Source organism: Syzygium oleosum, unplaced genomic scaffold (assembly GCF_021117445.2).
Source record: "Syzygium oleosum isolate NSW1041296 unplaced genomic scaffold, Sole_v2.1 Sole_v2.13, whole genome shotgun sequence".
Classification (NCBI taxonomy): domain Eukaryota; kingdom Viridiplantae; phylum Streptophyta; class Magnoliopsida; order Myrtales; family Myrtaceae; genus Syzygium; species Syzygium oleosum.
The window spans coordinates 7,808,942-7,878,052 of record NW_026607497.1 but is presented as its reverse complement, the minus strand read 5'-3'; the positions used below and the strand labels follow the sequence as shown (position 1 = coordinate 7,878,052).

Genomic DNA, 69,111 nt, shown 5'->3' with positions numbered 1-69,111 from the left:
ACAATCGGGCAAGCAAGAAGTTGGAGGGACAGCCCTCGAAGAACTTAATGGCAGAGAGGAGGCGAAGGAAGCGGCTCAACGACCGGCTCTCGATGCTCAGATCCATCATCCCAAAAATCAGCAAGGTGTGCACACTTTTTCAGTTCTTTTGGGTCCTTATCTGAATGCTGAACTTCTTGTGTTGCTGAAAAGTTCTAATTGTGGTTTTGTTCTCATCTTGTTATATGCCAGATGGACAGAACATCAATCCTAGGTGACACAATTGACTACATGAAAGAGCTGCTTCAGAAGATCAACCACTTGCAATATCACAGCGAATTCGGTCCCTATCACTTGAACATAATGGACATTATAAATGACATGAAACCCAATGAGATGTTGGTGAGAAACACACCAAAGGTAAATTTTTACTGAAACTGTGATCAAGGCCCTATAATTAGAATTAATCATTTGTTGATGGAATCTAAAAATAGAATTTGGGCCATGTCTTTTTCAGTTCGATGTGGAGAGAAGAGATGTGGAGATGAGGATCGAGATCTGCTGTGCTGCGAAACCGGGTTTGTTGCTGTCGACAGTGAGCAAATTGGAGGCATTAGGCCTTGACATTCAGGAGTGTGTCATTAGCTGCTTCAATGACTTTGCAATGCAAGCTTCTTGCTCAGAGGTACCAAAACCAACGATTAAATAAAGTGATGATAGCTTTTTCAGCCTCATGCTTTTTCTAGCAGAGTTCTAGTCATAAAATTTCAAATTTCTTATGAGTTCTCGCATCTATTGGCAAAAGGAAATGCAGCAGAGAAACCTCACCAGTACTGGGGATATAAAGCAAGCGCTGTTCAGAAACGCCGGATACGGAGGAAGATGTTTGTAAAGATTTGAAGAGAATTAGAAAGTTTCCGATTTTCTAGGCCTTAGATTGAGTTCTGCAAATGGAAGGCTTTTAGTTGATTTTGATTTTTTAGCGTGAATTTTCGTCATTTTCCCTTGCTGAACTGAGCAATGTCTTGAAATTTACTTCATGTGGGGTTGAAACGTTGACCATTGGTGGAACTGTGTTCTCTTCTTGCTTCAAGTTCATTAGGGCATGTTTGTTTACACTTAAAGCAAAAGCAACAAGACACTTTTATGTAAGCAGAAGTACTTAAGCAACAGCAAAAGGAAAATCTAATATATCATTCAATTACTTTTTCATGTCGATGTTCTGAGTGTCGTGAAAGTTCAATGAGTTTCAGATTTATAAATAGTCAAAACGGGTGAGTCCCACGATCTAGATTAATCGAAAAATAAAAGTGAAAAATCGAGTCTGATAGGTCGTTAAATTCATCCATCCAAATCTCAGCAAAAGCCACGTTATGGTGTGTTTAAATCTGTAAGTTACATTTTGCAGCAGAAGAAGAAAGCTCCGCAGGAGTCAGGAGAGAGTAAGAAAGGACAAGTTTGTGACTTTTAAGGTCAAAATTTTGCTTTCGGCTCTTCCTTTTCCATATGGTTTTGCTTCCTTAAAGAAGACCAAACCTTGATAAAGGATAGATTAATGTGTTCCTTAATTTCGACAAAATTTAGTAATACAACTCATCCTGAAAAACCAAACTGTCAAAGTCACTCTCATGGTATGCGAATTTTTCCTAGCCACCCAAGTTTGCTCGATGGAGTAAATAAAAGAGTCGAACCGATCAAGTGGTTCTTAGGCGATATGTGCGAACCGACAAAGTATTAAACAACCCCGGTACATATAAGTTGAATTCGAACTGCTAGATCTAACGAGAATCACATGGGACTCACCATTTTCGGCGGTCTAGATGTAACTCGGTACATGTACTTAGTCTGTGATAATCTTTGCTTACAATTGCGCATTTATTTAAATGCAATATATACCTAAACGATAAATAATGTGAAGTGTGAGCGCTTGACATCATTTTTCTTTTTCTGTTCATGGCTAAATGTGTATAAATGCTTAAAGACAATGATATCAGCCGAATAAACCTTCACAATCAGAGTATGCATAGAATCCTATCATTCCGTGTTTAGAAATACGAATTTGATATTTCCCGTGCTAATAAATTTCAATAAGTGTTGGTTTTGAAAATAACCCTCGATTTTTTTTTTTTTTTTTTTTTTGGTAACCGAGGTGTCCGGGCCAGCTTGCGCGCACCTCGACTATTCCTCGGGAGAGACTAGCACAGCAACCCACCGCCATGACCCCCCACTTAAATCACAAGTGCTCAGTTGGGGAATCGAACTTGGGACCAGTGCGCCTAACCACACAATCCCAAGTACGCCCTAACCAACTGAGCTACCCATGGGTGGGTACCCTCGATTTTTTTTTGTAGGTAACTTGTTAAAAATTTACCAACGCCTATATAAAATTACCATAGTACACAAATTACCAGCTTTTGTGCTAATTTATTAACTGTTTGAATTTGTTAACACTTTTATGAAATTACCAACTTAAATTAAGGTGACTTATCAACTTTCATCGGATAAAAATCACCATCTGGTTTGGTTCGTTTGAGTTACAGGCCAACTTTTTTTTTTTTGTAAAAGTTGACTGGTTTTTTTACTAGGTTACCAATTTTTATTTACCATCTTTACTTATCCCCTAAGTTTACCAAATAAGTTAGCAAGAAATCAGGTCACCAATAAATTGTTTTTACTAACGGTCTTTAACTTTTACACCCTCTTATCTACCATCACGGGTAAAAAAAAATTCTTTTTTTCGGGAATAGAACGGTATAATAGTCCTCAGCGTGTATCATAGAATAAGTGATGCATGGTAAGAGCGGTCTATACAAGTCATATACTAAGTAAAGTAGTAGATTGCAAGTGAGAATTTTTACAAGAGTTCATGTTTGACACTCGCTTATAATTGGCCTCACACAAGTTTTTATTTTAAAAAATAGGCGATGACTATCGAAGGCATGTAATTAAACCACTAGAGAAGGAAAGAAGCCGAGACAATTTTCACTGAGGTTTTAAAAGGTCTTAGGTTTGTTTGTACTGTAATTGAGGTACAAGCAAAAATTATATGTAGGCTAACCGTCCAACCCGTTTGCACCCCTAGTCACAATACGGTACTTAAGACCGAAACAAAACTTAAGTTAAGAAAGCCGAAAAACTTGGCACTGGCGATCGAGTGCTTGATGCCCGAACCGACCAAATTCTAAGTTTTGATTGTGTGACTTGAATTGAACCGAGCCCGAATGTGAAATCAATGGACTAGAGCCAAGCCGGCAAAACTAGCTGATCGGATTGATATTATCATTCATTTCAAATTGTGCATCAAAACGGGGCACTACATCTATTATGACTAAGTAAAGACTATGATTTATTCACGAATATTTATGTCTACAAGAATAAGAAATTCGTCAGCTACTCCGTTCGTTTTTGGTTCGTTTCGTTTCGGTATTTTGTCGATCATATTGACCAAATCAAAGGTAAATCCAAAGCATTGAACTAGAATCAAGTTTGCTTAGGAAAATGGAAGGCGAAAAACAAAAACTAGAGTTTAAGTTTTGACCCAAACCCGACCTTCGATTTGGCTATTTTTTTCTTCGTTATGATTTGAGAAAGCTCCCTCCAATTGATGCGTGATTCATCATCGTCCCAAACAAAATTGTAGTCAAATAGGGAAGGTTACGCACAATTAGAAAAATCTCAATTTTCCTATCTGTGTCTAGCCTCTGCCCCTTCCTAACTTAGCTCACTGATTGTGACCATCTCCCTCCGTTGCGGTCTCTATCAACTCCCTTATATAAATCTCTAAACATCGGATGAGAGAACCATAAGAAATATGGAATAAGTGTATTGAAAGTCCTAAAAATTATCACGAAAGTACAATTGAGTACTAAAACTTTCAAAAAGTTCAATTAAGTCTTAAAACTTATCACGAAAGTACATTTGCGTCCTAAAACTTTCAAAAAACGCAATCAAGTCCTAAAACCTATCTAATTGATCTAATTTAGTCATTCTGTTAATTGCACTTTTTAAAAGTTTTAGAACTCAATTACACTTTTATGATGAGTTTTAGGACTTGATTGCACTTTTTCAAAGTTTTAGGATTCGATTTCACTTTCGTAATAAGTTTTAAGACTTTTAATACACTTAGGGCCCGTTTGGTAACGTGCCAAATAGTGAAAATTTCTGTTCTTTTGTTCTCAGAAATAGTTTGGGAACAGAAATGCGTTTGGTAAACTTTTTGTTTCCGGGCACATTTTTGCAAAAATTTGTGCCGAGAAACAGTTTTGGAAGAGAAACGAGAAGTAAAAAAAAGTTGCTTCTTGTTTCTCGGCACAATTTTGAGAATCAGTTTTTTTTCTTTTTTTTCTTTTCTTATTTTTGTGTTGTTCTTCCTCGGGCCGGGCCGGCCGCCGGCGAGGGCGTCACGGCCCTCGCCGGCCGCCACGTGGAGGCGAGGGTCGCCCGCCGCCCGGGCGAGGCCGAGCCTCGCCGCCGCGACCAGCGGCGGCCGACGTCGCCGTGGGTCGCAACGGCGAGGCTCGGCCTTGCCAAATCTGGGCGAGGCCGCCTCGCCCAGGCAGCGAGGGTCCAGCCCTCGCCCTCGCCGGCCCTGGGCTGTGGCCGGTCGCATGGCCAAAGAAGAAAATGGGTTCTGTAGAAAAAAAAATTAAACAATTCAAAATATTATTAAAATATTATTTGAGAATAGAAATTTTGTGTAGTTACCAAACGCATTTATGTTCTTCTCTACTCTAGGAATAGAAATTTTGGACAGTTTATCAAACGCCTTCAAATGCTCAGAAATTGTTTCCGGGCACAAAATAAAAAAAAATCATTTCTGTTCAGAAATAGTTCCCAGGCACAGAATGGTATTCATGCGCACCCTTATTCCAAAAAAACTGTGGACAAAGAGAGAAAGAGGGTGATTGGTGGCCGTGTTTTGTTAAAAGTTAAATAGATGTTGGTAACTAAAAATAAAATAAGGTATCTCAATGGTGGGTTAGGCTGTTCTTTGAATCATTTCTCCACGCTCCATTTAGTATAATTGACACCGTAAATTGGGAGACCATGGTCTGAATATATACTTGTTTACCTTAGACAGTCACCTTCCTTACACTATCTATAAATACCCCCACGTGTAGTCTTCACCAATGAACACACCGAATTCTCTCTTTGGCACGATTCACCTACTTGCTTCAGGAAAAGAACACGACTCTTTTTTCTTTCCATATGTCCGAGGATGTTATGATTGTGTAAGGGCAATGCTCTCTTCCCGTCTCCGGTTGTTCAATATCAAAAGTTCCTTTTTTCTTCACCCCCTCTATCGATAAGGTGATGAGTGGAGAAGGAAAGCCAATGGTGTTGCAGTGGCTGTTCAAATTTAGAAAGCGGTGATGATCAGGGTTTGTGACCCGACTCTACCTGACCCGGCCCGAATTTTTATGTGATTGCCCGATTCGAAGGAGGCCCGAACCAAAAATACTTGAAAATTTCGGGCCGAGTCAGGTCAGATCGGGCTTTTTTGGCAGCCCTAGTGATCATGTTGCTTTTACACATTCACTTTCTTTGCTTGAAAAGATCAAGCTAACTTCTTGCTGCAGCTAAATTCCTTCCAAAGCGATGTCTTAGACATGATCCGTTTCGTTTTACCTTCATATGTTTCACTACAATTGATAAAGTAAATTCTAATGGAATATCCGGAGATAAAAAATACTGGTCGAATGTGTCATTCTGCAGTCACTAGGTGGATTATCATAATAATGGAAGGAAGATCAATGATTGTGATAACTTAATTTGTTGTGTGACTCACACTATGTAAATCATTTCAACTCCACTCAGGGCAGAACATCCATGTCAGAATTGGAAGATTCGAGAAAAATTAGTGCCTTTTTTCTTGGAAGAAATTGTCCAAAAAGTATTAAACGTATTGTACGGTCGCTAATTTAATTATAAATTTTCAATTTAGCCAATATGGTCCTAAATCTTTTGACAATTTTTCAATATAGTCCATTTACTCAATTTTCATAAAAAATCGCTAACGTGACAGTCTAGTCAGCGCTGGCCATCTAAGTGGCACGACTAGTGCTAACGTGGACGATTTATTATATTTTTTGAATTTTTTATTTTTTCCCTTTTCCTCTTCTTTTCTTTTCTTTTCATTCCTTTTTATAATTATTTTCCCTATTCTACTATTCATCTTCTTTCTCCACTAATTGCCGACCCCTAGTGAGGGCATTGCGGTTGAGCAAGTGCAGCCCTTGCTGGCCCTTGCTTGCAGCTGGTCACCGCCCGTGGCCGAGGCCTCGGTGACTAGCGGGGGAAAAAGATGAACAATAGAATAGGAAAAAAAAAGAAAGAAATATAAAAAATTTGAAAATTACAAAAATTACAAAAAAAAGGTCCACAGCAACGCCGGTCGTGCTATGTAGATGACCAGCACCGGCTAGACCACCACATTAGTAATTTTTGACCAAAATTAGTCAGATGGACTATATTGAAAAATCGTCATATGACTAAATTGACTAAATTGAAAAATTTATAATTGAATCAGTGGCTATACAATATGTTTAGGACTTTTTGGGCAATTCTCCCTTTATTTCTTGACTTGGTTTCAAGACATCGAGTCAAGATCGAATTTGAGATTAAAGTTTTCTTATTCAAAAATCTCAATTATATTGGTTAAAATATGATTTTATTTGCCTATAATTACTTATGCATATTGAGTTTCAACCGGCTAATCATATTATTTGTGCAAAGTGCATTGCAACCAATATTCGTATTTGAATACCAAAACCCCTAACTTAAAGGTGGCAAAAATGGGTCTAGAACTCATATTTAATGGTGCATGTTTAAAAACAAGTGTAAGTGGGTCCAAGAAATAAATGCCCAACATTTTAATGAGTCTTAAATGAGTTGAAAACTAACCTATTTCAAACCCATATGAAAAATGGGGAACTTTTTCATAGCTCTTCCAGTAATAAATAAAGCGACCGATGCGTTAGGTGGAGTTGGAGATGTCATTTTTTATTTTTGATTAATTTTATTTTGCTTTATTTTTTCTTTCTTTCTTTTCTTTTTTTTCTACGAAGTGCAACGAGGGTTGCTAGCTGACCCTCGCTGACACCAGGCAAGGGGTGGCGAGCGTCACCGGCCATTGGGCGAGGGCGCGAAGCCCTTGCCGGTCGTGGGCGAGGGCGCGAAGCCCTTGCCGGTCGTGGGCGAGGGTCAGCTGGCCCTCACCTATGACCAGCGACTCTTGCTGCGCTTAAAAGAAAAAAAAGGAAAAGAAAGAAAAAAAAGAAAAGAAATTAGAGAATTATAAAAACTTCTGAATTTTTAAAAAATTATAAAAATTGTCCACGTCATCCCCGACTAGGCTACGTGGTATGACCCGATGTCCACGTCAGCAATTTCCGGTCAAAATTGATAAAAATGCTAAATTGAGAAATCATTAAAAGATTTATGACTAAATTGGCAAATTTGAAAAGTTTATGATTGAATTGACACAAATGTAATAGGTTTAAGAATTTTTGGGTAATTTTATTGTATGTTTCGTCACAACACATGCATACTTTTCTAGTTCTTTACATGCATTTCAATCATTAGGTTTTTTTTTATGTTTTTACTTTTATTTACTAACAGATTTTATTTAGTTAATTTTTTTAATTTGACAAAAAAAAAATCTATCTAGAGCTTAAAGTAGGTTAAATGTTTTGGTATAGATACGGATGCTTTCTAGTAATATGGGTTCGGTTGGGTTTGGATCGGATTTGGGTTAGGTCCGGTTTAGGTCGCTAAAATTAGGGGTGTCAATGGGTCGGGTCGGGTTTTCATGATACCCGATCCGACCAGAAACAATGAATATGTGTGCTTGGCCCGACCCGAAACAAGACCTGAACATGATATAGCCACACAATCGGGTCGGTTCGGGTCATGTTCGGGTCGGGTCGGGTTCGTGTTTTGGAAAGAGGGGAGTATGAATTGGAGTCCGGGAGGATGAATTGCCTCAGGCTCTGCAGTGCATTAAGGCAAAGTATGAAGGATACACTCTTAAAGTTGGCGTGGAGTGGAGTGGAATGAAAGAAACAAATACATGAGGAATCTGATCCTCTTGAAAGTAGAGTCATTGCCAGTGTTCTTTTCCAAGATGGTTGCAGGTTGATATCTACAGAGGTTGCTGAGCTGTGTCATAATCGGAGGATCCCTTGCCGATTTGGCCAGAAGGAACCGAAAAATCCTAGATTTGGAGATGTACATTGTTGCTGATCAGACATCAATTTTCATTGTTTGGAGACATCGATCTTTTCATTGTTTTGGTGGGGACATCTATAGAGGGCTTATAGATGATTCGTTCAGAATCGGTGAGACATATGCAAAGAGAATCTGTATGAGGGATCGTTGTGGACTTGCTCCTTCCACATTTTGGAGCTTCGAACTATGAGATCGTTTTCTTATCGAGGGAAGAAAATTTAAGCATCATGAACACAAATCCTACGAAGCAAAGAGGAAAATTAACGGCTGAAGCTAAGAACATACGCCTCCAAATGCCACTCAGTGTACGAGCTAGTGCATATATCGATTCAATTCCGTGATCAACAACCAAATCCTACCTAAAGGAAGGAGAAAAAAACAGGAACGGATAGGACGAACCAGATCGCGACGAGATTCAGCGAGCAGAGGCAACGGAGCAGATCACGACGACGAAGGTCGCGACGACGACGGAGAGGCGACGAAGCAGCGCGGACGAGCAGCCGCGAGAGCAGAATGGATCGGAGGCAGAGCGCCGACGAGCAGACAGGACGGACGCGGAGAGCGAATGAGGCGTGGCAAAGAAGAGCGAGCGACCGACCGACGAGAAGATCGGAGCACGAGGAGGCGGAGACAACCGGTGTTGGCGGCGACGGAGAGAGGCCCGCGGCGGAGATGAGGGCGACGACGAGGAGAGGCGGTCGAGCTCGTCCATCATGACGGCGAGGTCGTCGTCGATGCAGCGGGAGATGAGGGCGTCGAGGTCGGAGTCGGGGAGCTGGTACTTGAGGGCGAAGGGGGGCGCGACGGCGAGGGTGGGGGAGACGGGGGAGGCAGTCGCGGAGGCGCGGTCGACGGTGACGATGCGGGTCTCGCCGCCGTGGTAGAAGAGGGACTTGGAATGGGGGCGTGGGGCCACGCCTACGCTGTAGCTGCACATGAAGCGGAGCTTCAAGGAGGCGGAGGGTCGCGGCGGCGGCGGCTCCATCGCGGCGGAGAGAGACATGGAAGAGAGATTGCAAAAGAGATCGCAGAAGAGGTGAGAGAGGGAGAGAGATGTGGAAGAGAGATGTAAGGGTTTCTTGTTTGGGTTTTCTTGTTTGGGTTGGGCTTGGGTACCCAAGCCTAATAGATCCAAACAACATCCAATTTTTTTTATTGTTACCAAAACAAGTTGAGACCCAACCCGACCCAATAAGAAAATTTCATGTTCGGGTCGGGTCGGGTCGGTTCGTGTTTCGGTTCGGGTATTGTGTTTGGTTTTGACACCCCTAGCTAAAATTGTATCACATAAAAATGGGTCGATACGAGTTCAATGAGTTAATTCGGATTAGACCATTTTCGATCCGATCCGACTCGCTCACTTCATATAGTATGGCTTGGGCACTTATCATTGCCGCTGTACCAACTTACTTTTCTCTGAGCATGAGCATGAGCATGAGCATAAGCAGAAGTATCATACCCACGATCCAATGTGGCGTTATCCACAATCCACTTCAGCTCCATCATTGGTGATACAAATGGCGGACGCGAGACCGAATGAAATTTGTCCACTTCTTAGGATTCCATGAAACGGAACGCGGACGTTAGATCGGGAGGAATGGCGAATAAAGGCATCCGCATCGTGGAAAAAGCTTAAAAGGAAAAACACAGGACCCACTTCCATGCCAACACTATCCGTCGAATATTGCCACCCGGTCCAATTCGAAGGCCTCCAGACCGTCGAGACACGTGCCCTCCCGTCCGCCCGGATTGACTGGCTTGTAGCCGGCGAGAGTCGGCCGGTGACTTCACCGGCCCAAACTTGGAAAAAAAAAAGTAATAAAAAGTTTAGAAGAACGTTTAAAAAATCTAGAAAATTGTTCACGTCAATGCTGGCGTCCAAGTCAATAATTTCCTGTCTAAATTATCCGAATGGACTGAATTGACACTAATGTGAAAATGCTTATGAGTAAATTAGTCCAATTGAAAAATTTGTGAATGAATTGGTATCAATATAATAAGTTTATGACTCTTTTGGTACTTTTTTCTACATCTATTTATAACTAAAGATTACGATTTATGCACAAATATTCATGTCTACAAGAATAGGAAACTCGTAAATTAAACCGTTCATTACGGTGTTCCGTTGTTTAAATCGACCAAACCAAACAAATGGAAACCCGAAACGTTGAACCAGAATCAAGAGTTTCATTAGACAAATGGTAGGCGCAAACGAAAAACTAGAGCTATTCATTCGATTTGACCGTGTTTTTCCTTATTCTGGCTGCGTTCTTCTTCATTTACGATTTGAGAAAAGCTCCCCTCCCACCAACGCGTGATTCATCGTCACAAACAAAATCGTAGTCAAACACCGGATGTCGGCCATGATTACGAAATCTCAATTTCCTGTCGAGAGAGAAAGAGAAAGAGAGAGTGGGTGATTGGTGGCCGTGCTTTTTGAAAACTTAAATGGATGTTTACTGAAATCAACCCACGGAGCGAAAGATTACGATTTATGGGGTAAGATTGAGACCGCGTTTTTTTTTTATTATCTTTTCTCCACGCTCCGGTTGACAGCTCCCGGTGAATTTCGAGGGGGCTTTTTGAGATACTTAGGCAATTTCATGTATCTCTCTTTACTGTATGTATCTCCCTTTATTGTTTATATTCATGATTAATTATAATCGTTATTGTAAGTCGGGAAAAGGGGATCTGTATACGCGTTTCTTTGCCCTAACTAGTCACCTTCCTCGTAGTGTATAGAAACTGCTGAATGCACGAAATTCTTGCATTTCTTTCTTTCGCTTAGTTCATGTGCCTATTTGTGATTGAATGGCATTGACGAAACGCCGATATATATCCCAATAATAGAGAAATGTGACTCCTTTTGCGTTGCATATATCTGAAGATGCTATGCATGTGTGACTATAATGTGTTCTAGAACATGTCATTTGATTCTCCACATCTTTCGGAATTGTTTATATGTTTCTATTGATTGTGTCTATACCCAATCGATTATGATTGATATTGTCGTGTTACTTTATATAATCTTTTAACAAAGCCTATAAATAAGTAACCCTGTATACGTACACAAATCTCTCAATTCTCTCTTCCGCCTTATTCCTCGGTCCTTTTTTTTCTCCCATTGTGAGGTTTTTCAATGTCGAAAGTTCCTTTTTTGCTCTTCACCCCAGCCAATGAGCTGACAAGTGAGAGAAGGAAGCTAATGTTGTTGGGGCGGCTGTTCGAATTTAGAAAACAATTGTCATGTTGCTCCTGCGCATTCACTTTCTTTGCGGGGGGGAAGGTCCGAGGTAACTTCTTGTTGTGGCTAAATTCCTTGGAAAGCGGTGTCTTAGACTTTGATCCTTTCGCTTTTCTTTTGTTCGGAAATAAGGTTTGCTTTCATTTTGTGAAATATGCGAGGATACATCATTTTTGCTTCGAAACAGCTCGGCCGAGCCCGGTAACGTACAGAATCGAGTAATTCACTTTTGCCACAATGGGTGCACAATGTGCACCACAACTAGTAACTCGCGTTACTTATCGGATGGCTCGCGTACGTATTACAATACCATGATGATGGGTCATAGGACCTACTTTTTTCGGGGCGACCGGTTTTAGCGACCCCCCGAGGACATCAGCATAGGCACCGCACCCGCTACCGAACGGGGTATATCCCGATCGGGAACGGCGGAGGAACGGGAGCATCGGGGCATCGGGGAAAGCTTTAGGAACGGGGAGGGTCTCTGTCGGCCGCCGATCCGATCCGCCGAATATTCCCCACGGTTCAAAAGTCTCCCGCCGCGTGGCGTTTCGAAGGGCCAACCAGATCCGTCGCGACACGTGTCATCCCGCCCGCGCGGATGGACGGGACGGCGCCACGTGGATCTACGGATGGCAGGGAATTCGGGGTACTTTACTTCCCCTGGCGACACGCCATGTGGGTCGGTTGGCTGGTCTGGCAGCCATTTCCACCCCGCCTAATAACTGCATTTTCGTCACGTGATTCGAAGGACGAAAAGCTTTTTTTTATATATACATATTTTTCTATTTTTCCCGAATAATAGGGCGATAAAAAAAAAAAGGAATATTTAATCGCGCACGGCGCACGCAAAGGCCGCGGCTATGGTGATTCACTGTGGTGCGCCGCCTGGCGGGCGTACAAGTAGCGACGCCTCGTCGTTGTTGCGCCCGGCCTCCGTGCGCAGCGCTTCCTCTCCTCCGTTTGTCCTCCTCCTCCCTCGCAACCTCTCCGCTCCGAAGCAGCAGCAGCAGCAGCCGCGGCGGCGGCGCCGTCGTCGTCTCGACCTCCCCGTCCGCTCTTCCCTCTCCTCCCCACCTCCTGCCGGTAAAGCCCGTTCGCTGATGATCCCATCGTTTCCGTCTCGCGATTTGATGATTCCCTGGAGCCGCTCTTTTAGTTCCTTTTTTTTTGGTCCGTTTCGCGTTCTGCGTTTGCTGTTCGTTTTGGGTTGGTGATGGATGGCGCGTGATTCGATCCGTTTCGGACGATTCCGTTCGCTTGGATTTGGCGGTTCGGTGCGGGGTTGGTTTTGTGGAGTTTGGATTTAGGTAGTGAAGTTGCTTGCGCGAGACGGATCCGCTTTCTTTCCTTTTTGTGGTGTGAAGAGATTTGGCGCTACGCGTTGTGTTCGTCGCTTGTCATTCCATTGGTGATGATGTTTGTTTGTTGCCTGTAGCTGAAATTTTGATGGACTCTGACGATGGCGCTTCGGTTTCTAGTGCGGTGAAATTGGCGTGATCGTCATTTCCGTTTGATGAAACTGACTTTTGTCGATGCTCTGTTTTCCTTTGGCTACAGATATGGATGCTGCAGTGACAGGGCTATACCCATTGCACCGGTGCAAGACGCTTCACCTGGTACGTGGCATTGCGGTGTTTTGGGTTTCTTTATGCGCGTAGAGGCGGATTCGTAGGCGTCGAGCATTTTTGGGTCTGACGTGACGGTTGACGTACAGGTTCGGCATGCGCAAGGAATTCATAACGTGGAAGGAGAAAAGAACCACGATGCCTATTTGTCGTATGATCTCTTTGATGCTCATCTCACCCCTGTCGGCTGGCAGCAGGTGGTCACTTTTGCCCGTGGCCTGTTTGTCTTTAAATGATACATATGTTAACAGTGGAATTTCTCTTTTAGATTGTATTTTATTGGGTTTGTCATTAGGAATTAAGTTGCTTCCCTGAAAATGACAAACGCGATAGTCTTGTCGTAAGAACTTGCTTAGAAACAAGTTGGTCTTGGATAGGATATTAATATTATAGGTGGGGCAACAATGACATAGCCAACCTGAGTTAGTGTGAGAACTGAGAAGGCTTTGCTGTCTTGTTCTTTTTATAATGTCCTAAATTCTGTTAGAAAAAGTTCCAGGTGCTTTTTTCTTTTTTATGCAGTTTGTTTGGACTGGTTTACTTTCTAATGATCTCTTGATGCGGTGATAGGTTAGCAACTTGCGCAAGCATGTCCGAGCATGCGGACTTCCCGAGAAGATTGATCTTGTCATCACTTCCCCTTTGTTGAGGTACTGTGATTGGCTTCAAATTTGTCTCTTGCCTTATCTTTTCATAAGTTCTTACAGATAGCATTGTCTTCGATAGTGATTTATATTATTAATTGGTGTGTTAAATTGTTAAGGACTTAAATTCTTGTGTAACGTTTCTTCTCTGTTGCATAGGATGCGAGTTTTAGTTGTTTTGTTACACTTGGCTGCTTTACTATTTAAGCCTTCATAATAAGTCAATAGGGCTTTGATATGAGTCCTGGAAGTTGGTTGCTGGAGGCACCTGAGACATGAGGTCCTCTGTCATGAATGACTGTATTGAAACTTTCAATGAGACAACCTCCTTTACAACATAAGAGAAGAGTGTAATTCAGGTAAATTTAGGATGGTGTATCCTTTTTTATCTGATGGAGAATGGGCCAATGGGGCAAAGTGTGAAGATAATGAAAATAAACCGTGTCATTTTCCAATAGCTTAAACTTTAATATCAAATGGATGCATAATCAGTTCAACATATGTCAGAATGTCGATGGTGAATTCCTTGCATTTCCTTTTTACCATTTATGAGTTTTTGTTCTTTTTATGTTATGGGTTTTGATTATTCTTTTGTCCACATGTTTTGGGTCCGCATTCTTTAAGTTGTTAACTTGTCATTCTACTAGCCTTTGCATGAGGGGCATGCTATGGTTCAAAATTTGGACTTGAAGTTCTTTTAAATACCGTTTTTACACTTTTTATGTGATCACTTGCAGAACTATGCAAACAGCTGTTGGAGTTTTTGGTGGTGAAGGTGATACAGATGGAATAGTTGCACCTCCTTTGATGGTTGCAAATGCAGGGAATAGCGATCATCCTGCTATTTCAAGTCTCAATTGCCCACCATTTATTGCCGTAGAACTTTGTCGTGAACATTTGGTATGTGATTACATATGGAATAAAAAGATGATTCACAAAATCCTGAATTTTGATTGGTTTTTCACAATATTATTCAGTGGAAGCATTTTGTGTGGACATTCCACCATTGTAACTTTAGTCTCTGGAAAATGTTGGTAGTTTTTATCCTTCTTGCTGTACCCATTATTAAATGGTTGCAGTTGAATTTGCAATGGGCTCAGTGCACTTTACAGTTTGTGTTGCATTCTATTCACAGCTTACAATCTTTAATCTATTGACTCTTAATATGCACAAGTATATCTGTATCGGATAAGGATTAGACATAAGAAAAAGAATATGCCTTTGCCCTTGACTGGTATGATAATTTTGTGAACTTTAAAGAGGATATCATGTGGAAGTACAGCTGTTTATACCACTGGCTTTATTAGGATCATACTTCAGAGTATTTGTTTCTCCTTGATTTGAGATTAAAGGATGCTTACTTGTAGTTACCTTCCTAAGTATGAAGGAAGCTCATGCTTATTAGGATGAGTTCTGATTCTTCTTTAGCAAATTGATTGATCTCGCTTATGTTTAAATGTAGTTCTCAACCCAAGGACTTCTTATCTTGTTAAAGATGACCAATAGTTACATATTTGTAGTTGAAGAAGGATCAGTTTCTTCATGTTGCACAGGTTCCTCCTTTTAGCAGTTAGAACGGTGGATACCATGATACATCATTCAACTTTAGCCAATTTTCACTTGTGCATCTGAAATTCAGTTTATATTATGGCTACCACTATAGAAAATCATTTGATTGCTACCGTTCTCTTTGTGTTTCATTTGAATTTTGATGATGATGGATGTGTTAGCACAAGTGGATGACCTAACATGACGTGGCATGATGGTAACCTCACACGGCGTACTGATTTTCACCCAAGCACCAAAATCCATAAGATTGGTCGCAGATCTTGTACCATGGATCATGTTATCTTGTTGAAAAATGTCCTATCTATCTTGTCATGTCATGTATATAATGAGTCAGATGTTCTGTCAAATTGAGTTTGCATATTGGCATAATATATCTTGTTCTATTGAAAATGGGGACCAACTAGAAACAGAGTAGTCATAATTGCATGACTTTGCAAAGTATAGTGGTAAAACCCCAAGCTGAATGATCCCTCATATAATTAACCTCCATTTTTTTTGGTCACTTATTAACCTCCATTTAGAACTACGAGAAGTTATTGCAAGACAAAGATGCAGACATTTTACTGCTAGTAATTGTAGAATTTCACTCTTGCCTGTGTTTTGTGGATCATCTTGTTTTGGTATTGAACATTCCTTGCATGCTTCAAGTTGCTAAAAATTATATTTTGGTCCATAGGGAGTTCATCCTTGTGACAAAAGACGAAGCATTAGCGAGTATCGGTCGCTCTTTCCTGCAATTGATTTTTCATTGGTAAGTGCTTCATTTCTTAAAATGCTTTTTTTGGGGCATTTGCTTTGGAAGTCTCAACATTAGCTAATCTCAGTTTTTTACTTTGATTTTAACTCTCTTTAGATTGAGAATGAAGATGATGTCTTGTGGACGCCTGATGTTAGAGAAAAGAATGAGGAAGTTGCTGTTCGAGGAATGAAGTTCTTGAACTGGTACTTCATAACTTCCTGCTCGGTGCTTTAGAATATGAACTACAATGCAAAATAGACTTGAAACTTGTATGATCTTGGAAGAAAATAGCTGAACAGCTATGTAAAAAGTAAAAATCTGAAATAAGCCATTTGATTCTGCATCTCAAGGTTTTGATTTATCTTCAGGTTGTGGACACGGGAAGAGAAGGAGATTGCAATTGTTACCCACAGTGGATTCTTGTTTCATGCCCTCAGCACCTTTGGAAATGATTGTCATCCATCGGTGAAGAGTGAAATGTGCAAACAGTGAGTGTTTCCTAGTTCATATTTGGTTGGTTGGTTCTATTCAATGGTTTTGTGTTTCTAATTACAATTGGGAGCGCAGAAATGTTTTAGTGTTCTGACTGACTTGTTTCTGCATTATTGTTTTGAGAAATTATTTACATTAGGTCCTTCATATTGTCTCCCTTCTGAATATATTTCTAATGAGTGAATGACGCGAAATTAAGATTGTTCCCAAAAAAGTACTCTGGAGGTTTTATGGTATGCCCAGTGATTACTGATTATCCACTGTTGAGTGTGTTGCTTGATCATCATACCATAACTGTTTGTTAAGCAGAAAAACTTTATTGTAGATGGGTGATGCCCATCAGTCAATAGGGAAGCTGGATCTCTATCTTCCCTCGTATTATCTTCGGTTTCGGTGATGAAGTTTTGCGTAAATATATTTCCACCTATGCTGATTGCCAACAAAGTCCCACCTTCTGTTCTTTTGGTCTTGCTTCATGTTTGCATTAAGTGATGTATTGATTTATAATCCAAGACAGATATTAGAGCCAATAGGAATTGATGAATAGAAGATTTTGATAAATACACATTGGAAGTCGTGTCCCCTTGTGTGATGAGATTGTAGCTTCTGAGTTGTCCATGTACATGGTATTTTTAGGCTCTACACGGTTTTTTATTGCTTCACTAAAATGCCATTACATAGCTTTCTCTTTTTTCTTAGTGGAACTTTCCAAACCTATATATTGTGTAGCAACAACCACTACCAGTTCCGATGGTGGTACTTGTAGCAGATTAGGATGATGAAAATGATGATATATTTGTGACGAATGAATCTTGTTGGTGAACTGCACATGATCCTAGTTAGCCTAGCAGTGGAGTTGATATGATGTAGCACTTTATTTTTAGGATAGGTGGGAGCTTTTATGTCGCGGACTGATTAAAAGATATTTTATCTGTGGTTGCAGCTTTGCGAACTGCGAACTCCGCTCAGTTGTCATTGTGGATAGAGGGTAAGCATGATGCGCTCAAAGCATACTATGAGATATTTCTTGAAACTTATACACAGGTCCCTCGATTCCGTTCGCTGTTTGCAGGATGACAGGATCAGATGCCTCCAGGACTAACTATCCAGGGAAAATTCCTGATGGTCTTGATCTTCCAAGTGATGTTGCCAATGGCAAGCGCTAAAGGAAGGTCCATGTGGAGGATGCTAACCATTCAAGGCAACGGATGGTTCAATTAGTCTCCCATACTCTTGATTCAATTAAATGATTGAGGCGCGCAGCTTGACACCTATTATTTTTGGTGGGAATCAGTTGCACCACACCATTGACTCTGAACTTGTAGGTGCCAATTCATTACAACAATAAAAGGACGTGGTATAATTTATTTAGCCCAATTAACTGAATTAAGGTTGAATTTCACATCATCTGGTTCTATTCTGTGCACGTTTATCCTTGCGTTTTAGCTTTAGTGTGCATCGTTGCTGTACTTGCAATATATTCACATCATGTGGTTCTATTCCGTGCACATGTTTATACCTACTTTTAGCTTGAGCATGCATCATTGCTGTACTTGCAACATATTAACTGAAAAAGAAATATCTTGATCGTGGACACTGGGTTTTCATTATGCTTAGAACTTAAGAAGTTGAGAGTCCTCCAAACTCGTATTGCTTGACTAATAAATATAAAACCGGACTGTATATGTCGACCGCAACTATTCACCTTGAAGGCAATAACGTTCGGTCATCTTCCCTAGTTGATCGAAGGTGTTCAGTGGAATTGCTTAATTCTTTTCTCGATGGAGCAAAAGGATCAAATTATTCTCCAACGTTCCTACATTGAACCGGGAAAAAGTGGCGGTACGCATTAAACTCCGAATGTCAAATCATGAGTTAGCAACTTAGCACAACGAGCAATAATAAAGTTACAAAGAAGCTGCTTTTCAATCAGCAGGCCTGATCGGTTCTTTAGTTTGGGCCTGAGTTGTTGCCGAGACTAGCCCATGAAAAATATTTTTTTCCTTCACGGTCTGGGCTGGCTCGAGCTCAACCTGATTTGGGCTGGCTTCATAGCTATATAGACTTATCTGAACCAATCCGAGAATGCTCTTCGGGCCCATTTTTGCATGGGAGGGCTTGAGCCAGAGGCATGATTAGGTTTACTTCTAATGGAGAAGCCTCCGTTTCGTATGGAGTTTTCATCACCGTGAAACTATATCATAATTGGATTCTACATCCAATGGTCCCTAGTGAAGTCCAACCGGTCTGAAATTTTAAGGCTGTGTTTGGTTATCTGGATTCAAATTAGGATAGGATAGGATAGGATAAAGGGATTTGAAATCCTCCATATATCTTCGGATTATAAAAATATCATATGTTTGGTGCAACCTAAGATATGATTTGGAATTTTTAAAAATCTTCGAAAATCTGCAATCGAAGATAAAATTGAAAATCTTTGAAAATCATTCTCATTTGAAAATCTTTAAAAATACCATCATTGACTTTTCTCCTCCCGTACATGAGACTCAAACTCTCTCAACCAATCATTGGGAAGTCAACCTCAGGAGCATGAGGTCTTTCAATAGACACGAGTTCACGTGATTTTAGGATTGCCTTGTGCATTGCGCGAGGCATTTCTTGTGGGTCGTATGGGCTGACTCCATTGCTGAAAAAAGCCGCTAAGAGAGGTGACAACAAAGAAGGTGTGCATCATGAGATGGGCTCGCAGGGGAGGTTCTGCACTACTGTGCCGTTGCAGCATTTTTTATGCACAACATGTGGAACTCGACGCTCAAGAGCATGGTCGCCAATAAGTTAATGGTGCACTAGCCGTTCTTCATTGACCATCAGGGGAATAGCCAGCTCGTGAGTCGTGCATGAAAGGCCAAGCTCGATGTAAAGGACGTATGCAACTGGAGTAAAAAGGATGATCTATATAAACCCGGCACGACCCTTGTCTTTAGGCCCCTTTTCACCCTCACTTGTTGAACACGATTGCCGGCCGGCAGTGACGACTAACGTGGTCGGAGGCGACAACGATCATATGGTGGTCGGAAGTGATGATGATCGGTAAATTTGGCAGTGGTCCTCAGGTAGGCGATGTCGGCGAGTTTATCCCACCTCTAGGCCGGATTTCTTATCTAGCATTTTTATCCGGATGTATCTGGATTTATTCAGTGGAGAATGTCACCAAATCTATAATTTGTTATTCTATTCGGACTTAAATTCGGGTTACCAAACGTAGCCCAAGTGGACAGTGGGGGATGGAGTTACTTTAACTTGTAATGGTGAACTTCTGGTCCTCTTGATACGCAAAAACGTCATTAAATAAACAAGTCAAACGTGGAGCCAAGGTAGACATGTAGATACAACGAACAAAGACCGGTCAAACATAACACCGTGATCCTCCCTAAAAGGAGAATGATTCCTTCTTTCCCTTCCAAGAGAATCACAAGGAAAAGGCCACAAGATTAGTATGCCCGCATCATCTTCTCGTAACCCTCGTTCGCAACGCTACGTCGCTTGCTCTTGTTGACTAATAGTAGTACATCCTAAGCAGCTTAAACCGACCTTCCCCTCTTCAGTACTCTGCTTGTTTCGAGGCATCTTCCCATATTTTTTTGTGGCTTTCTTAGGTGCAGAATAGGCGGAAGACACCTAACCACATTTATATGCATGTCTAGGGAGTAACAAAACAATGGATGCCTTAATTCTCAAGTTCGTCATCGATCGCGGCTGACTGACCCAAACCGCATGAAAGCAGTGCGTTGTCCCAGCCAGGCAAAGCCAAGGACTTTGCTCGATGCAACTCACGTGATCTGCTGGTTTGACTTTGACGAAGGCCATGTTAGAAATAATAAAATTGTTTTTGTCTTTAATACAAATTTGGTCTTCAAGTTTGACAAACTTGGTCTTCAAGATGATACAAACTTGGTATTCAAGAAAATTTCCTTAGAAGTAGTATAAATAGGTTATCCCCTCCCTATTTGTGTAAGAATGTGTGTGGAAAGCCATAGAAAGAGAGAGTTGAGAGTTGTGAGAAAAAGCTTGTAGAATTACGCTTGTATTCCTCTGTGTAAAGCCTGTGCAAAAGGCATTTTGAATATTATTCTTTCTCGTTTGTGTATTTGTGTGCTTTTCACCATTATCTTCAAAGTTTCTCTATATCCTTTTTTGGTTCCTACAATTGGTATCAGAGCTAGCAATGGTATCCACCAGTTCCGTTCAATTACAACTTCCAAAGTTGAACGGAAAGAATTTCAACAACTGGTCTGTCCAGATGAAGGTTCTTTTCAAATCCCAAGATTTGTGGAACTTGGTGGAGAATGGCTACACCGAAGTAGCCGATGCTGAAGAATTCGAGGCCTTAAGAAAGGCGGAGAAAGACTCTTTGGTGGAATTTCGGAAGAAAGATCAGAAAGCATTATATGCGATCTTTCAAGCCGTGGATGAAACGATATTTGAAAAAATATCGAGTGCGGAGACCGCGAAAGAAGCGTGGGATATTTTGCAAAAATCCTACAAAGGCGATGATCGTGTCAGGCGGGTGCGGCTCCAAACACTTCGAGGAGATTTCGAGTCTTTACGCATGAATGACTCTGAATCTATCTCGTCGTACTTTGATCGTGTGCAAACCATCGTTAACCAACTGAAGGTTAATGGTGAAGAACTCCAAGATGTTCGAGTTGTAGAAAAAATCTTAAGGTCTTTGACTGAGAGATTTGACTACGTTGTTGCGGCGATCGAAGAAGGCCAAGATATATCAACCATGACGTTGGAGCGGTTGATGGGTTCATTATGCTCGCATGAGCAAAGAATGAATCAGAAGTCCATCGGTTCGAATCCCGAGCAAGCATTGTAGAGTCGGGTCGCTCACTCAAATCGAGGAGGCCATCATGGTGCCCGAGGTCGTGGAGGTGCCCGAGGTAGAGGTGGAAATTCGAATTCCACGGGAAGGTATAAAACACGTGACAAATCAAGGGTCAAGTGTTTTAAGTGTAACAAATTCGGACATTACAAATCCGAATGCCGAGCAAACATGGGGCATGAGCAGCCAAAACGTGTACATGCTGTTGATGCCGATGAAAACGTGGTGTTAGCATGCAAAACGGATGACTCGAGTACCATGGATGCCAATATCTGGTATCTCGATATCGGGTGCAGTAATCACATGTGTGGCCGAAAGGAGCTATTCTCGTAATTAGATGAGACAGTTCGTGGTGAAGTCAACTTCGGGAATAAATAAAAAATTCCCGTTTTGGGCAAAGGTAACATTGATATCAAATCAAAAAATGGTACTGATGTTACTATTGCAGATGTTTACTTTGTGCCAGGACTTTTCTGGAATTTGCTTAGTGTTGGGCAACTTTCCGAAAAAGGTCATAAAGTTAATATTGAAAATGGAGTTTGCACTATCAGAGGTGTAAACAATAAGTTGATCACGACGGCGCAGATGACGAAGAACCAGATGTTCCCTCTGTCCCTTCAGACAAATACTCTGTTGAGCTTTCAAGCGATGGCAAAAGATAGCAAGTGGCTATGGCATCTTCGATTCGGTCATCTAAATTTTCGTGGACTAAAATTACTCATCCAGAAAAAGATGGTGACTGGCATGCCTTTGATCGACAGTCCAGACTACCCATGTGAAGGATGTCTTGTGGGAAAACAGCATCGAGAATCCTTTCCAGTTGGAGAAGCTAGAAGAGCCAAGCAGCCTTTGGAGTTGGTACATACAGATATATGTGGCCCTGTTGAGGTGGAATCAGTCGGACAAAAAAGGTACATGCTAATTTTTGTCGATGATTTTACCAGAAAAACATGGGTATATTTCTTAAGAGAAAAATCAGAAGCTTTTGGCAAATTTAAAGAATTTAAAGTCTATGTTGAGAAACATAGTGGCTTTAATCTAAAGACGTTGAGATCGGATAGAGGTGGAGAATTTACTTCTAATGAATTTGACAAATACTGTAAAATTCATGGAGTAAAACGTCAGTTGACTGCTAGCTATACTCCTCAACAAAATGGTATAGCAGAAAGAAAGAATAGAACGATTTTTGAAATGGCAAGGAGTATGCTAAAGGCTAAAGATTTACCAAAGAAGTTTTGGGCAGAAGCCATTGCTTGTGCTGTATTTGTGCTAAATAGGTGTCCAACAAAAAGTGTTCTTGAAAGAACCCCAGAAGAGGCTTGGAGCGGCAACAAGCCAGATGTTTCGTTCCTACGAGTATTTGGGTGCGTGGCATATCCCCATATACCAGATGAACGGAGGAAGAAGTTGGATGACAAAAGCGAGAAGTGCATCTTCATTGGCTACAGTGACACAACTAAAGGTTATAAGCTGTATAACCCAGTCACTGAAAAGGTAATCATCAGCAGAGATGTCCAGTTTTTAGAAGATGAAGCCTGGGACTGGAACCAAAAAGTTGACCAGAAAAACATTACCATCGAAGATGAATCATTGGAGGGAGATGCAGAAAAACCTCCATCATCTTCGACCAGTGGTGCATCTTCTTCATCATCTTCAAATGGTGGTGCATTTTCTTCACCAACAGCAGCTTCAGAACCACCATTACGTCGTTCACAGTGACTGCGAGAGACTCCAGCAAAATTCAGGGATTATGTGGTCACAAGAAACAATGACAGTGATAGTGACGAAATCACTGATGAAACTATGGTAAATTTTTGTTTATTTGCTGAATGTGACCCTGTATCCTATGATGAAGCAACTGTAGATGAAAAGTGGATCCAAGCAATGGATGAAGAAATCCACTCCATTGAAAAGAATGACACATGGGTGCTAACTTCTTTACCATCTGGTCAGAAGCCCATTAGTGTCAAGTGGGTGTACAAGACAAAGTACAAATCCGACGGTCAGGTGGACCGTTACAAAGCCAAATTGGTCGTGAAAGGCTATAAGCAAAAGCCAAGAATTGATTATTTTGAAGTATTTGCACCAGTGGCTCGAATGGATACCATTGAGATGGTCTTAGCACTCGCAGCTCAGAACCATTGGAAGATTCATCAAATGGATGTGAAATCAGCATTTCTGAATGGGTTCCTTGAAGAAGAAGTCTACGTGGAGCAACCACAGGGTTATGAGAAGAAAGGGCATGAAAATCAAGTTTACAAATTGAAGAAAGCATTGTATGGGCTAAAACAGGCACCTCGTGCTTGGTACACGCGGATCGACACATACCTATTAAAGCATGATTTTCAAAAGTGCCCACATGAGCATACACTGTATATCAAGTCAAATACTAACGGTGACATAATAATTGTGTGTCTTTATGTTGATGACTTGATATTTACAGGAAACTGTGAAAAGATGTTTGCTGAATTCAGGGAGGCTATGACTAGCAAATTCGAGATGACAGATTTAGGATTGATGTCCTATTTTCTGGGTCTTGAAGTGAAGCAGACAAATGATGGCATATTTGTTTCACAGCAGAAATATGCTATTGATATTTTGAAGCGACTGAAAATGGAATCGCTCAAGCCAATTCGAACTCCCGTTGCAGAACGGTTGGAGCTGAAGAAAGAAGGAACCGGTGAACTAGTAAATCCCACTTATTTTAAAAGTATTGTTGGCAGTTTAAGATATTTGACTTCTACTAGGCCAGATATTACTTATGGCGTGGGAATTATTAGTTGGTTCATGGAAAAACCATACCAATCACATTTGCAGGCAGCAAAAAGAATTCTACGGTATGTCAGTGGAACTCGTGATCATGGAATTTTATATTCTTACACTGACAATTTCAATTTAGTGAGGTATACAGATAGTGATTGGGCAGGAGATACTGAAACGCGGAAGAGTACTTCTGGATATGCGTTCTTTCTCGGATCAGGAGTAATTTCTTGGTCCTCGAAAAAACAACAAGTTATTGCGCTCTCAACAACTGAAGCAGAATACATGGCAGTAGCTTTAGCAGCATGTAAAGGGATATGGCTTTGTAGGATGCTTTGTGAACTGATGCATGAACAGAAAGGTCCTACAAAATTGATGTGTGATAACAAATCGGCGATTGCATTAGCCAAGAATCCTGTTTTTCATGGCAGGAGCAAACACATAGACATCAAGTATCATTATATCCGTGAGCTGGTCAAAGATGGAGATATTGAACTTGATTTCTGTAGATTTGAACATCAGATTGCAGATATTTTAACGAAACTATTGAAGGCGGATTTGTTCGAGAAATTGAAGACGAAGCTTGGTGTTGTTGATTTCCAAAATCAATTTTTAAGGGAGGCTGTTAGAAATATTAAAATTGTTTTTGTCTTTAATACAAACTTGGTCTTCAAGATGATACAAACTTGGTACTCAAGTTTGACAAACTTGGTATTCAAGAAAATTTCCTTAGGAGTAGTATAAAATAGGTTGTCCCCTCCCTATTTGTGTAAGAATGTGTGTGGAAAGCCATAGAAAGAGAGAGTTGAGAGTTGTGAGAAAAAGCTTGTAGAGCTAAGCTTGTATTCCTCTGTGTAAAGCCTGTGCAAAAGGCATTTTGAATATTATTCTCTCTCGTTTGTGTATTTGTGTGCTTTTCACCATTATCTTCAAAGTTTCTCTATATCCTTTTTTGGTTCCTACATGCCAAGGAGTTAGCAAGTCTTTAACATGCTTCGTCTCGATTCTCATCCGGATCTCGGGATTATCGAGATGTAAAACTCCTAGAGGGTATTTCATTTTTTGGGAAAAGATAAAGATACGGGGGAAATTAGAGGTGCAAAGCGTGCGAATATCGACACGTTAAATAAAGAACGTATTTGTAGAACCCGTCTCATAAGATAGAGACCGGATGCGGAGGCTGCTATAAGAGTTTCGGCTCCTTCCTTTTAATGAGGTTACCTCTTCAACCGATCACCAAGTTATATCAATTCATCCATAATACACAAATTGCTGGGCTCATACCATCCTCGTGCTGGTACATGGATCACTAACTATCTCGTTAATTCAGTCATGTGCATCGTGCTAAACATAATTTGATTAGACCAAGAGAATGGAGATTTAGGGCAAGGCAGCACCATTTCTCACGGCTGACTTCCACGCACCGATTGTCAAATGATTGGTGAAAGCGCACGATTGGCGTTGCCGTTTCGAGGATTTTACAAAAAAATTAGCGTGACGATAAAATGCCAACGTGAGCACCACATGCATGAACTCTACCGTTTCATTGCCGCACGGTGCGCCGTCTCGGGCGGTCGAAGCATCGCATGCAAAGGGGTGTTGCGTTGCGTTCGCATGTGGAGTGCCAGCAATCCAATTCCTGCGAGCGATACCGCCTCACTAAAAACACACCGGTTTGGATAAAGAAACAAAAATGATCCGATTTTTTTTGTATAGGCGTTCGTTATTTTTAATTATATAATGAAGATATTAACAAGCCATATGTGATGAACGTTGCTTGTCCACGCTCACAAGTGGTTTTTTTACTTCCAACGCGGTCATCATGTTACTACAACATTAAATAGGAAATCTTGTCCAAAAAGCCTTAAACCTATTATACGATAGCCAATTTAGTCCTAAATTTTTTAAATTTGGTCAATTTAGTCATAAAACCTTTTGGCGATTTGCTATTATAGTTCATTGGTAGGAAATTGCTGATGTGGACACTAATCGAGGAAAATTGGAAAAAAAAAAAGAGAAAGGAAAGAAAATGAAGGGAAAAAAATTCATAAAATAAAAAAAATAGAAAATCGTCCATATTAGCACCGATCGTGCCACATAAGATGGTCATTATCCACGTCAATGATTTCTGACAAAAATTAGCTGGAAGGACCACATTCGAAAATTATCGGGAAAAGTGCCAAAAAAGTCCTAAACCTTTTGCATTAGTGCCAATTTAGTCCTAAACCTTTTTTTGGTGCCAATTCAGTCCTAAACCTTTTGCATTTGTGCCAATTTAGTCCTAAACCTTTTTTTGGTGCCAATTAAGTCCTAAACCTTTTAAATTGGTGCCAATTCAGTCCTAAACCTTTTGTTTTTGTGCCAATTTAGTCCTTCCGGCCAATTTAGACCGGAATTTGCCTACGTGGACGCCTGCCGGCCGGCGGCCGGTCACCGGCGCCGACGTGGACAAATTAAATATTTTTTTAATATTTTTTGAATTTTTATTTTTTTCCTTTTTTTCTTTTTTTTTCCACTTTTTTTGGTTGTCTTCCTCCTTACTGCGGCCGGTCGCCGGTCCGGCGATCGCCAGAGCTCGGGCCGCGAGCTCTACCTCGCCGGCCACCTGGGAGGGCGGCCTCGCCCGGCGAGGCCGAGCCTCGCCATGGTCGGGCGAGGCTCGACCTCGCCGGATCCGGCAAGGTCGAGCCTCGCCCGGCCGCCGGCGAGGCCCGACCTCGCCAGATCCGGCGAGGTCGGGCCTCGCCCGACCATGGCGAGGCTCGAGCCTCGCCGGAGAGGCTGCGGCGAGGGCGAGCCTCGCCCGACCATGGCGAGGCCCGACCTCGCCGGAGGCCGCGGCGAGGTCGGGCCTCGCCCGACCAAGGCAAGGCTCGAGCCCTCGCCGGAGGCCGCGGCGAGGGCGAGCCTCGCCATGGTCGGGCGAGGCCCGACCTCGCCGGATCCGGCGAGGTTGAGTGTTCGCCAGAGTCCGGCGAGGTCGGGCCTCGCCCGACCATGGCGAGGCTCGCCCCGCCGCGGCCTCCCGGCGAGGGCTCGAGCCTCGCCCGACCAAGGCGAGGCTCGCCTCGCCGCCTCGGCCTCGAGCCGTCGCGGACCGGCGACCGGCCAGAGTAAGGAGGAAGACAACCAAAAAAAAAGTGGAAAAAAAAAGAAAAAAAAAGGAAAAAAATAAAAATTCAAAAAAATATTTAAAAAATATTAAAGTTGTCCACGTCGGCGCCACGTCGGCGCCGGTGACCGGCCGTCGGCCGGCAGGCGTCCACGTAGGCAAATTCCGGTCTAAATTGGCCGGAAGGACTAAATTGGCACAAAAACAAAAGGTTTAGGACTGAATTGGCACCAATTTAAAAGGTTTAGGACTTAATTGGCACCAAAAAAAGGTTTAGGACTAAATTGGCACAAATGCAAAAGGTTTAGGACTGAATTGGCACCAAAAAAAGGTTTAGGACTAAATTGGCACTAATGCAAAAGGTTTAGGACTTTTTTGGCACTTTTCCCGAAAATTATCAAAAGGTTTTAGGATTAAATTGGCCAAATTAAAAAGTTTAGGACAAGAATTGGCTACCATACAATAGATTTAGGATTTTTGGATAATTATCCCCGTTAAATGATTGGTGATATGAAGTCAAATGCTAATGTAAGACGGTAATAGCAAAACATAACTTGAGTTTTCTTAGGAAAAAAGCACTACTTCAAGTTTGTTCAACTACTAAGTGCACTTAATTATGATTTAAGGCAAATCTAGATTTTCATTTTGTGATTAGCCGGTCTAACATATGTTAATGGATCCAAACTTAATCGTGATTATTGTGGAATAACATCAAGAAAATCGTTTACATCGAACACATTACCAATGAAGCTTTATACAATCACGGTTGCAAAAAAAAATGTAGAAGAGTTTTAGAATAAATACGGTACAAGTTAATCTTAACATACCATACGTATGAGATCCTATATTTCATGGAAAATAAAGATATCATCTTGAATATAGTATTAAATAGAAAAATTCCTTCTATATCTCCATATTAATTTAATGGAGTTGGCCAAAGAATATAAGGGAAAAGTGCCAAAAAAGTCCTAAACCTTTTGCATTAGTGCCAATTTAGTCCTAAACCTTTTTTTGTGCCAATTCAGTCCTAAACCTTTTGCATTGGTGCCAATTTAGTCCTAAACCTTTTTTTGGTGTCAATTAAGTCATAAACCTTTTAAATTGGTGCCAATTCAGTCCTAAACATTTTGTTTTTGTGTCAATTTAGTCCTTCCGGCTAATTTTGACTGGAATTTGTCGACGTGAACGCCTGCCGGCCGGTCACCGGCGTCGACGTGGACAACTTTAATAATATTTTAATATTTTTTTGAATTTTTATTTTTTTTCCTTTTTTTATTTTTTTTTCCACTTTTTTTTTTGTTATCTCCTTCCTTCCTCTAGCCGGCGAGCTCGACCTCGCCGGCCACTGGCGAGGGCGAGCCTCGCCCGACCAAGGCAAGGCTCGAGCCCTCGCCGGAGGCCGTGGCGAGGCCCGACCTCGCCGGATCTAGCGAGGTCGGGCCTCGCCTGACCATGGCAAGGCTCGAGCTCTCGCCGGAGGCCGCTGCGAAGGCGAGCCTCGCCAAGGTCGGGCGAGGCCCGACCTCGCTGCGGCCTCCTGCGAGGGCTCGAGCCTTGCCCGACCAAGGCGAGGCTCGCCCTCGCCGGGCGAGGCCGCCTTCGCCAGTGGCCGGCGAGGTCGAGCTCGCCGGCCTTTGGCCTCTGGCCGGCGATCGGCCAGAGGAAGGAGGAAGAGACAAAAAAAAAGTGGGAAAAAAAGAAAAAAAAGGAACAAAATAAAAATTCAAAAAATATTAAAATATTATTAAAGTTGTCCACGTTGGCGCCGGTGACCAGCCGCTGGCCGACAGGCGTACACGTTGGCAAATTCCGGTCAAAATTGGCCGGAATGACTAAATTGGCACAAAAACAAAAGGTTTATGACTAAATTGACATCAATTTAAAAAGTTTAGGACTTAATTGGCACCAAAAAAAGGTTTAGAACTAAATTGACACTAATGCAAAAGGTTTAAGACTGAATTGACATAAAAAAAAGGTTTAGAACTAAATTGGCACTAATGCAAAAGATTTATGACTTTTTTGGCACTTTTCCCAAGAATGTAAAGATATAAGTATCGATATTTGACTTGAATATTAAAGTGTTAAGCTAACCTAACCCTCTATCAAATACAACTCCACCAACTCTCACATGGACACTCTCCCCTATCACGAGATCTAACGCTTAGTCAATCGCTCAAGCTTTAGATATCAAGCTCATATTGTTAAATTCTTCACCCCAATAAGATTTGTGCCCTCACATGACGATCTTTAGCGACGGTATCTTATTATGCAGCCCACATGCATGTAGGTGGAGATGGATGCGATTTGACATTCTTAGAAGTTATGTGCGTCCATGTGTAGACATGGCCGGGCCGGTTCCGGTTCTGAACCGCGGGCCCGATCAACGGGCCGGTCCCGGGTTTGACCCGGGCCGGTTTCGGACCAAAACCGGCCCGTGGCCATGTCTACTGATGTGCCTTTATTTATGTAGCGACGCCTCGTCGTTGTTGCGCCCGGCCTCCGTGCGCAGCGCTTCCTCTCCTCCGTTCGTCCTCCTCCCTCGCAACCTCTCCGCTCCGAAGCAGCAGCAGCAGCCGCGGCGGCGGCGCCGTCGTCGTCTCGACCTCCCCGTCCGCTCTTCCCTGTCCTCCCGACCTCCTGCCGGTAAAGCCCGTTCGCTGATGATCCCATCGTTTCCGTCTCGCGATTTGATGATTCCCTGGAACCGCTCTCTTAGTTCCTGTTTTTTTGGTCCGTTTCGCGTTCTGCGTTTGCTGTTCGTTTTGGGCTGGTGATGGATGGCGCGTGATTCGATCTGTTTCGGACGATTCGGTTCGCTTGGATTTGGCGGTTCGGTGCGGGGTTGGTTTTGTGGAGTTTGGATTTAGGTAGTGAAGTTGCTTGCGCGAGACGGATCCGGTTTTTTCCACCTTTGTGGTGTGAAGAGACGCGTTGTGTTCGTCGCTCGCGGAGAGCTTGTCATTCCATTGGCGATGATGCTTGTTTGTCGCCTGTAGCTGAAATTTTGATGGACTCTGGCGATGGCGCTTCGGTTTCTAGTGCGGTGAAATTGGCGTGATCGTCATTTTCGTTCGACGAAACTGACTTTTGTGGATGCTCTGTTTTCCTTTGGCTACAGATATGGATGCTGCAGTGACAGGGCTGTATCCTTTACACCGGTGCAAGACGCTTCACCTGGTACGTGGCATTGCGGTGTTTTGGGTTTCTTTATGCGTGTAGAGGCGGATTCGTAGGCGTCGAGCATTTTTGGGTCTGACTTGACGATTGACGTACAGGTTTGGCATGCGCAAGGAATTCATAATGTGGAAGGAGAAAAGAACCAGGATGCCTATTTGTCGTATGATCTCTTTGATGCTCATCTCACCCCTCTCGGCTGGCAGCAGGTGGTCACTTTTGCCCGTGGCCTGTTTGTCTTTAAATGATACATATGTTAACAGTGTAATTTCTTTTTTAGATTGCATTTTATTGGGTTTGTCATTAGGAATTAAGTTGCTTCCCTGAAAATGACAAACGGGATAGTCTTGTCGTAAGAACTTGCTTAGAAACAAGTTGGTCTTGGATAGGATATTAATATTATAGGTGGGGCAACAATGACATAGCCAACCTGAGTTAGTGTGAGAACTGAGAAGGCTTTGCTGTCTTGTTCTTTTTATAATGTCCTAAATTCTGTTGGAAAAAGTTCCAGGTGCTTTTTTCTTTTTTATGCAGTTTGTTTGGACCGGTTTACTTTCTGATGATCTCTTGATGCGGTGATAGGTTAGCAACTTGCGCAAGCATGTCCAAGCATGCGGACTTCCCAAGAAGATTGATCTTGTCATCACTTCCCCTTTGTTGAGGTACTGTGATTGGCTTCAAATTTGTTTCTTGCCTTATCTTTTCATATGTTCTTACAGATAGCATTGTCTTCGATATTGATTTGTATTATTAATTGGTGTGTTATATTGTTAAGGATTTAAATTCTTGTGTACCGTTTCTTCTCTGTTGCATAGGATGCGAGTTTTAGTTGTTTTGTTACGCTCAGCTGCTTTACTATTTAAGCCTTCATAATAAGTCAATAGGGCTTGTATCCTTTTTTAATCTGATGGAGAATGGGCCAATGGGGGCAAAGTGTGAAGATAATGAAAATAAGCCATGTCATTTTCTAATAGCTTAAACTTTAATATCAAATGGATGCATAATCAGCCAGAAGTGTCTATGGTGAATTCCTTGCATTTCCTTTTTACCATTTATGAGTTTTTGTTCTTTTTACGTTATGGGTTTTGATTATTCTTTTGTCCACGTGTTTTGGGTCCGCATTCTTTAAGTTGTTAACTTGTCATTCCACTAGCCTTTGCATGAGGGGCATGCTATGGTTCAAAATTTGGACTTGAAGTTCCTTTAAATGCCGTTTTCACACTTTTTATGTGATCACTTGCAGAGCTATGCAAACAGCTGTTGGAGTTTTTGGTGGTGAAGGTGATACAGATGGAATAGTTGCACCTCCTTTGATGGTTGCAAATGCAGGGAATAGCGATCATCCTGCTATTTCAAGTCTCAATTGCCCACCATTTATTGCCGTAGAACTTTGTCGAGAAGATTGGGTATGTGATTACATATGGAATAAAAAGATCATTCACAAAATCCTGAATTTTGATCGGTTTCTCACAATATTATTCGGTGGAAGCATTTTGTGTGGACATTCCACCATTGTAACTTTTGTCTCTGGAAAATGTTGGTAGTTTTTTTCCTTCTTGCTGTACCCATTATTAAATGGTTGCAGTTGAATTTGCAATGGGCTCAGTGCACTTTACTGTTTGTGTTGCATTCTATTCACCGCTTACAATCTTTAATCTATTGACTCTTAATATGCACAAGTATATCTGTATCGGATAAGGATTGCGAGACATAAGAAAAAGAATATGCCTTTGCCCTTGACCGGTATGATAATTTTGTGAACTTTAAAGAGGATATCATGTGGAAGTACAGCTGTTTATACCACTGGCTTTATTAGGATCATACTTCAGAGTATTTGTTTCTCCTTGATTTGAGATTAAGGGATGCTTACTTGTAGTTACCTTCCTAAGTATGAAGGAAGCTTATGCTTATTAGGATGAGTTCTGATTCTTCTTTAGCAAATTGACTGATCTTGCTTATGTTTAAATTTAGCTCTCAACCCAAGGACTTCTTATTTTGTTAAAGATGACCAATAGTTACATATTTGTAGTTGAAGAAGGATCAGTTTCTTCATGTTGCACAGGTTCCTTCTTTTAACAGTTAGAACGGTGGATACCATGATACATCATTCAACTTTTGCCAATTTTCACTTGTGCATCTGAAATTCAGTTTATATTATGGCTACCACTATAGAAAATCATTTGATTGCTACTGTTCTCTTTGTATTTCATTTCAATTTGGATGACGATGGATGTGTTAGCACAAGTGGATGACCTAACATGACGTGGCATGATGGTAGCCTCACGCAGCGTACTGATTTTCACCCAAGCACCAAAATCCATAAGATTGGTCGCAGATCTTGTACCATGGATCATGTTATCTTGTTGAAAAATGTCCTATGTATCTTGTCATGTCATGTATTTAATGAGTCAGATGTTCTGTCAAACTGAGTTTGCATATTGGCATAATATATCTTGTTCTATTGAGGATGGGGACCGACTAGAAACAGAGTAGTGATAATTGCGTAACTTTGCAAAGTATAGTGGCAAAACCCCAAGCTGAATGACCTCTCATATAATTAACCTCCATTTTTTTGTCACTTATCAACCTCCATTTAGAACGTTGAGAAGTTATTGCAAGACAAAGATGCAGACATTTTGCTATTAGTAATTGTAGAATTTCACTCTTGCCTGTGTTTTGTGGATCATCTTGTTTTGGTATTGAACATTCCTTGCATGCTTCAAGTTGCTAAAAATGTACATTTTGGTCCATAGGGAGTTTATCCTTGTGACAAAAGACGAAGCATTAGCGAGTATCGGCCGCTCTTTCCTGCAATTGATTTTTCATTGGTAAGTGCTTCATTTCTTAAAATGCTTTTTTTGGGGCATTTGCTTTGGAAGTCTCAACATTAGCTAATCTTAGTTTTTAACTTTGATTTTAACTTTCTTTAGATTGAGAATGAAGATGACGTATTGTGGACGCCTGATGTTCGAGAAAATTATGAGGAAGTTGCTGTTCGAGGAATGAAGTTCTGGAACTGGTACTTCATAACTTCCTGCTCAGTGCTTTAGAATATGAACTACAATGCAAAATAGACAGAAACTTGTATGATCTTGGAAGAAAGTAGCTGAACAGCTATGTAAAAAGTAAAAATCTGAAATTAGCCATTTGATTCTGCATCTCAAGGTTTCGATTTATCTTCAGGTTGTGGACACGGGAAGAGAAGGAGATTGCAATTGTTACTCACGGTGGATTCTTGTTTTATGCCCTCAGCGCTTTTGGAAATGATTGTCATCCATCGGTGAAGAGTGAAATGTGCAAGCAGTGAGTGTTTCCTAGTTCATTTTTGGTTGATTGATTCTAGTCAATGGTTTTATATTTCTAATTACGATTGGGAGCACAGAAATTTTTTAGTGTTCTGACCGACTTGTTTCTGCATTATTGTTTTGAGAAATTTTTTTACATTAGGTCCTTCATATTGTCTCCCTTCTGAATATATTTCTAATGAGTGAATGACATGAAATTAAGATTGTTCCCAAAAAAGTACTCTGAAGGTTTTTATGGTATGCCCAGTGACCACTGATTATCCACTGTTGAGTGTGTTGCTTGATCATCATACCATAACTGTTTGTTAAGCAGAAAAACTTTATTGTAGATGGGTGATGCCCATCAGTCAATAGGGAAGCTGGATCTCTATCTTCCCTCATATTATCTTCGGTTTCGGTGATGAAGTTTTGCGTAAATATTTTTCCACCTATGCTGATTGCCAACAAAGTCCCACCTTCTGTTCTTTTGGTCTTGCTTCATGTTTGCATTTAGTGATGTATTGATTTATAATTCAAGACAGATATTAGAGCCAATAGGAATTGATGAATAGAAGATTTTAATAAACACACATTGGAAGTCGTGTCCCCTTGTGTAATCAGATTGTAGCTTCTGAGTTGTCCATGTACATGGTATTTTTAGGCTCTACACAGATTTTTATTGCTTCACTAAAATGCCATTACGTAGCTTTCTCTTTCTTCTTAGTGGAACTTTTCAAACCTATAAATTGTGTAGCAACAACCACTACCAGTTCTGAGGGCGGTACCTGTAGCAGATTAGGATGATGAAAATGATGATATATTTGTGACGAATGAATCTTGTTGGTGAACTGCACATGATCCTAGTTGGCCTAGCAATGGAGTTGATATGATGTAGCACTTTATTTTTAGGATAGGTGGGAACTTTTATGTCGCGGATTGATTAAAACATACTTTATCTGTGGTTGCAGCTTTGCAAACTGCGAACTCCGTTCAGTTGTCATTGTGGATAGAGGGTAAGCATGATACGCTCAAAGCATACTATTAGATATTTCTTGAAACATATACACAGGTCCCTCCTTGATTCCGTTGGCTGTTTGCAGGATGACAGGATCAGATGCCTCCAGGACTAACTATCCAGGGAAAATTCCTGATGGTCTTGATCTTCCAAGTGATGTTGCCAATGACAAGCACTAAAGGAAGGTCCATGTGGAGGATGCTGACCATTCGAGGCAACGGATGGTTCAATTAGTCTCCCATACTCTTGATTCAATTAATGATTGAGGCGTGCAGCTTGACACCTATTATTTTTGGTGGGAATCAGTTGCACCACACCATTGACTCTGTACTTGTAGGTGCCAATTCATTACAACAATAAAAGGACGCGGTATAGTTTATTAAGCGCAATTGAGGTTGAATTTCGCATCATCTGGTTCTATTCTGTGCACGTTTATACTTGCTTTTGAGCTTTAGTGTGCATCATTGATGTACTTGCAACATATTCACATCCTGTGTTTCTATTCCGTGCACATGTTTATACCTACTTTTAGCTTGAGCATGCATCATTGCTGTACTTGCAACATATTTAACTGAAAAAGAAATATCTTGATCGTAGACACTGGGTTTTCATAATGCTTAGAACTTAGGAAACTCCATACTCGTATTGCTTGACTAATAAATATAGAACCGGACTCTATATTTCAACCGCAACTATTCGCCCTGAAGGCAATAACGTTCGGTCATCTTTCCAAGTTGATCGAAGGTGTTCAGTGGAATTGATTATCCTTAATTCTTTTCTCGATTGAGCAAAAGGATCAAATTCTTCTCCAACGTTACTACATTGAACCGGGAAAAAGTGGCGGTACGCATTAAACTCCGAATGTCAAATCATGAGTTAACACAACGAGCAATAATAAAGTTACAAAGAAGCTGCGTTTCAATCAGAAGTGCTCATTGGGCTGGCCTGATCGGTTCTTTAGTTTTGACCTGAGTTCTTGCCGAGACTAGCGCATGGCAAAAAAAAAATTCTGGCAGGGTCTGGGCTGGCTCGAGCTCAACTGATTTGGGCTGGCTTTATAGCCAAATAGACTTATCTGAACCCATCCAAGAATGCTCTTCGGGCCCATTTTGTCATGGGAGGGCTTGAGCCAGACGCATGATTAGGTCCAGTTCTAATGAAGAAGCCTCCGTTTCGTATGGAGTTTTCATGATCGTGAAACTAAATCATAATTGGATCCTACATCCAACGGTCCCAGATTGAAGTCCAACTGGTCCGAAATTATAAGACTGTGTTTTGGTTATCTAGATTCGGATTAGGATAGGATAGAATAAAAGGGGATTTGAAATTCTCCATATATCTCCGAATTGTAAAAATATCATATGTTTGGTGCAACCTAAGAATATGATTTGGAATCTTCAAAAATCTGCAATCTAAGATTTAATTGAAAATCTTCGAAAATCATTCTCATTTGAAAATCTTTAAAATACCATCTTTGACTTTACTCATCCTGTACGTGAGACTCAAACCGTCTCGACCAAAGAAGTCGACCTCGGGAGTATGAGGTCTTTCAACTGACACAAGTTCGCGTAATTTTAGGATAGCCTCATGAATAGCGCGAGGCACTCCCTATGGGTCGTGGGTCATATGGCCTGACTCCATTGCCGAAAAAGAGGTGACAGCGAAGAAGGTGCACATTGTGAGATGGACCAGTAGGGGGAGGTTCTGCACCACTATGCCATTGCAACGTTCTTGAGCACAACATGTCGAACTCGATGCTCAATAGTGTGGATGCCAATACGCTAATGGTGCTCTAGCCGTTCTTTGTCGACCAACAAGTGAATAGCCAGCTCGTGAGTTGTGTGTGAAAGGCCAAGCTCAATGTGAAGGATGTATGCGACTGGGATGGAAAGGATGATCTATATAAACTCGGCCCGACCATCGTCTTTAGGCCCCTTTTCACCCTCACTTGTCGAACACGATTGCTGTCCAGTGGTAATGACCAATGTGGTCGGAGGCGACGACGATCGTATGGTTCGGAAGTGATGATGATTGGTAAATTTGGCGGTGGTCCTCAGGCGGGCGATATTGGCAAGTTTATCCCACCCCTAGGTCGGAATTCTTATCTAGCATTTTATTTGGATGTATATAGGTTTATCCGGTGGAGAACGTCACCAAACATGATAACCGATAATTTGTTATTCTATCCCGACTTAAATTCGGGCTACCAAACGCAACCCAAGTGGACAGTGGGGAATGGAGTTCCTTTAACTTGCACTGATGAACTTCTGGTCCCCCTTGATACGCAAAAACGTCATTAAATAAAAAAAAGTCAAACGTAGAGCTAAGGTAGACATGTAGAGATACAACGAACAAAGACTGGCCAAACATAACACCGTGATCCTCCCCAAAAGGAGGTCTTTCAACTGACTCCATTGACGAAAAAGAGGTGACAGCGAAGAAGGTGCACATTGTGAGATGGACCAGTAGGGGGAGGTTCTGCACCACTATGCCATTGCAACGTTCTTGAGCACAACATGTCGAACTCGATGCTCAAGAGTGTGGATGCCAATACGCTAATGGTGCTCTAGCCGTTCTTTGTTGACCAACAAGTGAATAGCCAGCTCGTGAGTTGTGTGTGAAAGGCCAAGCTCAATGTGAAGGATGTATGCGACTGGGATGGAAAGGATGATCTATATAAACTCGGCCCGACCATCGTCTTTAGGCCCCTTTTCACCCTCACTTGTCGAACACGATTGCTGTCCAGTGGTAATGACCAATGTGGTCGGAGGCGACGACGATCGTATGGCTCGAAAGTGATGATGATTGGTAAATTTGGCGGTGGTCCTCAGGCGGGCGATATTGGCAGGTTTATCCCACCCCTAGGTCGGAATTCTTATCTAGCATTTTATTTGGATGTATATAGGTTTATCCGGTGGAGAACGTCACCAAACATGATAACCGATAATTTGTTAATCTATCCCGACTTAAATTCGGGCTACCAAACGCAACCCAACTGGACAGTGGGGAATGGAGTTCCTTTAACTTGCACTGATGAACTTCTGGTCCCCCTTGATACGCAATACGCAAAAACGTCATTAAATAAAAAAAAAGTCAAACGTAGAGCTAAGGTAGACATGTAGAGATACAACGAACAAAGACTGGTCAAACATAACACCGTGATCCTCTCCTTTAAAGGAGAATGATTCCTTCCTTCCCTTCCAAGAGAATCACAAGGAAAAGGCCACAAGATTAGTATGCCCGCATCATCTTCTCGTAACCCTCGTTTGCAACGCTACGTCGCTTGCTCTTGTTGACTAATAGTAGTACATCCTAAGCAGCTTAAACCGATCTTCCCCTCTTCAGGACTCTTGTTTCGAGGCATCTTCCCATATTTTTTATGGCTTTCTTAGGGGCAGAATACGCGGAAGACACCTAACCACATTTATATGCATGTCTAGGGAGTAACAAAACAATGGTTGCCTTAATTCTCACGTTCGTCATCGATCAAGTCTGACTGACCCAAACCATATGGAAGCAGCGCGTTGTCCCAGCCAGGCAAAGCCAAGGACTTTGCTCGATGCAACTCACCTCGTCTGCTGGTTTGACTTTGACGAAGGCCAAGGACATGAGCAAGTCTTTAAAATGCTTCATTTCGAATCTTGAAATCATTGAAATATAAAATTCCTAGAAGGTATTCTATTTTTTTTGGGAAGATAAAAGATACGAAGGGAATTGAAAATGCAATGCATGCGAGCATCGACACATCAATATAAAAAAAAGCATCCGTTGACCCTGCCCTACAAAATAGGAACAGGTTGCGGAGGCTCCTATAAGAGCTCCGGCTCCTTCCTTTTAATGAGGTTACTTCTTTAGCCGAATACCAACTTATGTCAGTTCATCCATATACACGAATTGCGGGGCTCATCCTATCCTCGTGCCGGGACGTGGATCACTAACTCTCTCGTTAATTAAGTCATGTGCATCGTGCTAAACATAATTTGATTAGACCAAGAGAATGGAGATTTAGGGCAAGGCAGCAGCGTTTCCCGTGGCTGACTTCCACGCACCGATTGTCAAATGATTGGTGAAAGCGCACGATTGGCGTTGTCGTTTCGAGGATTTTACAAAAAAATTAGCGTGACAGCAAAATGCCAACGTGAGCACCACACGTTTCATTGCCGCACGGCGCGCCGTCTCGGGCGGTCGAAGCGTCGCATGCAAACGGGTGTTGCGTTGCGTTCGCATGTGGAGTGCCAGCAATCCAATTCCTGCAAGCGATGCTGCCTCACTAAAAACACACCGGTTTGGATAAAGAAACAAAAATGATCTGATTTTTTTTTGTATAGGCGTTCGTTATTTTTAATTATATAATGAAGATATTAACAAACCATATGTGATGAACGTCACTTGTCCACGCTCACAAGTGATTTTTTACTTCCAACACGGTCGTCATTTACAGAAAGAAAAATCATGTCACATCTTTTTCTTTTTCTTTTAAGAGTGCGTTTATTTTGATGAAATTATTTTCCGGGAAAGTATTTTCCGGACTTTCTTCCGTTTGATTGTCCGAAAATAATTTAGTTAACCGAAAATACTTTTTGATCAAGGAAATCATTCATGTATAAATTTAGGAAAGTGAATTTTCTATTTTAAGAAAGCGAAAACACTTTTCCGGAATTGATTATCTTAAATTTGTTAATATTTTATTTTTCTTTTCTTTTTTTTTTCCTTTTCTTTTCTTTCTTTTTCTTTTTCCTCCTTATGTCGGTCGCCGGCCTTGGCGGCGGTCGGCCACCGGCCACGAGCACAGGCCAGTGACGGTCGAGCTTGCCAAATGCCGGCGAGACTCAAGCTCGCCGTGCTGGCAAGACTGTGGCTTGCCGGGATCTGGCAAGCTCGAGCTTGCTAGCGTCGCGCGAGGCCCTACCTCGCTGCCTCCACCTCGCCTGGACCTCACCCAAGGCCGACGAGCTCAAGGCTCGGAAAATCCGGGCGAGCTAGGGCTTAGCCGAGGTTGGCGAGCACGCGGCTCGCCAGATCCAGGAGAGCTCGGGCTCGGCCGAGGCTGGCGGGCTCGCGGTTCGCCCGAGGCCAGCGAGCTCGAGTTCGCCTGGGCCATCGCCTATCGGTAGCGGCGATGGAAGGAGGAGAAAGAACAGGAAAGAAAAGAAAAAAGAAAAGGAAAGAGATGAAAAAAGAAAAAGAAAAAAAAAGAAAAAAAGAAAAAAGAATTAAAAATTCAAATTTTTTAAAAGAAAAAATAAATTAAAAAAAATCGATTTTTTTTTGTATAAAGACATAAGGTTGAAATCATTTTTGAATAAAATTCAAACATCAGAAAACGATTTCGACTATATATTACCAAACGAAGGAAAACTAACCGTTTTCCCTGAAAATGCTTTCCGGAAAATAATTTTCCTTTAAAATTGAGTTTTTCGTGAAACAAACGCACCCTAAGTTAGTTTTGTTACTACAACATTAAATAGGAAAACTTGTCCAAAAAGCCCTAAACTTATTATACGGCAGCCAATTTAGTCCTAAACTTTTCAAATTTGGTCAATTTGATCCTGAATCCTTTTTACGATTTGCTAATGTAGTCCATTGGTAGGAAATTATTGATGTGGACACCAAACGAGGAAAATAGGAAAAAAAGAAAAAAAAATTCATAAAATTTTTAAAAAAAATAGCAAATCGTCCATGTTAGCACCGATCGTGCCACATAAGATGGTTATTATCCACGTCAATGATTTCTGACAAAAATTAGCTGGAAGGACCACATTCGAAAATTATCAAAAGGTTTTAGGATTAAATTGGCCAAATTAAAAAGTTTAGGACAAGAATTGGCTACCATACAATAGATTTAGGATTTTCGGATAATTATCCCCGTTAAATTATTGGTGATATGAAGTCAAATGTTAATGTAAGACGGTAATAGCAAAACATAACTTGAGTTTTCTTAGGAAAAAAGCACTACTTCAAGTTTGTTCAACTACTAAGTGCACTTTATGATTTAAGGCAAATCTAGATTTTCATTTTGTGATTAGCCGGTCTAACGTATGCTAATGGATCCAAATTTAATCGTGATTATTGTGGAATAACAAGAAAATCGTTTACATCGAACACGTTACCAATGAAGCTTTATACAATCACGGTTGCAAAATAAAATGTAGAAGAGTTTTAGAATAAATACGTTACAAGTTAATCTTAACATACCATACGTATGAGATCCCATATTTCATGGAAAATAAAGGTATCATCCTGAACATAGTATTAAATAGAAAAATTCCTTCAATATCTCCATATTAATTTAATGGAGTTGGCCAAAGAATGTAATGATATAAGTATCGATATTTGACTTGAATATTAAAGTGTTAAACTAACCTAATCCTCTATCAGATACAACTCCACCAACTCTCACATGGATACTCTTCCCTATCACGAGATCTAACACTTAGTCGATCGCTCAAGCTTCGGATATCAAGCTCACATGGTTAAATTCTCCACCCCAATAAGACTTGTGCCCTCACTTGATGATCTTTAGCTACGGTATCTTATTATGCAGCCCACATGGACATAGGTGGAGATGGATGCGATTTGACACTCTTAGAAGTTATGTGCGTCCATGTGCCTTTATTTATGTTGCTCCATACTCTTGGGGTTGTAACCAAGGTGATGAGGATCCTCCATGATTCTATGAAATTCCATGCTTTCTCACTCTGACCAAACATTGATTGCCCCTTTAAATAGATGGGATGGACAATGCTTCCACAATGCTACGGCGTATGGCTTATCCTTCTCTGGTTGCAAACATTACTTGCATAGAAAGGAAAAGGTGGTTTCAAGATGGTTACTAGCAGAAGAGTCTTTTATTTTTTTTGAATCTCACTCCTCTCTTTTATATATATGTGTATGCGGTGTACATGGAAATCGAACTCCGGACCCGATACTCTCCGGCCCCAGCCCACCCCCACAATCCCTTTACCAGCAAGGACATGCCTCTTGGCTATTAGTAGAAGTGTTGAGAGACTTGTTTTGATGTAGGGACATCAGCAAGCGACTCTTTAAGGAGTTTGTGTTGGGGAAGAATAGATTGCTCAGTCTAAGGATTCTAGAGGGTGTCTTGAGGGTTCAAGAGGCAGTCCCCATCGCGCAACATCTAGATTCGAAGAGATGGCTCTCCTGATATAGCACTTTATTGCACCGGACACTTAGCTCTCATGGCGCGCAAATATTAGTCCTTAAACCAATCCGCGTAATGTCATTCAATCACACATCTCATATTCCATATCGTACATGAGGAATACATATATCATAAACTGATCCGGTTTATATATTGAACATTACAAAAGCTAGAAAGGGTGTCGACAATTTAGACTGATAATCTATAAACTCGATTAATCGACATTTCAACAATTACGCTCTTCATTTTCTCCCAATCTATCTCTTCTTCCATCCGATCACTCTCTCTCCTCTTTCACCCTCGGTCCCGTCCTAACCTTTCTTTCTCATTTTATCTACCTGATCGGATCCACCAAGCATAGTCATATCTGTTCAACGAGAAAAATTATCAAAAAAGTCATGAATCTATTATACGGATATTAATTCAGTAATAAAATTTTAAATTTGGCCACTAGGCATAGTTTTGGCCGTTCCACAGTCATACAAACATTAATTGTAAGGTGTGTGAGTTAAACTCTTTGTTTAGCCCATAAAGGAAAAAAAAAAAAGCTCATTCTTCGTTGCAGTAGGGAGCTGCATGACTATTTTTTCGTGATCCATCCGACGATCGAGAATGAATCATATTCAAACTATCATCACTTGAGTGATCGACAGTTAATTTCTTCAATCGAACGGTCTAAATTTCGCATTATCACATAAAATCACAAAATATCATCAAACTCTCTCTTACTAACATACAAGTGACATCCTCAATCGAGGGGATCCCCACCTCTCTTTTTGTTTTCCCCTACACATTGCTTTCGTTGACTTCAATGCATCTCCCCCCCTACCATCGAATTAGCGCAAGTCAGAGAAGATGCCCAGCACGCATTTGGAGAAAACAAAAGGGAAAGCACCAAAATAAATTATCGCGATTCACTCAACTACTCCAAGCAAAAGAGGACTCTCTCCATCGTCCTCCCCCACTCGACCCTCGCGGACGAGGAACGACAGGAGCTCCCATCGCCGCCGCCGCCGTCATCCCCCGCCCTCTTCCGCCCCTGCCGCGAGGCTGAGGCGGCGCCCGAGCGCGGCGGAATCCGGTCTCCTCCAGACGAGGGCAGCTGGGTCGTTTCGCATTCACCAAGAGTTCGAGAAGTTTCGTGGGAATTAAATCCTTAAGAAACACGAAGAGAGAGAGAGAGAGAGAGAGAGATCATGGCGATGACATGGTCCGATTCCAACTGGCGCGTCGGTCAAACCCCCCGAACCTCCGCTCCCGCTCCACACAACAACACCGCTCGGTCCCAGTCCCCCGGGCCCCACCGAAAAAAACAAACCAAAAAAAAAACAGTATTAATATTAAAATAGAAAATTATAAAAACATTTTTCCAGAAATTACTCCTCCCGCTCTCCGCAGACTCTCAACACGCCATGCCTCCTCCATCATCATCCTCCTCCTCCGCCTCCTCGTCTCCTCCTCCTCCTCCTCCTCCTTCGCCTTCGAAACCCTAGCTTCACCTCCCCGCCTCCGCCATGGACGCCCACGCGCCTCCGCCCCCGCCGCCGCCCTCCTCCTGCCCGGACTCCCGTGGCTCCTCCCCTCGCTCCCGCGAGCTCGACCCCGACCCCGCCCCCAACCTCTCCTTCGACGAGCCGCCCCCGCCCCCTTCCTCCGCCCCCTCCGCCGCCGCCGCCAAGGTCAAGCTCCTCTGCAGCTACGACGGCCGGATCCAGCCCCGCCCCCACGACCACCACCTCGTCTACGCCGGCGGCGACACCAAGCTCCTCTCCGTCGACCGCTCCGTCAGGTTCCCCGCCCTCGCCTCCAAGCTCGCCTCCCTCACCGCGGCGCCCGAATTCTGCCTCAAGTACCAGCTCCCCGGGGAGGACCTCGACGCCCTCGTCTCCGTGGTCAACGACGAGGACTTGGAGCACATGCTGCTCGAGTACGACCGGCTGTGCGGCGCCTCCGCGAAGCCCGCGCGGCTGCGGCTCTTCCTCTTCCCGTTCAGCTCCGGGTCTCTGGGCTCGGGCTCCAGCGGCGCGAAGTCGGAGCGGCAGTGGCTCGGGGACGCGTTGGACTCGGCGCGGGCCGCGAATTTCGGGGCGGCGAATCCCGATTATCTGTTCGGCTTCGACAAGGTTTTCTCGGCGGTGCCGCCGCCGGTGAATTTGCAGGACTTTGTGCATGCGCCGGTCGTCGCCCAGTTCGGGTTGGAGGATCGGCGCGTCGCTGGAGAGCAGGTTGCGCCGCCGCCGGAAATTCAGCAACAGATTCAGGCGCTGGAGAGAGCACATATTTCCGATCAGCAACAAGAGGCCGCGACGAATGGAAGCGGCGACGGAGTCAATCCTGGCGTTTGCACCGATGAGTACCTTGCTGCTCCGGCAAAACTAGAGACATTGGCGACAACAGCGCAGGCTGCCGCTCAGGTGGCCGCGCCGGTGCAGATGCCACCGGCGGCGGCGTACTTGCCGGAGCGGCCCGTGACGGGCGGAGGTTTGCCATTGGCGGTGAATGGGGGCCAACCAGCATACTACATTCCCGCTCCGGGCGGCGGTGGCTACTTCGCTGCCATTCAACCGGTGACCGGACCTATAGGTCAGGGTTACTACGGAGTGCAGAGACTGGGGCCGGAGCTTTACCGGGAACAGGCACTTTATAATGCGGTCCAACCTCAGCAAGCCCAGGTCGGTGCTTACGGTGAGGGGAGTCAGGTGGTGCAGCAGCCCGTGATGGCCGAGGCAGGTTTCTCGCAGGTGGTTTACTATACGGCGGCCGGAGGGGTAGTTCCGGCATATCAGGCGGCGGCGACGGCGGCGACCGTCAATGGGATGCAAGGTGGTGGCGCGTTGACTCAGGATGGTAAAGTTGTTGGTCAGATACCACAGACAACGGCTGTGTGAGTTCAAAAAATCAAAATATGGTCGTGTCTATTAAAGTTTCTTGATTTTTTTAATTCGATTGTGGGGGAACATGTGGTTGGTTTTGTCAAGAATGTGCATCTTTTTCGTTCTTCCTGTTTCTTACTGTGTGATGTGCGTTGGGTTCTTGTCTGTTCATGTACATGGTTTTGTTTTGTCAGTTGATAGGTTTAATGTGGCAAGATGTTGGTAATAATCATGCTTCCTCTAGACAAGAGTAATTCATGAGATACGAGTCCTTAAAATGACCAATTGCAGCTCTTCGGAGGCTCCAACAAAAAATGATCAAAGAAGAGTCTGAACTCAAATTCAGGCGATGAAACATGAATTGCAAGTTGGAATTTGAGGATTGAAAGTTTGATAAAGCTTCTAGATATTTCTAAGGTTGATCAATTATGCTCAAGATGCTGCAAGCTTGAATTTGACCTTGGTTGACTGGATCCTCTTAATTCTGTGGCTCCTCTTTCTGGTTTTAAATGGCTGAAGCATATGATATCATTCATGGTAATTTGACATTTTTTGTAGCATCCAAGCCAAAAATGAGACGCCAAGTAGTTTTGCTTGTTTCTGTTATGTCTCCCTCAGGAAGCAGTGAGTTCTACCAGCAAAACTAGAAATTTAAGTTAGGAACTAGTTAGGACTGTGAAGCTTGAAGACTCTATTTTTACATTTTACTGAATTGCTGGGACACAGCGTCACGATTTCCGTTTACCCTCACAACAAGTCTTAAGTCGTAAGATGGTCTTTGGACTATTTTATTTGTGCATGCATCCATCATTCAAACTGTATTGTGCATGATTTGGAAAAACAGTTTGGTGGTCTAGACATAGATGCTTCTGTGGAAATTATTGGGTTGGGTTTCTGATGGACTTGCTGTGGTGGTGCATGATCGCAAACATGAAGGCCCTTCTTTAAGGCTATATACTTACTATCCTCTTTCAAAGAATTCTTTCACATCTGAATTGCAGCTCTAACTTCCAGTTTGCCCTGTCTTTGACAATAAACTTCCGTTGGCAAGGACTCTTTTCCTATACTGTAATCGCTTGGATCATGGACTGATCACTAGGACTTGAGGGCAGATAGGAGTACAACTACAGCTCATTGAATAGGTGAATTGGTTTACTATCTATCTCCTATTTGCACTTGGCTTAGGGCTTGGTCCGTCTGTAATAGACGAGCATCCTTCACTAGTGGCCAGAAGAAATTGAGGAGTAGAAACTGAGGCTCTCTTCTGGTCCGGCCAGAACTTCAAGATGCAAACTCAACTGCAGTTAGAACATCTGCAGTATAGCTAGTTAGAGTTCACCATCAGATGAAGTAACTAAGGGTGCGAATGGTAACCATTTCTCCGTAAATCAAATTCTTGCGTAAATTGATTTCAAATTCTTGCGTGATTGATTTCCGAGAAGAAATCTGTTTGGTAAAACATGACTAATTCTCGCTTCCGAAATTGATTTCAAGTAAATCTTTTTTGATTTGTTGATTTTTTTTTCACCTAAAAAATTTAAATTTTACTCAAAGTGGGTGGCCACAGGTATTATAAGTCATTCTGTAAATTTTTGAATTTTTTGAATTTTTTAATTTTTTTGGACACCTAAAAAATTTAAATTTCACTTAAAGTGGGTGGCCACAGGTATTCTAAGCCATTTTGTGAAGTTTTGAATTTTTTATTTTATTTTATTTTTTTAGGCACCTCAAAAAATTAAAATTTTACTCGAAGTGGGTGGCTACAGGTATTCTAAGCCATTTTGTAAAGTTTTGAAATTTTTAATTTTTTTTAATTTTTTGGGCACCTCAAAAATTTAAATTTCACTCAAAGTGGTGCCATGCGCGGTATTTTAAGCTATTTTGTGAAGTTTTGAAAATTTTTATTTTATTATTATTTTTATTTTTTTGGCACCTCAAAAATTTTAAATTTCACTCAAAGTAGATGAATTACACGTATTTTAAGTCATTCTATGAAGTTTTGAAATTTTTGATTTTTTAAGGGCACCTCAAAAAATTAAATTTCACTCAAAGTGGTGGCACATGTGTTTTAAGCTATTCCGTGAAGTTTTGAAATTTTTGATTTTTTTTTTTTTTAAAAAAATTCACCAAATTTCATATTTTCCCGAAATCTGACTTTTTTTATTTTCTGGAAATTTTTATGATTTTTCTAGAATTTTTCAATTTTTATGCATTTTCAAAAAAAAATTATGAGAAAATAGAGAATGCATTCCGAATCAAGAACTACAAAAAGTAGCTTCTCTTTTCTTGCCAAAAATGCATTCCGGAATCAAAAATGCATTCCGGAATCAAGAATGCATTCTGGAATCAACTATTTTTAACAAACGCATTTTTATTCCAGAATGCAAAAATCGCTCCAGAATGCATTCCGGAAATTTTTTAACAAACGCCATTCTGTTCCGGAATGCATTCCGGAACAGAATTTTTATTCCGGAATGCATTCCATGCGCACCCTAAGCGTTTCGAAATCAAAGTAACGGAATAATCTAATGGAATCATCGAATACCCTATATCTGTTCCTTAGATCTTAACGGTGGGATCAGTAGTAGTTCGGGTTCCCAGAACTTCAACCTTCCCTAAGTTGATACCATCTTCAAGATAGTGTTTCAGCCTCCAGTCTTCACGGCACGCAGTCACACTATACTTGATAGGACCATCGGAAATATGTCTAAGCCTTCAAAATAGAAAAGTGAAACAGAAGATTTTCTGGATTACTTACCTGATGATAATATTTGAGTGGGGTTGAAACGAATACCAAAGATTGTCAGATATATCGAGGCCTTTTAAATGAAACACTCGAGCAGAAACTGGAAAAAGCGTAAAAAAAATGATCATGTTTGGCGTCGGAGTATCATACAGCTTTATGTAGTCGAAATGGGGGATTTTAGTGCAGCTGAATGACTTTCTACAAAAAGCAGATTGAGATGAGGAGCACAATGTTGTTGAATCTGTGAAAAGGAGCAGCGCTCAACTCTGGTTAAACGTTCCAGCAATGTCATCACTTGAACTGGTCTCTGGAATTGTTGGTCTTGCTGTCCTCAATTTTAGCCTCTGTAAGTTTAAGTAAATCATCCTGCTCTGCAATAGCGCTCGAGGCATTTGACACGATGCACCAAAGGCAGGATGAATGCTACTAGCAGTTTGTTCGTCTCTAAGAATGAGATGCTCTCGATTTGATTTACCTATTACATTCCTCTTTTGACTAAGTCTCGTGGGTTTGGGTCCAATTACATGTTAGCCCTACACTTCGAGCGGCTTTCATTGTAACAAGGTTGCCAAGTGCTTGAGAACCTAGGATCAAGTCCCCGTGGCTGTGACGGCTCGAGGACCCATTTCGACGATTTTTGCGATTGATCGAGCTTTAATGATTGATTGGGTCTTTACTCCGCGGGCCGCTCTTTAAGTTACTTATATCTAAGAAAGGACGGTTGCTTCGATTAGGAATCGAGAAGACCCGCAAAATGGTCGAAAAATTGAACATGTGCAACAAGTAGCAGCTAACCCCTTGCGCTCCAAAGTGACTTCAAGTGACCGCGGGAGATTCAATTAGATACATTAGCTTTTCCATTCGGATGCAAACCTCTGAATCATCGTATCCCCACGTATTAGACGGAAGAAGAGCTCTCTCTCAGGCCCTCAGCTTCTCATGTGCAAGCATTTTCTTTATGCGTCGTTTAGTCGATGGATTCACCTCAAGTTTCAACCGATCAAATCCCACCAAAAGAGATTTAGTTTTAGACCAAGAAAGAAAGAAAACGCCCCACTAGGAGAGATCATCAAGAGGACAAACAACCAGAAGTTTCGTTTCGTACTATGAGAGCATCGCTTTCTCCGAGCACAATCGAAAGTGGACAGAATCGCCAAGAAAAGGGCATCCTTTTGCGTTCTTTAGATTAAGGGAAAGAAAAAGAAAAAGCCCTGGTTCTTGGCTTTATGCACGCCCCACTAAGGCCCTTCTTAAAGTCTCTGGAAACGGATCTTCTTCTCTCTTTTTTCCCATTTCTAGAATTAAAAAGGACGAGATTGAAGCCAAAGCAATCGGGGATTGGCAACAAACGCAAGCAAACCCAGCCTGGAGTTGCATGTTGGACTTCATTTTTGACAGCTAATGGAAAGTAAAGCAAAGCTCTAATGATGCGGCTCATCTCTCTCTCTCTCTCTTCCCGCAGGCCTCCCAAAAGTACCTGATTGCTCAGCAAGAATACAGAGCAGAGTCTGGAAGGCGATGAATGGTATATGATTTAAGAACCAATGTTCTTTGTGACTGTCAAAACTAAGAGAGGATTCCGGTGAGCTCCCCGTTCCACGACTGATGATAAAATATGACCAAATGGAGATGAGAGTAGGAGTTAAAAGGGAACGAAAACATGTGCGCGGATTAGGCCGGTGCAGGTGCGCAATTTCTCAGTATTGATGAAATCGGAGTTTTCGAAATTGAAAAAGGGTCGCCAACATCTTTGGTTCCCAAAAGTAAAAAAGCATCTTGCGTTGTGTGGCGAATTCAGATGAAAACGCACGGCCTCATCATTCTAAGGTGATAGATAGAAGCATGATAATGAAAACATAGAAAAGAGGACTCTTTCTACGGTAGTTTCCAATTGAAACACATGTACATTTAAGCCACCATACAATCCAGATGCATAGTTCCACTAATGTAAGTGAGAATCTGTGCAATTTTATAACGCAATGCGATTACTACAGTATAATACATGTGATTCTACAGTTTATTGTCACGATCATCTTTGTAATTCTTCGCCGACGTGTTATGGTGGAGGCCGCCTCCCACTGATGCACGCATGTTTCATTCGTCATCTTCTGAGAGATTTACAGGGGGACAGGATACCACGACAGTCCTCGGTGGTATTCTTGGAAAAAAGGAAAAAACGTATGGCAGCTCTGTTTCTTGTGAGCAATTCTCATATGTTTCCCATGATCATAACTTTCGTCTAAAGTTGAAATTCTTGAGCGACGGTCCTCATCGTCCATTACCTTAAAAAACCAAAAGGATAAGCGTTCTTGAAATTCGATGACAAGTGCTTGCTCCACCGAACTCCATCTGTTTTCACCTATCTGTGGCCACGATTATCACCTGCCTTCTCGATTCTTTTGATAAGTCAATTTGGCAAATCATAACAACTAAGTAGATTAATTACTTAAGTCAACTTGCCCACGATTAATTAATTGATTAAATGCAGCTCTGGTAAATTTTAGGGTTAATATCACGAAAAACCTCAAACTGGTATACCTATGACAAATTAACTCCAAACTAATTTTTCAACCACCGAAAATCACAAATTGGTACACCCGTAACAAATTTACCACAACTTAATTTTTTGACTATAAAAAATCACAGATTGGTATATTTGTGACAAATTTATCCTAAATTAATTTTTTGATCACAAAAAACCAAAAACTGGTATATTTGTGATAAATTTACCTACCGTTAAATTTGATTGATAACACGAAAAATCACAATTTGGTACACATGTGACAAACGGAGGGTAAAACCCCAAACTGGCACACTTGTCAACTGTCATGTGTTATTCAACTCAGAAATTTGATGGTAAAATTTAACGAAAACTAGAAAATGGTAAAAATTGTCACAAGTGTATCGGTTTATGATTTTTTTAGTGGTCAAATAAATGTGTGTTTTAGTAAATTTGTCATAAGCGTAGAAATTTGAGATTTTTTGTGATGTCGTGAAAGCAAACCCTAATCGAGACAGATGATAGTGGAAGGAACAGGTGTAGCTGTATCTCCACTTTTCCCTTCAAGATTTGTGCTGTTGAATTCTTTTTCTATCCTCTTTAATAGACAGATGCAATCAAAGATCCAGCATCTGCTCCTCTTTGTTGCTTTTTAACAGTGCTTATCTTCATACCCAGAATATATCAAGAATGCAACTTTCATTATCTTATTATGGCCATTGCCCTTTTATTTTATTTTTTTAATTTATTTTTGCTATCTATCGCATCGCATCAGCTTTATGTTCATCATTGTTATTGTATGTTAGGCAGACATAGCCCTCGGCCTATCTTAAACTTATTGCGTGCTCTTACACAGCTTTTCACGATAAGTTGATAATTGGGTCGAGTTTTGAAGTGTGAGGAGAGGATTACAAAATGTATAGTGTTGTTCCAGAAAACGCTTGGCACGCATGACATATTATCGCCCCCAAAAAAACTATTAGAAGTCAAACAATCGTTGTCAAACTTCCTTTATCTTTTCCCTCTCTTAACCTTCTACGCATGCATGTAAGGAAAATACTGAAACTAAAATACACGAGAAGATAAATGCCTTTGTATATGTTGTGTTAATACATTTAGGCAATCTAAAATCCACTTATACTGTATTAACCTATAAAGAAATAGATTAAATATATCAATTTACCTTGGACACTTAGTCCTTACATATAATTTTGTGTATTTCTCATCGCGAATATACACATTTTCCACGTTCCTCTGAAAAAACAAAGCGAAAAGAACAGTATTTCACATGATAAGATAGGCAGGGATTGATTAACAAACTAATAGGATAACGTAGGCAGAGCACGGGCATCAGCAGGCAAAGATCGATAGGGGGTGTCAATGTCCATCACGACAAGATTGAGAGAGATTCAGGGGGGACGCACGCACCGCACCAGTCAACGAGCACTCAGACATGTTTACATATTTTTCACTGTCTGTTCTTTCCTCCATTTTATTCATATTGTCCGAAGCAAACTTCCTTTTTCCAAAAATCTCCCCACTTTCCTCACCTAATTCCTCCATTGCACTCTCCTTTTTCGGCCTCCAAAGTTCAAATCTTGAAATTCAACCACCACCCCACTTTCACACTTAAAAGCGAACAAATTAGCACGGAAGAACCCATCTGTGAAGAACCCATCTGGGAATTTTCCTCTGTCTCTAGAGATTGGAAACGAGCACAAGGAATCTCTGCCTTTTTAGTTCTCGGTTTTTCTTTTTTTGGGAAAATTTGTTCTTGGGACAAAGTAAAGTTCTGATTTTTTCTGTGGCTACGCATGGGCTGATAAATCAAGGTTCTTGCTTTTTTTCTGTCTTCAAACGGTTCACGCCTCCTGGGAGCTCGATTATTGGGCAATAACCTGGGATTGGAAGTGGGCTTTGCGTGGTTTTTTTATTTGTGGGAAGGAGGTGGAGCTGCTGCACCAATGGTGATTGGTTGATGTGGTGGAGTGAAAGGTTCTGCCCGGAGAGAGAAGATGGTGGTGAGGAAGGTGGGGAAGTACGAGGTGGGGAGGACGATTGGAGAAGGGACCTTCGCGAAGGTGAAGTTCGCGCAGAACACCGAAACGGGCGAGAGTGTCGCCATGAAAGTGCTCGATCGCGGCACCATCATTAAGCACAAGATGGTGGAACAGGTCTCTCTCTCTCTCTCTCTCTCTCTCTCTCTCTCTCTCTCTCTCTCTCTCTCTGGGTTTCTTTAATTGGGTCTCGAATGATGAGAAGATGAGGCACCGAGTTCAAAAGTATCAGCTTGTTAGAGATAATCAATCTATTCGGTTGTGCAAATGCTATGTACTTGATAATTGGTATGCGTGTTCTATCAGGATAAATCAACTTGGAGACTTGGGTTTGTGTTTATTTTTTTTGTTCGTACTAGAAGGCCTGCCTTTTTGTTCCATCCAAGTCCTCAAGTTGGAGAGAAGAGGAAAACTAACACTAAAGAGATCTTCATTAGCATAATCACCGTGTAGTCCTTCAAAATTTCCGAACCTTGACACCTGACCGATTGGAGCTCTAGGGTGTGGAAACTGGCACTGATTATATCTTACAATATGCTCTCTGAAGATACATAAATCCTACATTCATTCATTTATGCTTCAGAATTCAATGATTTATGGAGTGAGTGGCAAAGCCAACGTGCCTTCCCCTGTTCGATATATAATGCCATTTATTTTGCTTATCATCTTCGTGAAAATCCTGTGGTTTGATTGTTGCATGGTTCTCAGCAGTATTATACAAAAAGTCTTTTATGGATGTATGGTGCAGTATCTTTCTTGTGTAAGGTTATTGAGACATAATTTTCTGTAACCAGTTATATTGCTTGAATATTTGGTTACCTAGAGCGGGCCTCTGTATTTAGTAAAATTTTCTTTCCTTGCACGTCTTCTTGATATATTGTTCAACTTTAACTGTGCAGATTAAAAGGGAGATATCGATAATGAAACTTGTGCGGCATCCCTACGTTGTTCGTCTCCATGAGGCATGGGATTCAACTTACTGAGAATCTTAATTACGTAATGCTTCTCTACGCCGCTCATCTGATGCTTTTTTTCTGCTCCTGGTTTGTGAACTTGCTTTCTAGGTTCTTGCCAGCCGAACCAAGATTTACATAATCTTGGAGTTTATTACAGGTGGAGAATTGTTTGACAAAATAGTAAGTAGTCTAGTCTATAACATCAATGGTCCAGTTGCTTGGAGTGTATAACCTTGTTTGTGTGGTATATCTTTGCAATTACTTGTATTAAGTGTGAGTCAAAACTGCGCAGGTCCATCATGGACGTCTCAGTGAAGCTGAGTCTAGAAGATACTTTCAGCAACTTATTGATGGGGTAGATTTTTGCCACAGCAAAGGAGTGTATCACAGAGACTTAAAGGTGATGCTCCCCTATTGTCTTAAAAGCTTCTTTTTGTTAGATAGTTGAAGAAACTCTTGACTCTCATTTCCGCCGTTGTACAGCCTGAAAATCTTTTACTCGACTCCCAAGGAAACTTGAAAATCTCTGATTTTGGTCTTAGTGCATTGCCTGAGCAGGTAAAATTTATTTTGGTCATTGATGTTGTGTTTGTTTAATGAAATCGTACATGACGAAAAAGGATTGTGATGATTCTCTTTCCTCTTAACATCTATTTATAGGGGGTTAGCTTACTTCGGACAACATGTGGGACTCCTAATTATGTAGCACCAGAGGTAATTATTGACATAATCCTATTTTAACTCGATGCTTCTTGGGCTAGTAGGTTGTATTTCATGTACATCATTGTGCTCCAATTTCTCATAATATTCTTCTTTTCTGCTTTTAAGGTACTTAGTCACAAGGGTTACTACGGTGCCCCAGCAGATGTTTGGTCCTGCGGGGTGATCCTTTATGTTTTGATGGCAGGATATCTCCCGTTTGATGAACTAGACCTCACCACACTTTACAGTAAGGCACGATTTTGTTGTGCTTTATTTACTTTTTTCCCCGCATTTATTTCTCGATTGATTTTCACTTGAGGTTGGGATGAAACTTTCTCGACCATAAATTAGTGGTAGGCTAATGATGGACTCTTCGCAGTTAGCACAAGTCTATCACCCACTTTTATTGTATTAGCAGGGCTCAATAATATAAAGAAATAAAAGCAATATTCAATAACTAGTTTCTTTTGAACCTTGGGCCTTTTCAAATTGTCGTGCTTATTGATTTTGTGTTTCTCTCTGCTAACTATACATTCTTTTAGTTGTGGTCAACACTGCTAATTTAGATTATTTTGTCACTTTAGGTGTAACATCAGGAATCAAGCTTCATATTCTTTGTAACATGTCCTTCAGCATATTAATCAAAGATACAAATGTGTGTTTACTCTATTTATGATATTTCTCCTTTGGTCAAATGAATCTGAACTTCATTTTCTTGTGCAGATTGATAATGCCGACTTTTCATGCCCATCATGGTTTCCCATGGGAGCAAAGTCCTTGATTCAGAGGATTTTAGATCCAAATCCTGAAACTGTAAGTACTGAGAATACTCTTGGATGCAAACTTCTTGTCTGCTTGAATCGAGCATCACATGTTCTGTCGCAGCAAAACCATATATTTGGTTTTGATATGCTTTTAATTATTACATTGTAATTAGCATCTTAAAATGGACAACATGCAAAGAATAAAAGGATAATGACACAAACGGTCTCTGAACTTTGGCCCAATGTGCAATGTGGTCCCTGAATTTTTAATTCATTCAATGTTTAACCGGATGTTCAATGTGGTCCCTGAATTTTTAATTTATTCAATATGGTCTCTGGACTTATGGTACATGTTCAATATAGTCCTTGAATTATACGAAAGTATTCAATGTAGTCCCTAAACTTGAATTAATAGAAGGATTATATTGAACATTTTCATATAGTTCGGGGACTAAATTAAACATGTATCAAAAGTTCAGGGATGACAATGAACAAATTAAAATTTCAGGGACCGCATTGCACATTACTTTAAAGTTCACGGACCGCATTGAATAAATTAAAAGTTCAGGGACCACATTGCACATCCGGTTAAACATTGAATGAATTAAAAATTCAGGGACCACATTGCACATTGGGCTAAAGTTCAGGGACCGTTTGTGTCATTATCCCAAGAATGAAAGATTTACATTTGCATGCTATTATCTTTACAAATAACCTGGCATTATTGTCACTATAGTGACTATACTATGCTACCAGAGGAGGAATTTGGCCGTCAGCTTTTTATATGTGGCAACCGGGTATGGTTGAGTGAATGTAATTTAAACGTCTTGGCAAGGTGATGCTCTTGTTCTTTGTGGTGGTCTTGATAACTTTGCCTTCAACCGAGACGGGATGTAAAATTCTTTTCCTGTTAAGATTGTGAAGCTTAAAGTCCATGCACAATCATCTAAACCATCCAAACGGTGATGGGGTGATAAATAAGATTGCATATAATGGATTTACTTGATTTGGGAAAACAGTCTATCACACCTTTTCCTATTTTCTCCATGGTGTTGATAACGTTTTCCATTTCCTGACTTTTGCCTTCACTTACTAACTTCTCCTGTGGAGGATGCTAATAAGGGCTTACTTCTGCTGCTTCTTGGCAGCTATTCATTATGTTGACGAAAATTTTTATTATTATCGTATGAGAGTTTGGCTATTTGTCTCTGAGAAGTCTCTTTCTTTGTTTTCAGCGAATTACAATAGAGCAGATCAGAGATGATGAATGGTTTAAGAAAAGTTATAATCCTGTCAGAGTCATTGAATCTGAAGCTGTGAACTTGGAAGATATAAATGCTGCCTTTGACGATGATGAGGTCCGTAAGTCTTTCAAGTTCATAGTGCTTCATCTCTTTATGTATTTTAAGGAACAGTTTTGGTCAAGAGAACTTTTGAATTAACTTTGCTCTCAGTGCTTCTTACATAATGATTTGGGTGGAATAACCTTGTGCTAACTGACATTAAGCAGATAGTTATATGCCATGTGTTCTCTCTCTTTTCTCTCAAACTCAGAGGAAATGAAGTGAGCTCTTTTTGCTTGGCAAAGGAGAATTTTTTTTAGCATTAACTGTGTTTATTTCAGCTCACATAAGATGTGCAGTGGCATCTTAAATTATGTTTCAATTGACCTTAAGTTCGAGAACTTATATTAGTTGTAATCTTGGTGATCAACTGTTCTCTGATATGCTTTTGTGTTCTCTAGCCTTAGCTTTCACTTCATATTCACATTATTATATGGAGTGATATATATAGATATTTGTGAAGTAATTTATATTGCTGCTTGCATACTTCTGATAGAGTGGGAGATTGCTCCACAATGTTTTCTGAAATGAAGCCTATGGTCTCCTAATCAGAGAGACTCCAGTCACATATTTTTCAGTCCCACTTTAGTAGAACATCGCCATCCGGTCTCAGCTCTCAGGAAAAAGCTGTGGTGCTAACCTCTTTGTCCTGCATTATTGCGCTCCTATTATCTGCTGTTGGCATTCCACAGCTCTTTTTACAATGAATGAATATCTATTTTTTCTGTGGGAACAGCAGCCTAATGAGGAAAGTGGGAATGAAGACATGCGTCCGTTGATTCTTAATGCATTTGATTTGATAATCTTATCTCAAGGGTTAAACCTTTCAGCCCTCTTTGACAGGGGTCAGGTATGCAATTTAACTGACTAGAAGTTTTCTATTGCCATAATGTATTACTGCTTGTAGTTTAATCTTGTCGATGCTCTTTCATATACTGTCCTCTTCTCGTAAAATTTGCAGAACTTTGATTCATCCCATCTTCAACAGGACTCTGTGAAGCATCAAACTCGCTTTGTGTCACAGAAACCCGCAAAGGTGGTTTTATCGAGTATGGAAGTTGTTGCACAATCTATGGGTTTCAAGACACATATTCGCAATTATAAGGTATAGACTATCGAATAATATTGCTTTTTTTTAGCATTAGTTCTTTGCCCTCTCTCTTATGTGCGCTGTGCGACGATGCACACGATCACATGTATATTTTCCTTAGATTACCTATACCCGTGTTTTTGGTTTCTGGTTTCATTCCGATTGTTTATCGTTTAACTCTGTGAAATAAAATAAGGCATTTATTCATGCTATTGATGGTTTAATTGTCAATTTTTTCCATAATGTAATTTTCATCCTAAAGTATGTTGTTAAAAAAACTTAGTTTTGTGGATCTGACAAAAAAAGAAACTTACGTTTTGTGGTTCTGGCCAGATGAGAGTGGAAGGTCTATCAGCAAGCAAGAACTCTCATTTCTCTGTTATTCTGGAGGTAAGCATTCAGGCATCATTGGGTATTTTCTTTTCTTCATTGACAAATCAGTCAACTAATGGTTCTCGCTATCTCCTTCGGTCTCCAGATTTTTGAGGTTGCTCCAACATACTTCATGGTTGATATTCAGAATGCAGCTGGAGATGCCAATGAGTACCTTAAGGTACCGTTCATGTTATTTTCAAGTGTTCATTTCTGTACCATTCCTTGTTCTTATCTTTTGTTTTACCACTCGAAAAGCTTAATTCATAAATAGACCTCATCATGGGCTCGCTCATATGGTTGACCGACGTGTCAACCAATCGTATGGCCAGGCTAGACATCAAAAACTGTCGGTCAATTGGGCGAAGGCGAGCCCATGTAATTGTGGAAAATGAAGTGCCGCGGGCTCGAGTTACTAGCTCTCGATTGCAGTTCTGTGCCCAAAAGGGGAGGTTGTGAGGGGACAAGAATTAAGAATCGATTATGTAGAGCGAATTTTCAGTTCATAACTTTTGTCACTTGTCTGCATTGCAGTTCTACAAGAGTTTCTGTAGCAATCTCGAGGACATCATCTGGAAGCCTGCCGGCGAATCGGCCAAATCTAGGATCACGAAGAGCAAAAGCAAGAAGCGCTGATCTTACGTTATAGGACATCGGGTGTCTCCCTGTTACAGGAGTATGTTCTTATCGTTTAACCCAACTGCGCTTGGGATGACCAGGCCCCTTAACATTCTTCGAGGATGTAGTAGCTGGTGTGATTCGAGTGTTCCTAAATCTGCCAGAAATGAAAATCTCTTGTTTTTGTGTATAGTTATATTCTTGTGGAATGGATACTTGTATTGTTGTATTGACGCAAGGCGCGGCTCGGCTCTGTTAAGGACTATGATATTATACGAGGTTGTCTATTTCGAAGAAAAGCTGCTTGGAATGGGAAATAGTTTTCTCGGCTGAGCAACTTCCTCCGTTCTAATCATTTTAACACTCGCCGAATTCGAGGGGAATTGGAGTTTCGCTCCCCATCGATCGATAGCCAACCAACCTTCCTTCACCTCGACGTTCCTACGTCCGATCGAGCCTTCTTTTCTGAACCTTATCTAAGCTCTATTTCAACTCGTCTCGCATCTGCCCCCGTGTTAATCCAATCCTTTTCGGGCTGTTCCCCATACCCTCATACATCTTGTGGGGGGAAGAGATCAATGACAGTCCAAGTGGTTCTTCATACATGAAAGAAAATGTTCATGAGAATTCGTCAAGGGTGCCTCCTGTACAGAACGTGTATGGCATACAGATTACAGGGTAACTCTGCAGAAAATGAAAGTAGATGATGTATAATTCCAGAAATGGAGGTGCTGTATGAATATCTTGCTTCTGTAGGAATTAGTTAAATTAAGTATCCAAATTGAGATTTACTTATTTCGCAACGACCAATTATAACTTCTGTCGCAAAAACCGAACTTCGGGCAAATAATCCCATCAGCTCTTCCCTCCTCTCTCCTGCGACTTTATCCGGATAGATCGCATGAAAATGAGGACAAGAGAGAAAGAACATCATCGTCGGTCTCATCGTATTCTCACTCCTCCGTCCTCGCCCTTCTCCTCCAAGAACCATTCTTTCCATGCAACGGTCTTGCCGGTGCTCCTCCCTCTGCCTCCGCCGTCCTCCTCATGGCGTGTCTGCCGTCCCTCTCTCTCGCCGCCACACTCCGGCTCGACCCATCTTCGCTGCGCTCGAGAATCTCCGGTTGCGTCTCTCCTCTCGCTGTGGGAAAGGTAATTCGCTCTATCGTCTTCGAGACACGTTTCTCTCGCTTCGAGTAGCTTAAGTTCATTCAGTTCTGTGTCTTTTCAAGAGAAAAGTAGGATTGAATTTACGTAGAATGATATTGGCCAGTCAGTGCGATTGAGCTTCTGGGACTGATTCTAAGCTGCATTTGCTCACTCAGCCTCCGGGCATTTGTTGTGGAACGAATAACACCGACGCTAGCCCGAGCGGTACTCTGGAGGACGAGTCTTTAGACTTCAGAGAAGGGCTCTCCGTGTTAGAAGATGGGACAGAAACCGGATCCTTTGATTGTGTTCCCCTTTTGCAAGAATGCATGGACAGGCGTTTGGTTTCGGATGTGGAAGCTGTTCATGCCCACATCATTAAAACAGGAGCCCAGGAGGATTTGTTTGTCATGACGTTCCTTGTGAATGTTTATGCGCAATGCGGGGCTATGGGTGCTGCCCGAAAGGTTTTCGACAGTCTGCCGAGGAGAAATGTAGTCGCTTGGACAACCCTGATCACGGGTTACGTCCACAGCTCTGAGCCGGAGCTCGCCATCCGAGTCTACCTGGAAATGTTGGAGGCAGGATCTTATCCTACCAATTATACCTTGGGAATCGCTCTTAATGCGTGTTCCTCTTTGCAATCTCTAGAACTGGGGAAACAAATTCACGCCTACATAGTCAAGTACCGGATTGAACACGATCCGAGTATTGGCAATGCACTTTGTAGCTTGTACTCCAAATTTGGCAACTTGGATTATGCGGTTAAAACTTTCAGAGGTATTACGGAGAAGAATGTGATTTCCTGGACTGCTGTTATATCTGCTTGCAGCGAAAATGGCGAGGCTGCTTACGGGTTGGGTTTTTTCAGTGAGATGCTTTGGGAGAATGTTGAACCCAATGAGTTCACCTTAACTAGTGTTTTAAGCCTTTGTTGTACAGTGATGTCATTGAATTTAGGGAAACAGGTTCACTCCTTGAGCATAAAGCGTGGTTATCAATTGAACCTACCAGTTAGGAATTCTGTGATGTATTTGTACCTCAAATGTGGGTTGGTAGACGAGGCATACAAATTGTTAAATGACATCGAATCCGCCAGCTTGGTCACGTGGAACGCCATCATTGCAGGGCACGTGCAAATTATGGATCTTGCAATGGACAATCTTTCTGCATACCAAGGTGGGACAAGAGCTCTGGAGATCTTTTTGAGAATGATCCGCTCTGGCCTGAAACCTGATCTTTTCACGTTTTCAAGTGTCTTGACTTTATGCAGTAAATTGGTAGCGCTAGAGCAAGGGGAGCAGATTCACGCGCAGGCTACCAAAACCGGGTTTTTGTCAGATGTGGTGGTGGGAACTGCCCTGGTTAACATGTACAGTAAATGTGGGAGCATTAGGAGAGCCAGTAAAGCTTTTGTGGAGATGTCTACCAGAACTTTGATATCATGGACTACCATGATCACGAATTTTGCCCTTCACGGTAAAACTCAGCAAGCCCTGCAGCTCTTTGAGGACATGAGACTTGTGGGTGTCAGACCCAATCAAATTACTTTTGTTGGCATCCTCGCGGCTTGTGGTCATACTCTAATGGTAGATGAGGCCCTGAACTACTTTGAGATGATGCAGAAGGAATATAGAATTAAGCCTGTGATGGACCACTTTGAGTTGCTGGTTGACATGTTTGTGATGTCAGATAGGTTAGACGAGGCGTTTGATTTAATCAAGAAAATGCATTATGAGCCGAATGAGTTTATCTGGTTGGCTTTAATTGCTGGAGCTAGAATTCATGGAAATCCGGAATTAGGGCTTTATGCAGCTGAGCAGTTAATCAAGCTAGAGCCAAGAGATAGTGAGACTTGCATATCATTATTGAGGTTGTACAGAGCAGCCGAGAGGTGGATAGACATGTTGAATGTGGAAAAACTGATGAGAGAGGAGCAACCCTTAAAACTAAGAGACCAAAGCTGGATTTGCATCAAAGGCAAGGTCTATTCGTTCGAGCCAAACGAGCAGTCCTGTCCTGGTAATAAGATAGAGATGCGCATACTGTTGGAAGACTTGCTTGGCCAAGCAAAGACACTTGGATATGAATTTTTGGGGAGTTCGGAGCTAATGGATAATGAGGACGCAAATGTAACCTCTAGGATTCACCAGAGCGAAGAATTCGCTCTTGCTTTTGGATTATTGAACACAAAAAAAGCCGCAACAATACATATTATCAAGAATACTAGTATGCGCAGAAACTGCCATGATTTTATCAAATGCCTATCGATTCTAACTGCTAGGAAAATTGTCATCCAAGATCGGAAGCGGCTCCATAAGTTTGTTGATGGAAAGTGCTTGTGTGGAGATTTTTGGGGCCTTCTTTGAAATTCTTCACTTCCCTCGTACCAATATGATCTGGATGGCCTGCTATAATAAGAAAGCTAACCGGTTGCTAAACAGGAACAATCTGTCGCTCAGCAAATAGACATATTCTTCTCAATTCTTTCACACAACAACAGAGCACAATGCAGAGCAAAAATGCCGTACGAGAAAATTCGATTCTTCCACAAGAATACAGATACAATTCTCAACAGATCAAGTCAGTTCTATACGATTTTGCAGCTCCTCTTTATTTCTGGCCTTCTTGGATGCGAACTGAAAGATATATGCTTTCCGCGGACTTCATGAATAGATAGCGGGAAATGCAGGCAATCAACCAAATGACTGTAGACACTATACAGTCTTGAGTCCTATACATCATTATGTAAGTTAGATAACACCGTACGAAACAAGTGTTTGGTCCATTACATAAACATGGTTTTTTTTTGGTCGGACATTACATAAACATGTTTAAGGAACAGTCTTTTGTATGTAGATATTTAAAGTCTTGAATAACAATCTATGAGAAGTATAAGGATGCTGACTTTAGAATAACTCTGAAATGGCATATGCTTCTCTTGAATGACAAATGGTTTTGGATAGAGTGACTCAATGAGAACCTAACCTTCACAAATGGTAACTAAATCTCTTTGTTCCACTTATTGAAGGGGATTCTATGGCCGGTCCTTAAATATAATATCTATTTTTATATGTAAAAGCAACCTACATATTTGATGGAGATACTTACCGGCAAGATCCACTTTTATATATAGAACCTTTATAATTTAGGGTGCGTTTGTTTAAGGGAAAGTGTTTTTCGGGAATTTGTTTTCCGAACTTTCACCCGTTTGGTTCGCCGAAAATGATAAGTCAATTGAAAATACTTTCCGATTAAGGAAAATATTCATATATAAAATTAGGAAAGTGAATTTTCTAATCTAAGAAGGTGAAAACACTTTTCGGAATTGTTCATTTTGAATTTGTTAATATTTTTCTTTTCTCTTCTTTTTTTTTCTTTTTCTTTTCTTTTTCCTTCTTCCTCCCTCCGCCAATCGCCAGCCTTTCTTTTTCCAAAATAAAAATAATTTAAAAAATATAAAAATTTTCGATAATTTTCACCATCAGATGTTCCTCACTAAATAACTGAAAATGCTTTTCAAGTTTTTTTTTTAGGTTTTAGCCAAACACCGGAAAACGAACTCATTTTCCTAGAAAATGATTTCCTAGAAAGTGTTTTCCAGAAATTGTACATTTTCTGTGAAACAAATGCACCCTTATAAGTAGACCATTTTCTAGTTAAGAATGATAAAGTAGAGTAGAAAATTGTGAAATTTTCTACATATTTTGATGTATATATTAATGAAGAATACAACAACATATATATAGGTTTTATTAGATAAATATTATAATATAATATCTTAATCAAGATATGCACAATCAAAGGGAGATATAGGTGCAATATACGTACAATCTTTGATTTTGTACCATTTCGTTACTAAGGGCGCGAATGGTAACCATTCTGCTCCATGAATCAAATTCTTGCTAGAAATTGATTTCCGGAATTCTTGCCAGAAATTGATTTTTGGAGGAGAAATCTGTTTGATAAAACATAACTAATTCTGCTCCAGAAATCTATTTTGATTTGTTGATTTTTTTTTGCACCTAAAAAAATTTAAATTTCATTCAAAGTGGGTGGTTACAGGTATTTTAAGCCATTCTGTGAAGTTTTAAATTTTTTTATTTTTTTGGGCACCTCAAAAAAAATAAATTTCACTCAAAGTGGGTGCCCAAAGGTATTCTAAGCTATTTTGTGAAGTTTTGAAATTTTTGATTTTTTGATTTTTTTGGGCACCTCAAAAAAATTAAATTTCGCTCAAAGTGGGTGCCCAAAGTTATTCTAAGCCATTTTGTGAAGTTTTGAACTTTTTGATTTTTTGATTTTTTTGGGCACCTCAAAAAAATTAAATTTCACTCAAAGTAGGTGCCCAAAGGTATTCTAAGCCATTCTGTGAAGTTTTGAAATTTTTAATTTTTTTATATTTTTTGAAAAAAAATTCACCAAATTTCCTATTTTCCCGAAATCTGACTTTTTTTTTATTTTCTGGAAATTTTTATGAATTTTTCTGGAATTTTTTAATTTTTATGCATTTTCTGAAAAAAAAAATTAGTGAGATCTCAAAATGTGTTGTAAAGGCAACGAAAAAGAGAGAAAATAGAGAGAATGCATTCTGGAAGAGAGAAGCTACTTTGTAGCTTCTCTTTTTCTTGGCCAAAACTCATTCTGGAATCAAAAATACATTCTGGAATCAAGAATGCATTCTGGAATCAAGTATTTTTAGGGCGCGCATGGAATCTATTCTGGAGTAGAAATTCTGCTCCAAAATGCATTCCGGAACAGAAATGCGTTTGTTAAAAAATTTCTGGAATGCATTCTGGAGCAATTTTTGCATTCTAGAATAAAAATGCGTTTGTTAAGGGCGCGAATGGTAACCATTCTGCTCCAGAAATCAAATTCTTGCAAGAAATTGATTTTTGGAGGAGAAATCTGTTTGATAAAATATGACTAATTCTGCTCCAGAAATTGATTTCTGGAACATAAATCTATTTTTATTTTTTTGGGCACCTCAAAAAAAATAAATTTCACTCAAAGTGGGTGCCCAAAGGTATTCTAAGCCATTTTGTGAAGTTTTGAAATTTTTGATTTTTTGATTTTTTTTGGGCACCTCAAAAAAATTAAATTTCACTCAAAGTGGGTGCCCAAAGGTATTCTAAGCCATTTTGTAAAGTTTTGAAATTTTTGATTTTTTGGGCACCTCAAAAAAATTAAATTTCACTCAAAGTGAGTGCCCAAAGGTGTTCTCAACCATTCTGTGAAGTTTTGAAATTTTTTATTTTTTTATATTTTTTGAAAAAAATTCACCAAATTTCCTATTTTCTCGAAATCTGACTTTTTTTTATTTTTTGGAAATTTTTATGAATTTTTCTGGAATTTTTCAATTTTTATGCATTTTATGAAAAAAAAATTAGTGAGATCTCAAAATGTGTTGTAAAGGCCACGAAAAAGAGAGAAAATAGGGAGAATGCATTCTGGAAGAGAGAAGCTACAAAAAGTAGCTTCTCTTTTTCTTGCTCAAAACTCATTCTGAAATAAAAAATGCATTCTAGAATCAAGAATGCATTTTGGAATCAAGTATTTTTAGGGCGCACATGGAATCCATTCTGGAGTAGAAATTCTACTCCATAATGCATTCCGGAACAGAAATGTGTTTGTTAAAAAATTTCCGGAATGCATTCTGGAGCAATTTTTGCATTCTGAAATAAAAATGCGTTTGTTAAAATACTTGATTTCAGATTGCATTCTTGATTCCAGAATGAGTTTTGGGCAATAAAAAGAGAAGCTACTTTTTATAGCTTCTCTCTTCCAGAATGCATTCTCCCTATTTTTTCTCTTTTTCTCACTAATTTTTTTTTTCAGAAAATGCATAAAAATTGAAAAATTCCAGAAAAATTCATAAAAATTTCCAGAAAATAAAAAAAGTCAGATTTCGGGAAAATAGGAAATTTGGTGAATTTTTTTCAAAAAATATAAAAAAATCAAAAATTTCAAAACTTCACAAAATGGCTTAGAATACTTTTGGGCACCCACTTTGAGTGAAATTTAATTTTTTTGAGGTGCCCAAAAAAATCAAAAAATCAAAAATTTCAAAACTTCACAAAATAGCTTAGAATACTTTTGGTCATCCACTTTGAGTGAAATTTAATTTTTTTGAGGTGCCCAAAAAAATCAAAAAATCAAAAATTTTAAAACTTCACAAAATGGCTTAGAATACCTTTGGGCACTCACTTTGAGTGAAATTTTTTTTTTGAGGTGCCCAAAAATATAAAAAAATAAAAATAAATTTCTGGAGCAGAATTAGTCATGTTTTATCAAACAGATTTCTCCTCCAAAAATCAATTTCTGGCAAGAATTCCGTAAATCAATTTCTGGCAAGAATTTGATTTCTGGAGCAGAATGGTTACCATTCGCGCCCTTAACAAACACATTTTTATTCCAGAATGCAAAAATTGCTCTAGAATGCATTCCGGAAATTTTTTAACAAACCCATTTCTGTTTCGAAATGCATTCTGGAGCAGAATTTCTACTCCAGAATGGATTCCATGCGCGCTCTAAAAATATTTGATTCCAGAATGCATTTTTGATTCCAGAATGAATTTTGGGCAAGAAAAAGAGAAGCTACTTTTTGTAGCTTCTCTCTTCTAGAGTGCATTCTTCCTATTTTCTCTCTTTTTCGTGGCCTTTACAACACATTTTGAGATCTCACTAATTTTGTTTTTAGAAAATGCATAAAAATTGAAAAATTCCAGAAAATTTCATAAAAATTTCCAAAAAATAAAAAAAAGTCAGATTTCGGGAAAATAGGAAATTTGGTGAAATTTTTTCAAAAAATATAAAAAAATAAAAATTTTAAAACTTTACAGAATGGCTTAGAATACCTTTGGGTATCCACTTTGAGTGAAATTTAATTTTTTTGAGGTGCCCAAAAAAATCAAAAAATAAAAAATTTCAAAACTTCACAAAATGGCTTAGAATACTTTGGGCACCCACTTTGAGTGAAATTTAATTTTTTTGAGGTGCCCAAAAAAATCAAAAAATCAAAAATTTCAAAACTTCACAAAATGGCTTAGAATACCTTTGGGCACCCACTTTGAGTGAAATTTATTTTTTTTGAGGTGCCCAAAAAAATAAAAAAATAAAAAATTTTAAAACTTCACAAAATGGCTTAGAATACCTGTGACCACCCACTTTGAGTGAAATTTAAATTTTTTTAGGTGCAAAAAAAATCAACAAATCAAAATAGATTTCTGTTCCAGAAATCAATTTTTGAAACAGAATTAGTCATGTTTTATCAAACAGATTTCTCCTCCAAAAATCAATTTCTGGCAAGAATTCCGGAAATCAATTTCTGGCAAGAATTTGATTTCTGGAGCAGAATGGTTACCATTCGCGCCCTTAACAAATGCATTTTTATTCCAGAATGCAAAAATTGCTCCAGAATGCATTCCGGAAATTTTTTAACAAACACATTTCTATTTCGAAATGCATTCTGGAGCAGAATTTTTACTCCAGAATGGATTCTATGCGCGCCCTAAGTGACTATGCCCGCCTCGTGTGAAAGAAACCTCTTGGCAAAAGAGAATCCCTGATGTTCAAAATCTGATGGATGATGAATCAAATAAGAGGCAATTACAATCCTTAATTACAAACTTTTTTTTCCGGCATGCGAGAACAATATGTACAAGAGTTACGATGAATTTACGACCCATTACAATTGAGGGATTAATTCCCAATTGGACCATAGAAAGCCCCGGGATGTAATATCGACTAAATTTTTGTTGAGAACCTCTCCTTTTTGAATATAAGAAAGCATTTTATTCGAAGAATATTGATTCTTGTGTTCGAAAGTATTTTTGTATGCATGTGTCTTTTTACATATAAAAATAGATTGGACATCTATTAAAAGAAAAAAAAGGTCTAATGTCTAATTGTATAGGTTCAATACGAAAATGGTTTTTGCCATTAAAATCCTCCATTATATGTGTATGTTTTCACACATAAAAATGGACTTATTATCCACCAAAAGAAGAAGGTCTAATTACTAATTTCATGGGTTCTCATTCATCGACTCTATCACAAGCCATACGGCCAAGATAGTGGCAAAACCTTTGCCACTACTAATTACCTTCATTGAATACAAAGATTGACCGATAAAAATTTCGAGTTCCCAGTAATGCGCATTGCTATATTTGGATGAGTCATCGTGGAAACTCGATATGCCCAATGGAATGCTTGAAGATGCCTCGATCCATCTAGTCCAATCCTTCTTTCTATCTCATGTACAAATTAAGATTTCATCGGGCATGTAAGTTTAGAGGGGAAAGAAAACACACGGAGACAAAGTATGGAATAGGGGGTAAGAACAGCATTGGTGCCAAAAGTTGTGTACGGAGACCACTTTGGTGCCAAAAGTTCCATTTGGATCACTTTAGTGCCAAATCGGAGGAAAAATGATCATTTTGGTGCCAACGGCGAGAGATTCCGGCAAAAAAAATACGTGGCATTTATATTAAAGAAAAATAAGTTGACGTGGCAAATATTTTAAATCGCAGTCCATGTGGAATGGCATAAACGACGTCGTTTTCCATCCTCCACAAGAACAACGTCGCTTCATTTTCCTACGTGGAATGCGTTTAAAAAACGACGTCGCTAAAGAAGGGGGACTAAAATTAGGGTTCAGATCTTGAGTTCTCCCTCGCTCGACATAGCTCCCTCGATCGCCTTCCGTCGCTCGGCCGTCGTCCACCGCCGTCGTCGTAGCTGCACCATTGTTTGCTGGCCCACCGTCGCTCAGCCGCTTCACTCAGGTTTGTTATGTTCTCGTCGTGGGTCAATTGGGTGGAGAATTTAGGGTTCCGACAAGCAAATTGGGGCACGGAGGGCAAAATGAGGGCTCGGCTTGGATTGCTTTTATGGGGAGGGAAAAATGGTGGGGACCTCACTTTTGTTTAATCACTTTTGTGGGGAGGGCAAAATTGTGGGGACCGAATGTGACTGAATTGAAAAATAGGGCGTGGAGGGGAAAATGAGGGCTCAACGTAGAGGGAAACTGGTTGGAGTGCTGGGGACAGTGGTGGGGACCCGATTTTATTTAGTTAGTTAGTGTTTCTGTGAGGACCGAATGGGGTCGAATTGAAAAATGGGTGTTGGGGACATTACGTTGTTTAATCAATTGAATAAATCGGCTTCCTTTGTTTCTTTCGATAATTGTTTAATTAATTAAATGTAAAGTTGTTGATGATTCTGCTATGTGGTCCCAATGAATGACTTTTTATTTTTATTCTTTGGGTGCAGCATTAAAATGGAAGGGAATCATGTAGGCGTCATTGTTTGCTATGGTGGAGAGTTTGTTATTGGCATTGACGACTGGGAATTTGTGGTGGGAACGAAGGTACTATTTACATCAATGTTGGGAAGCCATCATATATTGATTTTGTGATGAATTTGTTGTATTTTTTTTTATGCAAAGTGCAAAAATTGCACTATTGTGTTCCTGGGAAGGAATTGAAGGATGGTTTGAGATTTTTTAGTGACGATAATGGTATTAAGGATATCATTTACCATTATCTTCACGGCGATGAAGCTAAGGTCTATGTTGAATATTATAGTGATGATGAGGCTGATGAGGATGATGGAAATGATAGTAATCAGGTTGGGGATGAGTCTACGTTAGATGGAGGGCAACATGAGAGTCAAGTGAGGGAGGAGAGGGAGACAGATTTTGATAGAAATGTGAGTGAAGTCTCAGTTGAAGCTGTCGCTGATGAAGACTTAGTTGGATTAGAATGGGAAGTTGCTCAATATAGTGTGTCAGAAGATGAAGCTTTGCCAATTGTCAATTTCCTAAGTGATGAAGATGATGATGAACTCCAACAATCAAGACAAAAACAAAGGGAATTTTTCAGAAAAAAACTCCCAGCTTTAGGAGAAAGGCTTGAGTTGGATGGAGTTCCAGCTGGAGGTAATGGAAGTGAAGATACAGCAAGTTGCGGCAATGAAACGGCTGGTTCGGAGAATGATAATGAAGAACCTGTTCGTCGAAGGAAAAGTAAGTACCCTTGCTATGATCCAAATGTCGATAA

The 69,111-nt window shown here is 40.7% G+C and overlaps 8 protein-coding genes across 13 annotated transcripts in view; 7 read left to right on the top strand and 1 right to left on the bottom strand.

The window, feature by feature from the left end:
• Nucleotides 1–1,185, top strand: part of LOC115675756 (transcription factor bHLH93-like) — a 1,772-nt gene extending 587 nt beyond the window's left edge. Inside the window, exons 1-4 of the mRNA XM_030598515.2 lie at nt 1–125; nt 232–399; nt 497–664; nt 785–1,185. The exon at nt 1–125 is cut by the window's left edge and continues 587 nt beyond it. Coding sequence (XP_030454375.1) covers nt 1–125; nt 232–399; nt 497–664; nt 785–871 — 548 coding nt within the window. The 3' untranslated portion in view covers nt 872–1,185. The remainder of the gene's footprint in view (nt 126–231; nt 400–496; nt 665–784) is intronic.
• Nucleotides 1,186–8,623: 7,438 nt separating this feature from the next.
• On the bottom strand, nt 8,624–9,193 carry LOC130139785 (uncharacterized). Its single transcript, XM_056317488.1, has one exon. It carries the CDS (start codon nt 9,191–9,193, stop codon nt 8,624–8,626), a length of 570 nt encoding a protein of 189 aa, XP_056173463.1.
• Nucleotides 9,194–12,266: 3,073 nt separating this feature from the next.
• Nucleotides 12,267–17,926, top strand: LOC115675757 (phosphoglycerate mutase-like protein 1). Of its 2 annotated transcripts, XM_030598516.2 has the most exons (10): nt 12,268–12,538; nt 13,013–13,071; nt 13,170–13,277; nt 13,651–13,730; nt 14,462–14,624; nt 15,970–16,044; nt 16,147–16,235; nt 16,401–16,520; nt 17,468–17,512; nt 17,597–17,926. In XM_030598516.2, exons 1-10 carry the CDS (start codon nt 12,316–12,318, stop codon nt 17,688–17,690), a joined length of 1,056 nt encoding a protein of 351 aa, XP_030454376.2. In that variant the 5' UTR covers nt 12,268–12,315; the 3' UTR covers nt 17,691–17,926. The 2 variants fall into 2 exon arrangements, with proteins under 2 accessions (XP_056173153.1, XP_030454376.2); XM_056317178.1 differs by lacking the exon at nt 13,170–13,277 and having other exon boundaries at nt 12,267–12,538.
• Nucleotides 17,927–20,710: 2,784 nt separating this feature from the next.
• Nucleotides 20,711–21,367, top strand: LOC130139784 (uncharacterized). The gene has a single exon (XM_056317487.1). The coding sequence runs from the start codon at nt 20,711–20,713 to the stop codon at nt 21,365–21,367; it is 657 nt and encodes a 218-aa protein (XP_056173462.1).
• Nucleotides 21,368–29,716: 8,349 nt separating this feature from the next.
• On the top strand, nt 29,717–35,107 carry LOC130139667 (phosphoglycerate mutase-like protein 1). Its single transcript, XM_056317179.1, has 10 exons — nt 29,717–29,888; nt 30,364–30,422; nt 30,521–30,628; nt 31,002–31,081; nt 31,663–31,825; nt 33,173–33,247; nt 33,350–33,438; nt 33,603–33,722; nt 34,672–34,716; nt 34,804–35,107. The coding sequence occupies exons 2-10, from the start codon at nt 30,366–30,368 to the stop codon at nt 34,895–34,897; spliced, it is 831 nt and encodes a 276-aa protein (XP_056173154.1). The 5' UTR covers nt 29,717–29,888; nt 30,364–30,365; the 3' UTR covers nt 34,898–35,107.
• An 8,287-nt stretch (nt 35,108–43,394) lies between these two features.
• On the top strand, nt 43,395–44,768 carry LOC115675696 (uncharacterized). The gene has a single exon (XM_030598447.2). It carries the CDS (start codon nt 43,395–43,397, stop codon nt 44,766–44,768), a length of 1,374 nt encoding a protein of 457 aa, XP_030454307.1.
• A 6,612-nt stretch (nt 44,769–51,380) lies between these two features.
• On the top strand, nt 51,381–58,093 carry LOC115675754 (CBL-interacting serine/threonine-protein kinase 8-like). Of its 5 annotated transcripts, none has more exons than XM_056317031.1 (14): nt 51,381–52,173; nt 52,956–53,018; nt 53,121–53,192; nt 53,305–53,412; nt 53,496–53,570; nt 53,673–53,726; nt 53,841–53,966; nt 54,438–54,527; nt 55,714–55,836; nt 56,558–56,671; nt 56,783–56,926; nt 57,245–57,301; nt 57,390–57,464; nt 57,616–57,905. In XM_056317031.1, the coding sequence occupies exons 1-14, from the start codon at nt 52,015–52,017 to the stop codon at nt 57,676–57,678; spliced, it is 1,323 nt and encodes a 440-aa protein (XP_056173006.1). In that variant the 5' UTR covers nt 51,381–52,014; the 3' UTR covers nt 57,679–57,905. The 5 variants fall into 5 exon arrangements, with proteins under 5 accessions (XP_056173006.1, XP_056173005.1, XP_056173004.1 ...); XM_056317030.1 differs by having other exon boundaries at nt 51,384–52,173; nt 56,561–56,671; nt 56,810–56,926; nt 57,818–58,093; XM_056317029.1 differs by having other exon boundaries at nt 51,384–52,173; nt 56,561–56,671; nt 57,818–58,093.
• A 138-nt stretch (nt 58,094–58,231) lies between these two features.
• LOC115675695 (pentatricopeptide repeat-containing protein At3g24000, mitochondrial-like) lies at nt 58,232–61,957 on the top strand. The gene is made up of 2 exons (XM_056317028.1): nt 58,232–59,053; nt 59,227–61,957. Exons 1-2 carry the CDS (start codon nt 58,949–58,951, stop codon nt 61,417–61,419), a joined length of 2,298 nt encoding a protein of 765 aa, XP_056173003.1. The 5' UTR covers nt 58,232–58,948; the 3' UTR covers nt 61,420–61,957.
• The last annotated feature ends 7,154 nt before the right edge of the window (nt 61,958–69,111 follow it).

What these genes read in the sequence shown, in the direction of transcription:
- LOC130139784 (XM_056317487.1), top strand. Translation starts at nt 20,711, where the DNA reads ATGGTATCCACCAGTTCCGTTCAATTACAACTTCCAAAGTTGAACGGA.
- LOC115675695 (XM_056317028.1), top strand. Translation starts at nt 58,949, where the DNA reads ATGGCGTGTCTGCCGTCCCTCTCTCTCGCCGCCACACTCCGGCTCGAC. An exon ending in CTCCTCTCGCTGTGGGAAAG is followed by an intron (nt 59,054 to 59,226) that starts GTAATTCGCTCT and finishes TTGCTCACTCAG; the next exon opens with CCTCCGGGCATTTGTTGTGG.
- LOC115675754 (XM_030598511.2), top strand. Translation starts at nt 52,015, where the DNA reads ATGGTGGTGAGGAAGGTGGGGAAGTACGAGGTGGGGAGGACGATTGGA. An exon ending in TGTATCACAGAGACTTAAAG is followed by an intron (nt 53,413 to 53,495) that starts GTGATGCTCCCC and finishes GCCGTTGTACAG; the next exon opens with CCTGAAAATCTTTTACTCGA. An exon ending in TTAGTGCATTGCCTGAGCAG is followed by an intron (nt 53,571 to 53,672) that starts GTAAAATTTATT and finishes ATCTATTTATAG; the next exon opens with GGGGTTAGCTTACTTCGGAC.
- LOC130139785 (XM_056317488.1), bottom strand. Translation starts at nt 9,193, where the DNA reads ATGGAGCCGCCGCCGCCGCGACCCTCCGCCTCCTTGAAGCTCCGCTTC.
- LOC130139667 (XM_056317179.1), top strand. Translation starts at nt 30,366, where the DNA reads ATGGATGCTGCAGTGACAGGGCTGTATCCTTTACACCGGTGCAAGACG. An exon ending in CTGCAATTGATTTTTCATTG is followed by an intron (nt 33,248 to 33,349) that starts GTAAGTGCTTCA and finishes AACTTTCTTTAG; the next exon opens with ATTGAGAATGAAGATGACGT. An exon ending in GTTGTCATTGTGGATAGAGG is followed by an intron (nt 34,717 to 34,803) that starts GTAAGCATGATA and finishes GGCTGTTTGCAG; the next exon opens with GATGACAGGATCAGATGCCT.
- LOC115675757 (XM_030598516.2), top strand. Translation starts at nt 12,316, where the DNA reads ATGGTGATTCACTGTGGTGCGCCGCCTGGCGGGCGTACAAGTAGCGAC. An exon ending in GGTGCAAGACGCTTCACCTG is followed by an intron (nt 13,072 to 13,169) that starts GTACGTGGCATT and finishes GTTGACGTACAG; the next exon opens with GTTCGGCATGCGCAAGGAAT. An exon ending in GGAATGAAGTTCTTGAACTG is followed by an intron (nt 16,236 to 16,400) that starts GTACTTCATAAC and finishes ATTTATCTTCAG; the next exon opens with GTTGTGGACACGGGAAGAGA.
- LOC115675696 (XM_030598447.2), top strand. Translation starts at nt 43,395, where the DNA reads ATGGACGCCCACGCGCCTCCGCCCCCGCCGCCGCCCTCCTCCTGCCCG.